The 72,089-nt window shown below is 38.0% G+C and overlaps 1 protein-coding gene and 1 long non-coding RNA gene across 2 annotated transcripts; both read right to left on the bottom strand.

Moving 5' to 3' along the window:
* Positions 1–36,133: 36,133 nt before the first annotated feature.
* Positions 36,134–36,858, bottom strand: LOC149190228 (uncharacterized). The gene is made up of 2 exons (XR_016255965.1): positions 36,712–36,858; positions 36,134–36,539 (listed from the first exon to the last, which is right to left on the bottom strand). It is a non-coding gene; the product is annotated as an uncharacterized LOC149190228 (long non-coding RNA).
* An 8,010-nt stretch (positions 36,859–44,868) lies between these two features.
* On the bottom strand, positions 44,869–48,717 carry LOC149190227 (pentatricopeptide repeat-containing protein At2g13600-like). The gene is made up of 4 exons (XM_089410456.1): positions 46,891–48,717; positions 46,499–46,648; positions 45,330–45,791; positions 44,869–45,087 (listed from the first exon to the last, which is right to left on the bottom strand). Exons 1-4 carry the CDS (start codon positions 48,715–48,717, stop codon positions 44,869–44,871), a joined length of 2,658 nt encoding a protein of 885 aa, XP_089266582.1.
* Between the last annotated feature and the right edge of the window lie 23,372 nt (positions 48,718–72,089).

Genomic DNA, 72,089 nt, shown 5'->3' with positions numbered 1-72,089 from the left:
CAAACAGAATGGGTGGAAGGTACCCTAGTAGACCAAGACAACACCAGAGTAGATGTAGAGAATGCTCTAATTGATTTAGAAAAGTAGCTTGATGACAACTCTTTTCTACAAGCACGAGAAGGACCAAAGACTACTATGAGCACCCCTCCAATCATGCAAACTCCTCAGAATGAGGAGAAGATCCCAAAAAGAAATAGAGAAGGAGCTTTCACTTCAGGAATGGCCACCTCCGATTTGCAGAAGGAATCAAACAAGAGGCATAGGCTAAATCCATCCTCTGAGCAGGAATATACTAAAGACTTAATTGAGGTCACAAATACAGTAGCAGAAAGAAGTAGGCCTACCACTCCATCTGGAGGCATGAAAGGGCCTTCCACTTCACAAACTCGGATGTTGGAAGGGCAACTTAATGTTGAAGTGTCTTCCTTCAGAATGTCTGTTGACAAAGACCAAGATATCAAGGAAAGATATAAAGAAATCAAAGCTAGAAATGAGAGGCTTAAGGCCCAAACATATGCTCAGTACCTGAAGTTCACCCCCACCATTCACACAAGGCTAATGTCAACCTTTGACATTAAAGAGGGAAAGTTGCAGACGACTTTTTTCAAACCCATAGCTCAGCAGCCCAAGATAGCATCAGATTTTAATAAGGTGGATTTTGAAGTATTAGCAAGGGATATGCATCCCATAGACCAAATTTAACTACTCAAATGGGCTGGAGAGATGATATACTCCACCTTGATAGGTAAAGCCATAGCTGCCCATCAACTACAGAACTCTTTGAACAACATCTCAACACAATTCTAGTTAGATAAGGCCTCCTCATAGGCCAAAGATACAAGGATCAAGTCCTTAGAGGACTTAGTGATTGAATTGGGACACGATCCCAAGGATATAAAAGCTACAAAGAAACTTATTAAGAAGAAAAATGATGATATTGCTGCACTTAAGAGGCAATTGAAAATACCCCAACTGCAACATCCTCAAACTCTAGAAGTCATAGAGAATCAAACTAGACATGAGAAGTTGATGGACTTGGTCTTGAAGTTGAATGATCAACTAAAGGAGATAGAAAAGGAATTGGATGCTCTAATCCAATTAAAACAAGCATATGTGGCCACTTCTTCAACAAATGTTATCCCTACAGTCTCCATAGCAATGCCATCCATACTAGCAGCATCTTTGGCACTTACAGCTCTAGTTGCAATTGCCTTGCCAGCAACAATAGAATCTGCAACAACAACAGCTGCACAAGGAGAAAAAGTAGCAGAATTGATCAAATACATGCAAGAGATGTCTATCCAGGCTATTCAAATGAACAGGTTAAGAGAAAACATTGCAAGTTTAGCAACAGACTGCAAACCTACCCAACTGAAGCAGAAAGAAGAAGCACAAAAAGCCCAAAGAATAAGTGAAAGGATCAACGTCTTATAGAAAGACTTAACACTAGAGAAACCACTTGGGAAAACCAAGGAAATGTTGTGGGACAATATCATTGACTCTGTCAAGGATATTTGGCCCTCAAGTCAAGTTATTTTTGAAAAAAAATAGTTAGTAAAAATAACTATAGAAGCTATCCAAAAAGTGAAGGAGGAGTTGGGAGATAAGCCAGAGGATGCCAATAGACTCATCCACTTCCTCAACAACAAGAATAGATATGAACTGCATGAGCTAAATATAGAAGATAGGACTGCGACCATTTTATAAATAAGGAAGGTCCTCTCCAAAAGGAACCTTATGCTTAACTTAGAAGAAAAATGTCGCAATATGCAGGTAGCCATTGATAGGTTCATGGCTAAATTCCATATTTCAAGGGAGAAAGGCATGCCCAGTCCTATGGTTATCAATGACAAACTCATGACACAGTTAGACTATGATATGAGACTCAGACAGTTGGCAAAGGAGCAAGCCAGCTCTTCATCCATAAAAGCATTGCCCATAGGAAAAGTTTTGTACAACACATTTGAAAACTTGCTTTTCCTGGAGCATGAGATCAAACATTTATTTCTCACCAAGCCCAATTTTTCAAAATATTCTGAAGCTGATGAAATCAACAGGAGAATGGTGAATGTGAAATTACTAGATGAAGAGTGGTGGGAGAGTATGATTGATTTACTATGAATAATTTACAGCTAAAAGTTACCACACAGTAAAAATGAAGGTTGCCAGGTAAACAGATAAAAACAGGGCAGTAGGGTCAAAGAGTATTAGTTCAAAGGTGAAAGTAAAGAAGACTCCAGCATGAAACTCCAGAACTGCAAGCCAGCATAAATGGCTACAAATTCAACAATAAAGGCCAACACAACCATAATGAAAGGGACAACATGAAACTGGTCATTAGTTGTCTCTACCTTCTTGCAAGAAGATATTTGTATTTCCTAGATTAAATCTCAAGTTGTTTTGAGATATTTTGTAATAATTTTTTGTATAGATACTTCACAATTCAAAGTATGTAGGGTGGATTCTTAGACATTTCTATACTTTTCTTGATCAAAGGTTGTAAGTTATTGTATCACTGTTGGGACCAGCAAGCTGGATTAATGAATAAAGCAAAGACATTTAAGTGGATTCATGTGCAGTGCGAAATACAAACAAGTATCTTCTTTTGTGTTGTCATTTTTCTTTAAAAGTTTTTCCATAATATTAAATGTATCTGAAATTTAAATGCTCTAATATGGAATGATATCTCAGAACTTGCTTCACTGCACTGTGTTTTAACTATTATGCATTTTTTATGTTTTCTGGTAAATTATCTAAGTTAAGGAATTCTTGATTGCCCCTTAGTTCAGGTATTTTCCCTCTAGTCTATAGTAAAGGATTCTTAACTGCCCTTTGCTCATGATCATCCTCTGTTCCTCATTTTAATCCTGGTTTGAGAATTCTTAAGTTCTCTCTCACCCTGGTTAAGACCATTTCACCCATTCCTATCTAAAGACCTATATTTCCCTCTGCTAGCTAGCCCTTTGAACATTCCCTTTAATGAGCTAATGCCAATTTTGCTGCTCTTCTTTGACTCCATAGCCCAATAGACAAACACATCATTCTATCCATCTGTTCAAGGATTCCACCATCCAACTTCCAATACAAATCCAAAACCCCCTCAAACTTTAAAAACTAGCCTAAAATCCCAGCAAATAAAGCTGAAAGATATAGAGAGAGCCCTCTTTGAGTCAAAGGTTAGCTAGAGCCTATACTTAAAAGATTGGTTTGTGGTTACCTCGGTCTTTCCTTCTTTTGATAACTTCTAGGGAAAAATTTTGAATGATAACATAGTGGTGACCATACTGGGGAGAACCCTCAGTCCTAAGATATTCAAGAAATTTTTTTGAGCCTCTTAAAATAATTTATTAGAAGCTCACACAAAGAAAACAATTAAAAAAATTCTGCAATTTTGGCTTCCAGGAGAACTAATTATACTAGGGCTAACCCAGATCCAAACCCTCCCCCAGTAGTTGATAATCCTAACATGATTTCAAGAAAAACCAAAAAAGAAGAAAGTTCATCTAGTCACACACCCTTAGTTAAAGCTAATTCATGCCTTGATGAATGGTTTTTTTTAGAAGATATTCCCTTTGATGAGCAATTTGATTTGTCAATATTTAAGTCAAAGTCTAAAAGTGAAATTCATGATAATGTCCTAGATCCTGAGTTTATTGCGGACCTTGAAGTCCAAAAAGCCAACAAATCAATTGATGAGTACATTCTATATTCACCGCAATCATCACTTAGTACTGCCAAGATCCCTGAGCTTTCTAAACAATTGTCCACTACTCTTAGTTCACCATTATTCCCTTCAACTTCTAAAGTCCATTCCCCACCTCCATTCATACCCTCACTCCCTTACCAACCTAGCACTGCTCATTTACCACTCACTAGTCCTAGTTCATCCTCCACTACTGTATCATCTTCCAGTGCCTCAACCCCACATCTTAACCCTTCCCAGCTTATAGCCATGGCAAATAGATATGCTCCCCTTGTCTTACCTGCTCCACTTGGTGCCATGCCAGCAGACTACCAGAGTAAAATCATCCAATTTGATGGCATAGGACACTACACTGCACAACACCATGTTAATAAGATGACAAACTACTTTGAACTTCATGAAATTGATATTGTGGATGTCCAAATGAGACTATTTTCTCAGACTTTAGCTAGTGATGTTAGGAAATGGTTCAGAAGTATTTTGACATCAACAATTTTTGAATAGATGGGAGAAGAAAAAGAATCCTCTACAGATCCTTTCAGAATATGAAAATATTAGAAGGGGACCCAATGAAACTGTTCAAGATTACTACACCAGATTTAATAATATATACAATGAAATTCCAGTTAGTCTTAGTCCCCCTCCTGACTTAGCATTAATAAAGTTCCCTGATGGTTTTGACACATACATGGCATTCTAGCTTAGGGAAAGAAACCCCCCAAACCTAGAAGATATGCAAAGTGTAGCTGTAAGTGTAGAGGCTAATTTATTAGCTAAAAGAGCTAGAGTTAGGAATGAAAGAAGAGGAATAGCTAAAGATGAGCCTTCACCCTCTGACATTAAAATAGATAGCTTAACAAAAGGCATGGAAATGTTAACGGATAGAATAGAGAATATAGAGAGGAAACCCCAGTGGGATAATCAACAGGCACCTCCAGTTAGAAACCCAAACTTTAGGAAAACCCAAAACCAAAACACTGGAAAAAAATGGACCTGATCAGAATATTAGGCCTCCTTTCCAAGAAAATTGTGCAGAAACATCCCAAATTGAAGAGTCAGAGCAAGACACACAGATTAACCTGATGGGATTAGATGATGAAGGTGTTGTTTTTCTGATCCAAGATGATCAGGAATTGCATATGCTGTAGCAATTGCAAATCCAGTCTGGAGAGTCATTTGATTATAAATATGGTTATGATTATGCCATCTTTGAAGTGCATAAATAGTATAACCTAAGGAGTAAAAAGAATTCTGATTTCCCTAACCAAACTTAGAAAATAGTACCAAATCAACCCAAGAAAATCAAAGAAACCCTGGTTTCTAAAATCCACCAGATTCTCCCCAGACAAAACCAGAATCCTTCTGGCCCTACCATTGTAGGTATAACCCCTAATCAACCTTCTAATGATCAACCCTCTATGTCAATTCCCCCTAAAAAACCAGTGGACACACCTCAAAACACCAGATCTGAAAATCTACATAAAGGGACCCCCAGTAAAGGAAAAGAATACCATCCCACTGAAATCCATACTGTGAAAATTCAAAACCCTCAAATAGAAAAAGCCCCTTTGCTATTCAATTTGGGAGGAGAGGTAGCTAAGTTAAAGATTTCAGTCCCTTTAACGGAACTAATCAAGAATGAAAATTACAAGACACAGATAAATCGAACTCTAAATGTTGCTGAAAATGAGGATTCTGTTAACATGTTTGATGACCAACCAAAACTTATATTTGGTCCAGATGTTAATGGAAAACCACTAGAAGGAGGAATACCACCTTTCTACATTAGCCTTAGCATCCATGACAAAATTCTTCACAATGCAATGTTGGATTCTGGGGCCTCCCACAACTTAATGCCCAAATCAGTAATGGAGAAACTAAACCTGGACATTACAAGGCCTTACAAGGACTTATTTTCATTTGACTCAAGTCAAGTAAAGTGTTTGGGGTTGATTAAAGACCTGTGTGTTACCTTAGTTCAATATCCTGCCAAGAGCATCCTTATGGATATTGTGGTTGCTGACATCCCACCGAAGTATGGCATGCTATTATCCAGATCATGGGGAGGCAAACTTCAGGGATCTTTACAACTTGATATGTCATATGCAACAATTTCTATTTTTGGACAACCTAAGAAGCTGTACCGAGAAAATTTAATGAAATACATGGTAAGTAGCTAGGATCGGCCTCAAAACTTTCCTATCTACTCCATACATTCAGACATTGATTCTTTTATCATGTATAATGCTGATCAAACACAAGAAACTCTTTTATACAGTGTTGATAAAGAACCAAAAGAAATATTAGTTTCAAAACAAGAGGAAACTGTCCAAACTTTAGAACTTTCCACTAAACAAGGCAGTCAAAATGAGGAAAAGTTTGTTGCCCCAGATGATGAGAATTATGAACATGAGATATTGTGGCATCTTGAGTTTGATGGGATGGTCAATTAGTTTGGAGCAGGAAAGGGAGTTTGGATATATAATCTGGAGAATAATCACTCAAAAGGCCATGCATACAGGCTAAATTTTAAATGTACTAACAATATGGTCGAGTATGAAGCACTAATTTTAGGTCTTAAATTAGTTAGGAGTCTAGGAGCTAAAAGAGTTTCTGTTATGGGAGACTCTAAACTGGTTATAAAACAAATTGATGCTGTATATATGACAAAAGACCCTAGATTAAGTTGTTACGGAGGAACCATTGTAGAAATACTAAACACTTTCTTAGAAACCAAGCTTGTTGTAATTCCTAGAAAACATAATATGTAGGCTCATAGTTTAGCAATGTTTGCTAGCACCTGTAAGTTACCCTTTCAACCTAAAAATCGGTACATTGCTGAAGTTAGGCACAAACCTATAATCCCAGATAATTTGAAGAACTCGCAAATATTTTCTAATGACAGACAGATAAACAATTTTTTAATCTCGGAAGAAGAATTTGTAGATAACAATATAGATACTGACACATCAATAGATCCTAATGTTAAAGACAAAGTAGAAATAAATGAGATAGAAGGGAAGAGATAGATAGATTTCATCCCACTAAATTTACAAAATCAGATGTAGAAAACCTAAAAAAAGTTGACATTGATGAAATAATTAATGAAGACACCGAAGTAATCAACCTCAAAGACAATTTCTTACCCAAGGGATTAACCCCTTTGGAAGACTTGTTTGATTCAAATGATGTTCCTAGAAAGCCTAAAATGGAACCTGTGAAATCTGATATAGAGGAGTGTAATATAGGCACTAATGAAGATCCAAAATTGATTAAACTTTCGAAATCACTACCTCCAACTGAAAAGGTGAAATACATTGAGTTATTAAAAGAATTTTAGGATGTCTTTGCTTAGAATTATGAGGACCTCAAATCCTAAAAAACCAGCATCGTACAACACACAATCCCTATAAAAGAAAATCAAAAACCTTTCAGAAAAAAACTTAGAAGGATTAATCCTATCATATTACCTTCAATTGAAAAGGAAATCCAGAGAATGTATGATGCTAAGATAATTGCACCAATCATATTTTTTGATTGGGTTTCGAACTTGGTGTAAAGTAGGAAGAAAACTGGGGAGATCAGACTCTGTGTGGACCTTAGGAACCTCAAGAAAATATCGCTTAAAGACAATTACCCTCTCCCCAAAATGGATCATGTTTTGCAAACGGTTGTTGGATCAACCAGAATCTCATTATTGGATGGGTTTTCTAGTTACAATCAGACCTTAGTTCATCCTGATGACCAAGCAAAGACTGCCTTCACTACTCCTTGGGGCACATTCATGTATGTGAAAATGCCTTTTGGACTAATGAATGTAGGAGCCACTTTCCAAAGGGCTATGGATATAGCCTTTTCCAAATAAATCCATGATCTCCTTGTGATATATCTAGATGACATTACTGTGTTTTCAAAATCTGATAGCCAACATTTGGATCATCTAAGGCAGGTTTTTGTTAAATGCAGGAAATATGGAATTTATTTAAACCCCAAGAAGCCTTTGTTTGGGTTATAAGAAGGAAATTTACTAGGTCATATAATTTCAAAAGATGGTATCCGAATAGACCCTGCAAGAATAGAAGCCATCTTACAAATAAAACATCCAAGGAACATTAGGGAATTACAAGCTTTCTTAGGGAAAATTAACTTTCTTAAAAGATTTATTTCTAATCTCGCAAAATTAATTAGATCACTGAACAATATGTTGAAAAACGATTCGACCATAAAATGGACTGTCGAGGCTAAGATATGCTTTGAAGATATCAAACTAGCCTTAACTAAAACACCAGTTTTGATCAGTCCAAAATTTGATAGAGATTTCATCTTATTTTCCTTTTCTTCTGCGCACACTATTGCTGCAGAAAAATGGCCAAGGCTATGAACAACCTATCGCTTTCTTTAGCAAAGGCCTGAGAGATGCCCCCCTAAAATATAACATAATGGAAAAACATGCCTTTTCTTTGGTCAAAGCCATCAAGTATTTTAGGGTATACATTTTATATTCTCATATAGTAGCCTATGTTCCTAATTCAGTAGTCAAAGACATCCTAACTCAGGGTGGTCCAGATGGAAAGAGGGGAAAATGGATTTCTACTATTCTAGAATATGACATAGAAATCAAACCAACTAAGTTAATCAAGGGCCAAGGTTTAGCCAAGCTCATGGCTGAATCAAACTGTCAGGCCCTGGATGTAAACTTTATTGCACAAATAGATAATGAAGAGGAGATGGTGACTCCACTAATGAGAAAGGCCTTTATTGAATCACCATGGTATGCTGATATCATTTATGTTTTAATTAATTTACAAGCTCCTCCTGAATTTAAAGATGAAATCCTTAAAATTTTGTATATTAGACAATGCTTTTTTTTGGAGAAGTCATGAAGGTATTCTTCTCAATTGTTTATCAAAAGATGAATCTAACAAAGTATTAGAAGAGTTTCATGCAGGTGATTGTGGAGGACACCTTTACTAGAAAACCACTCCTGATAAGATTCTTACTGCCGGTTTCTACTGGCCTACCTTGTTTTTTGATGTAAAGAAACATGTGACCTCCTGTCACAAATGTCAAATCTTTGAGGGAAAGAAAACGCTTCTACCTTTACCCCTCAAGCCAATCTCTGCTGAAACACCTTTTCAACAATGGGGTCTAGACTTCATTGGTGAAATTCACCCACCTTCCTCTACCCAACACAAGTGGATCTTCACTGCCACAGACTATTTCACAAAATGGATAGAGGTCATACCATGAAGGCAAGCCATTGACACTGTTATCATAACCTTCCTTGAAACCAACAATCTATCAAGATTTGGATGTCCAACTAAGCTCATTACTGATAATGCAACAGCCTTTAAATCCAAAAGAATGATATATTTCTGCAATAAGTATCATATAACCCTTGGTCATTCCACAACCTATTATCCTCAAGGAAATGGACTGGCAGAATCCTCAAACAAAAGTCTGGTGAACAGCATCAAAAAATTGTTAGAGGACAATAAGAAAACATGGAATAAAAAGTTAGTCAATGCCTTATGGGAAGACAGACTAACCACTAAGAAATCAATTGGTACCTCTCCCTACCAACTAGTGTATGGGATGGAAGTTGTTTTTCCATCCTCCTTGGGAACACCAGTGATGAAGCTGCTTCAAGAGTTGTAGGTTGAACCAAATAGTATCCAAAGAAGAATCAACCAAAAAATACATCTTCAAAAAACCAGGGAGGAAGTATATATCAGGTCTCAAGTTGTGCAGGAAAGGATTAAAAAGATTTTTGATAAGAGAACCAAGGCTAAAGATTTTTACCTTGGTGACAAAGTCCTAAAATGGGATTCAAGGAGGGAAGATAAAGGTAAACATGGGAAATTTGATTTCCTATGGAAAGGCCCATATGTCATTTATGCTTTCAGAGGTAATAATGCTTTCTTCCTAAGAGAAATGGATGGTATAGAAGCAGAAGGTGGACTAGTGAATGGTCGATTGCTTAAACACTATTTTGAACCTAACTACTGATTTTTACTTTCCATTGTACATATTTTATTTTTCTTCAAAAAGTTTAGTTTGGATTGGATGGTGATCTTTGAAGTTGAAGCCTAAAGAGAAGGCCTTAAGCTTTAAGGATTCACTGTCATAAGTATGAATAATGCAGTGACATAGAGGATAATTTTGCAAGGTAACAACAACAACAGTTCAGAGGCTACTAATCTACAAAGTTCTTGACATTTCACCAGGAAATGCCATCCCCAAGTGGAGCCACTGTTTGGTTGCTATACCAATAGGAGTCATAATTTTGAATGACTAAGGTTAAGCCCTGTAATATTGTACATACATTTGCTTTCTGCAAATGCTTTCCATATTAAAGAATTAAAAAAATTTAAAGAGTGTATGTCCTAAAAGAACAATCAAAGGACAAAAAGAATGAAAAGGTCAAAAGAAGGAAAATATATGAACCCCAAAAGACAAAAAGAGACCATGAAAGTGTGCAAGTCAAAATGCCAATACTATTTACTTTTTATGCATAATAAATGATTGTGTGCATCTTTTCACTTATACCACAATCCATGATAGTCAAAATGTTTAAACTTGGCTATTTCATACTTTTAATTTTATGTTTGTAGGTAGTGAATAAATTTGACCAAACAGCGTAATCTTGGCAGATCATTAGATAGATAGAGTGAATAAAAGGAACTTATCAGTTTAATTTGAGCCCTTGGAGTATATAATGTTAGAATTAGATAGTTTATTTTGTGAAGAAAATAAAAATATTGATAAGGGTTTGCTAGCTTAAATGCAACCAAATAAAGTGAAGAAAGAAAATGGTAGGATGAGTAAGTGGGTAAGTAGTAGAAAGGTTGTTTAAATGTCATGTAATTGATACAAAAATCACTTATCTCATTGTTCCAAATGCATAATTTAAATGTGCATAAGTGGTAAAGAAAACAAAAGCAATGGTTCACAAATTGGTTTACTTAACATCCCCTCATTCATTTTAACTCCTATGACACTCACTAGCTTCACTTTCATAATAAAAATATTAATACCTATAGTTTTTAAGTCAAAAAGGCTTAGAGCATTTCTCTGACTTCTGGTGGGACCGGACCCTTGGCTTGATGACTTAAGAAGGAAAGGTGTTAAATTCCCTTATAATTCACTCATCCCCCTCACAAACCCCTTTTCCTAGGGTTAAGTTCTCTTGCCTAAGAAAACCCCTTTATAAACATGTTTCATACAAAAACCCACCAAATACATTTATGCTAAAGTACTAAGGGTATGGAACACGCATAAAATTTCATACACCTAAGCACAATGCCCCTTCTGCTCATTTCATTTCATATTAAATTTTTAATTAAATATATAAAAATCCTCAATAAACCCATTGTCTCATATATATATAACTTCGTTATATAAATTAACCCCACCCCTTAGTTTACTTATAAACTATATTACTACCCCATATCCCACAAATATATTAAATCCCGCCCTTTGTCCTTAATCCCTCATTTGTCCCATATATATTTAACTTCGTTATATAAATTAACCCCACCCCTTAGTTTACTTATAAACTATATTAGTACCCCATATCCCACAAATATATTAAATCCCGCCCTTAGTCCTTAATCCCTCATTAAAGCACCTCGACGAGATTAAGTATTAAGTTAATCATATACACCCAGTGATTAGATCCATGGGCCCCCCCGGAAACTTTTTATATAAATCCTCGCGCAGTTTTACCTCCTAATCACCATACGATCTCCCTCCCCCTCATCCAACGGTTCGAATCCATATTAGGTCGACCCAACGTCCACCCTTTACCTTCCTGATAAGGTGGTTTTCATCTTGGCCCCCAATGCTACGTGTCAATCAATGAATGGGATCAGATGACCCCTCCCGAATACTGCCCGCACCACAAAAGCAGTGCGATGGACCTCCCAAACCACTTCCCCCTTTCAACCGAAAACTATAACTGTTCATCAATCAATGAACCCACAAAAAATTAGCCGTTTGCCTATAAAATTCTGTTTATGCCTCTTTTCACTCTTTTTGTGCAATTTTCATTGAGAATTTAGAAAAGCCATTGCAACCCCTGCAAACAACGAAATTGCTCACTGACTTCCACCATTACTCCAGAGCTACTGCAGATAGCCCAGATCATCCATCAGTCCGTACCAGAACCATACAAGCCTCTGCAGCCACCATCAACCACCATTTATAGTCAATTCGGCCCAATTCTAGGTATTTAACCATGGAATTCCAGCTCCATTGTAAAAATTCCAAGTCAATTCACCCTCGTGACACTGTTAGTTAAGTAAAAAAGATCAAATTTACTTAAACTTTAACACAGTGAGCCATAAACAACTGTAAAAACTCCATTTCCCTAAAACTCTGGATCATCCCCCACACTCAAATCCATAAGAACTGAGTATGGCTGCCCCAATTGCTATGGGTGTAAGGCCCATCGCTACACCTCATTTAAACCTGGACCACCTTCCTTTAGCTAATAAAGATTTCCAAATAAAAGATACCTGTATCCAAGAGTCCCCACTTAAAGTACATTGCCAAAGTAGTGATAGGTTCCTAAACCATGTTGATGAAATTGGCCTTTGGGAGTCAAATTTGCCCAAGTAGCAATTCCCCCAAGTCCACATTTTTCTTGAGATTGTTCATATGTGCTATGCTTGTTATGTCCCCAGTGACAGAACTATCATGTCTCATGACTGTAAGGTCCCTTTCACCATCACTGCTGAGTCTATTAGTGAAATGTTGCAGCTCCATCAGGGCCAAACCTAACCCCACTTTCAATTGGAGACTTGTTGGACCTGTATCCTAAACTTAGCTCTACAAAATTGGCCCAACTATTCCAAACCTTCATCAGAGAAGAGAAACACATCCCTAAGGACTAGCCCCCATATGTAGCTGCTATTTTTTCCCCATGGGGCCAGAATATTATAGCCATGATATCCTACATTTTGGGGTACACCACTTGTGAGCTAATCCTTGCCTTCATGTCAATCTACACTCTGTGACAGCCTCCTGCTATCATTTATGAATATGCCCAATTTATAGCTGATAGGATGCATGTGCAATTCCTTAGAATGAATAATGAAAGAGTTTTCAAGTATTCCTTAGTCTTATACCACATGTTCTTATATTACCAACTTGATAAGTTCCCATTCACCCTTCAGAAGCTAGACACCAAAGGTCAGCCTAGGTCAGTCACTTTTTGGACCCCATTGGTCCACCAATCCCAGTCTCCATACTCTTACTTTGATTTTATTGATTTATTTGTACACCCAGTCATGACAATGTTGGATGGAAGGCCTCCCCTAGAATTAGTCCAGAAATAAAGAGAGTCCTTCAATTGTCTAAACAGACCAAAGTGGGTGACCGGTACCTTTACCAGAACCATACAGAAATCAGGATATATGGTTGCATGCTTGCACCATAAAAGTTGTCAAGATACCTCCCCATGAGGTTGTTTGTCCTAGAATATTATAGACAAACCATCAATGCAGATGAAATCAACTTCGTCAATGCTAAGAAGAAGGCTTATTTCAAGATAAAAGACCAACTAGGCCCCTTCATATGCAACTCTATGGAGGTAGGCAAAGAAGCAGACCTAATTCTGTAAAGAATGAACTTCCGAAGAAGTTTTGTTTATAGATATGATCCTTTGGAATTCATCACAAAGAAGAGACAAAAGGTGGAAGCATATGCAAATCAAATAGAATGGGTGGAAGGTACCCTAGTAGACCAAGACAGCACCAGAGTAGACATACAGAATGCTCTAATTGATTTAGAAAAGTAGCTTGATGACACTCTTTTCTACAGGTACCAGAAGGACCAGAGACTACAATGACCACCCCTCCAGTCATGCAAACTCCTCAGAATGAGGAGAAAATCCCAAAAAGAAATAGAGAATGGGCTTCCACTTCAGGAATGGCCACCTCCGATTTGCAGTAGGAATCAAACAAGAGGCAAAGGCTAAATCCAGCCTCTGAGTAGGAATATACTAAAGACTCAGATGAGGTCACAAACACAGAAGTAGAAAGAAGTAGGTCTACCACTCCATTTGGAGGCATCCAAGAGCCTTCCACATCACAAACTCAAATGCTGGAAAGGAAACTTAGTGTTGAAGTGTCTTCCTTCAGAATGCCTGCTGACAAAGACCAAGATATCAAGGAAAGATATAAAGAAATCAAATATAGAAATGAGAGGCTTAAGGCCCAAACATATGCTCAGTGACTGAAGCTAACTACCACCAATCAAACAAGGCTAATGTTAGCCTTTGACATTAAAGAGGGAAAGCTGCAGATGACTTTTGTCAAACCCATAGCTCAGTAGCCCAAGACAACGTCAGATTTTAAGAAGGTGGATTTTGAAGTATTGGCAAAGGATATTCATCACATAGACCAGATTGAACTACACAAACAGGCTGGAGAGATGATATACTCCACCCTGACAGGTAAAGCCATAGCTGCCCATTAGCTACAGAACTCTTTGAACAACATATCAACACAATTCCAGATAGAGAAGGCCTCCTCACAGACCAAGGATACAAGGATAAAGTCCTTAAAGGACTTAGTGATTGAATTGCGACACGATCCCAAGGATATAAAAGCTACAGAGCAGCTTATTAAGAAGAAAAATGATGATATTGCTGCACTTAAGAGGAAATTGAAAATACCCCAACTGCAACATCCTCAAACTCTAGAAGTCATAGAGAATGGAGTTGATGGACTTGGTCTTGAAGCTGAATGATCAACTAAAGGAGACATAAAAGGAATTGGATGCTCTAATCCAATTAAAATAAGCAGATGTGTCCACTTCTTCAACAAATGTTATCCCTATAGTCTCCACAGCAGTGCCATCCACACTAGTAGCATCTTTGGCACCTACAGCTCCACTTGCAACTACATTGCCAGCAACAACAGAATTTGTAACGACAATAGGTGCACAAGGAGAAAAAGCAGTAGAATTGATCAAAGCCATGGAAGAGATGTCTATCCAGGCTATTGAAATGAACATGTTAAGAGAAAAGGTTGCAAGTTTAGAAATAGACTGTAAACTTGCCCAACTAAAGCAGAAAGAAGAAACACAAAAATCCCAAAGAATGAGTGATATGATCAAAGTCTTAGAGAAAGACTTAACACTAGAGAAACCAATTGGGAAAACCAAGGAAATGTTGTTGGCCAATATCATTGACTCTGTCAAGGATATTTGGCCCTCAATTCAAGTTATTTTTGAACAAACAAAGTTAGTAAAAATAGCTACATAAGCTATCTAGAAAGTGAAGGAGGAGTTGGGAGATAAGCCAGAGGATGCCAATAGAATCATCCACTTCCCTAACAACAAGAATAGATATGAGCTCCATGAGCTAAATATAGAAGATAGGACTACGACCATTTTCGAAATAAGGAAGGTCCTCTCCAAAAGGAACCTTATGCTTAACTTAGAAGAAAAATGTCACAATATGCAGGTATCCATTGATATGTTCATGGCTAAATTCCATATTTTAAGGGAGAAAGGTCTACCCAGTCCTATGGTTATCAATGGAAAGCTCATGACACAAATAGACTATGATACCAGACTCAGACAGTTGGCAAAGGAGCAAGCCAACTCTTCATCCATAAAAGCATTGCCCACAGGCAAAGTTTTGTACAACACATTTGAAAACATGTTTTTCCTGGAGCATGAGATCAAACATTTATTCCTCACCAAGCCCAATTTTGCCAAATATTTGAAGTTGATGAAATCTACAAGAGAATGGTGAATGTGAAATTACCAGATGCAGAATGGTGGGAGACTATGACTGATTTACTGTGAATAATTTACAGCTAAAAGTTACCACACAGTAAAAATGAAGGCAGCCAGGTAAATAGACAAAAACAAGGTAGCAAGGTCAAAGAGTATTAGTTGAAAGATGAAAGTAAAGAAGACTCTAGCGTGAAACTCCACAACTGCAAGCCAGCATAAAGGGTTACAAATTCAACAATAAAGGCCAGCATAACCATAATAAAGGGGATAGCATCAAACGGTTCATTAGTTGTCTCTATTTTCTTGCAAGAAGATATTTGTATTTCCTAGATCAAATCTCAAGTTGTTTTGATATATTTTGTAATAATTTTTTGTATAAATACTTCACAATTCGAAGTATGTAGGGTGGATTCTTAGAAATTTCTATAGTTTCCTTGATCAAATACTATAAGCTATTGTATCACTGTTGGGACTAGCAAGTTGGATTAATGAATAAGGCAAATACATTTCAGTGGATTCATGCGTAGTGCGAAATACAGACAAGAATCTTCTTTTCTGTTGTCATTTTTATTCAAAAAAATTTCCATAATCTTAAATATATCTGAAATCTGAATGTTATAATATGGAATGATATCTCAGAACTTGCTTCACTGCACTTTGTTTTAACTATTATGCATTTTTTATGTTTTCTGCTAAATTATCTAAGTTAAGGAATTCTTGATTGCTCCTTAGTTCAGGTAGTTTCACTCTGGTCTATAGTAAAGGATTCTTAACTGCCATTTGCTCATGATCATCCTTTGTTCCTCATTTTAATCCTGGTTTGAGAATTCTTAAGTGCTCTGTCACCCTGGTTAAGACCATTTCACCCATTCCTATCTAAAGACCTGTATTTCCCTCTGCTAGCTTGCCCTTTGAACACTCTGTTTAATGAGCTAATACTAGTTTTGTTGCCCTTCTTTGACTCCATAGCCCAATAGCCAAAGACATCATTCTATCCATATGTTCAAGGATTCCACCATCCAACTTCCAATACAAATCAAAAACACCCTAGAACTTTAAAAACTAGCCTAAAATCTGAGCAAAACAAAGCTAAAACATATAGAGATAGCCTTCTCTAAGTCATAGGTTGGCTAGAGCCTATAACTAAAAGATTGTTTGTGGTTACTTTGGTCCTTTCCTTCTTCTGATAACTTCTAGGGAAAAAATCTGAGTGATAACAGAATGTATACTTCACTGGAATGAAGTGTGCGATCTTTCTCAACCTGTCCAGCAAAATCATGATGGAATCATGTTGTCTCACTTTCCTTGACAAACTTGTGATAAAATCCATGGAAATGACCTCCTATTCCCATTCTGGAATCGTAATCGGTTGTAGCAATCCACCTATATGCTTACACTCTACCTTACAATGTTGAAGTTCGAAACACCTAGCCATAAAATCTGCTACATCCTTCTTCAGATTCGGCAAATAATAGAATTTATTCACTGCGGTCAATGTCTTATGGTAGCCTGGGTGAACTGAATATGGTTTCATGTGAAACTCCCTCAAGATAACGTTCTTGATATCACTATTGTTTGGAACATATATCACATCCTTAAATCTAACCAATCCATCTGTTGTAAGATAATAGTCCACATCCTGTGCACCTGCACCTACACCTCTACCTCTACTACTACCTATACATGTGATTTGCTGCAAACTATGCACAATCTCCATATACCTAAGATCCTATTGACCTACCTGCAAGATCCTATCATGTAAGTCTATCCCATAGGAGATGATAACTGCTAAGTGATTTAGTCGTACCCACCTACTAAGATCATCAGCCACCCTATTCTCCTTTCCTTTGATGTACCTTATCTCGAAGTCAAACTCACTAATTGTGGCCAACCATCTAGCTTTCTAGGTGTTTAGATTTGGTTGCCCAAACAAATACCTTAGCCCAATGTGATTAATCATTAACACAAACCTCTTGCCAAGAAGATAGTGCCTCCACATATTCAATGCATGTATTATCGCTACTAACTCAAGATCATGTGTTGGGCAGTTCTGCTCATGCCCATTTAGTTTTCGTGACTCATAACATACCACCTATCCATCCCGCATAAGGAATCCACCAATTCCTCTTTTGCAAGCATATGTACATACTACAAACTCCTTGTCTAGATCTATAATTTGTAACACTGGTGCATGTGTCAACAACTACTTAAGTTTCTCAAAACTGGCCTCACACCCCTCTGTCCATTCAAACTTCTTATCTTTCCTCTACAATGATGTAATAGAATAAACAATAATGAACCTCCTATAATAGCCTGCCAATCCCATGAAGGATCTCACCTCATCCACATTCCTGGGAGCTACCCACTCAATGATGGTCCTTATCTTTTCTATATCTACTACAATTCCCTCCTTGGAAACAACATGTCCCAAGTAGTGTACCTCAATATAAAAGAAACTGCACTTGTTGAGATTAGCACACAACTGATGCTCTCTCAACAACCTTAACACTGATGCTAAATTCTTAGAATGCTCTTCCTCATTTTTAGAATATACCAATATGTCATCAATGAACATAGTAACAAACTTATCCAAATACAGACGCAACACACTATTCATCAAGCACATAAATGTAGCTAGAGCATTATTCAAACTGAATGGAACTACAACAAACTCATAATGCTCATACCTAGTCTAGAAAGTTGTCTTGTAAATGTCCTCTTCCTTGATGCGTACCTGATGGTATCTTGATCTCAAGTTGATCTTCGAGAACACTGTTGCTCCCTTCAGTTGATCAAACTAGTCATCGATCCTCAGTAACAGATACCTGTTCTTCATAGTCACTTTGTTCAACTTCCCATAGTCAATGCACAATTTAAGAGTACCATCTTTATTCTTTACAAACAACACTGGTGCACCCCAAGGAGATACACTTGGCCTAATCTATCCCTTGTCCAACATTTCCTTCAACTACAACTTCAAATCTACCAATTCAGGTGCGCTCATCTTGTAAGGTGTCTTTGATGGTGGAGCTACCCCTGGCACTGACTCAATAAAAAATTATACTTCCCTGTGAGGTGGAAACTCTGAAATGACTTCAGGAAATACATCATAAAACTGTTGTAGAAATGGGTAACTTCTCAAAACATCTGCATCCTCAACTTCCTTACCCTTGTCACTAGAAATGTGCATTGTTAATAACATGCACCCTTTTCTGTGACTACGTTTTTCCTGCATAGTTGTCACCATCCTAATCGATGTGGATTTCTACTTTCCTTGTAAGACTCTTGGTTCCCCATTGTCATCCACACACTCAATGGATTTTTCGTATCAATCCAGCTTGGTTCTATGAAGGTACAATCAATCCATGCCCAACAACATATGGTATGATCCCAACGGTGATACATTCAAATGTGTTGTGATAAGAATACCATTCAAATCAAACACATAATCTCTTACCCAGTGATAAGATCACTTCTTTGTACAAGTAGCCAACTGCACTAACCAAGATTCTGCATGAAATTCCTTACTCAAACCACACTTATCCACCAAGTAAGGACTGGCATAACTATAATTAGATCTAGTGTCAATCAAAATAGAAATAACTTGATCACAAATCTTACCATCCATTTCAATGATAAATTCCTGATGGCCTGTCCTTTTGTTATCCAATGTTGCATAAACACGAGGAAAGCTCTGACCAACATCCCCAATAGTTTGTGCCTCCTATGCACTATATATCTTAGGCCTACCAGCCTGATTCTCTGGACAATCTCTCTTAAGGTGATCCTCACTGCATGTCCAACACTCCAACCATCTAGTACCCTCACCTCTATGTTATTGTTGACACCCATGTCCATGTCTACTTGCATTGAACCTCTTTTGTGGTGGAACATTTTCTTTCTCGTCTGCATTCTGAAGCCTTTCTCTCTTTGGCTACCATTTAGTTTTATCTTTGAATTTTTCTTTCCATCCTTTCTATGATTTATTCTTATGCTTTGACAGTCCATAGCAATCCTTCAATTTCCCAATGAATTCCTCAAATGACCAAGGATCATCATACTCAATCTGATCTCTAAATTCTAATGGAAATCCACTGAAAAATCACTGAAATTTATCCTTCTCATATTTAAGATAAGGCACATACCTCAATAGCTATAGGAACATAGTCGTGTACTCTTCATTTGTCATTGATCCCATCTTTATCTCATAGAATTCTTTGTCCTTACTCTCGCAATACCTTTCTGACAAGTACTTCTTCCTGAACATCCACTTGAACTCATGCCAAGTCAAGTCATCTATCTTGATGTCTCTAATCCACTTCACATCTTCCCACTAGATTTTTGCTTTACCTATCACACTGAAGATAACTATTATGGCCTTCATATTATCTTTGTACTCATGCAACTCAAAGAACTTGTTCATCCCAGGTATCCAAGCCTCTGAATCTTCTGGATTCTTCAAGTCTCCATCAAAAGTAGGTGTCTTTTCTTTCTTAAACTCATTTGGTAAGTATCCCCTATCACTCCTCCTATAAGAATGATAAAAATGACGATCATGATGTCTATCAGGACCAGAACTAGAGTAGTACCTGTATCCATCACCTCTCCTATCTGGAGTGCCCAACAACCTGTCATCTCTAACTGTGTCATCTCTCTTTGGAATGTGACCACCATGAGACGTACTTCCATATGTCCCATTAGTTTTGTCCTCCTGTCCATGGCCAATTCAAAGTTGCCCTTATCACTACAATTTTGACAGCTTTGAAGGAGTATAACATTAACCTCTCCTTGTTTCTCTTATGCCTGTATGATCCTGTCATTATCTGCCTTACAACTCCTTATTTTTTCCTTCAAGCATCTCAATGTGTCTGTCAAAGTAGAAGAGTACTCAAAACCACGTTGCTCATCTTATGAATAGGGAGAGTCTCTGTATTCTACCATCTTGCTAGTCATTTTGATCTCTTTCCTGCAAGGCATACAAATAACATTTTTTTTTTTGTAAAATAAAATATATGTAAAAATAAAATTATTTATACATATAAATATAAAAGAGAAAATTAAATTAAAATTTAAAATTTTTATTTTCATTTAAAAAAAAAATTAGAAAAACCTATATATAAACACAATATAGTAGAATCCTAAATTTAAATTTAGAAAACTAAAATTCATTCCAAAGAAATTAAAAAAAAAAAAAAAATTAACATACTTTTAAAAAAATGCAAAAAAAAATTGAATTAACATGTGTTTGTTTTATTAAGTTGTGTTGTTGTTTTTTCCAATTAATATTTTTAAACTATTATATGTTTATCTCTTTTTTTTTTTGTAAGGTTTGTAGGACTACATCTTCATCATGTTCATCTTCTCACTCCGATCAGGGGGGTGTAGCACAAGATTTGAACCCAAGACTTCGTTTAGTGAGACTTCATTTCCACGGCCATTGGCAATTGAGCTACCCCAAGCAACCTATATTTTTATCTTTTTAAAATATGTGTTCTAATTATTATTTCTTCCCTTCTATATTTTAAATTATGCTTTAGATTTTTTTGAATGGTTTTATTTTTTATTTTTTAAATTATGTAATTTGTATTATTTAATTCATTAAAAAAAACTGTTCATTTTTTAAATTTTATTTAAAAGATAAATGGCCTGATGTAAATTTAAAAGAGAAAATAAAAGAAAGTGGGTTATTGTTTGGTTATTCTTAAATTATTGATAGATTTTTAATGAAAAGAATAAACTAAAAAAGTTAATTATTTTTTTTGTAAGCTCAGTAGGACATTTTCATTCATTTTTAGCAAAAGCGAGTTAGAACCATATTCAAGGAGTTTAGTGACCTCAACTTGCCCATTGCAAAACCAGCTCTGTTGGCCACTAAACAACATTATACGCCATCTAGAAACAATATAGTTCGAGTTTGTCTAACAGTTCCTTATAAGACTAAAAGTCTTGAAACTATCTACAAGGTAAATAACTGTAACATAAAAGCCCAACCAACTGTTGAAGCCCCGAAAATCGGGTCGACAACAAGGGGGATACCCACCCGGTCCGGACCTTGGTTGGCAGCTCCTTATCCATTTGGTATAGCGGGTCCGACTGGGGATAATGGGACCAGTTTCCCAATCTAAGGGGTGTGTGTGTGTGTAGAGTTGGATGATGCTGATCTAGGAGTATTTTAAGCTAATTTAATTCAAACTTCTAAACGGACTCTATGCTATTGTAATCTAATAAGAAACAACACATCTAATCTACGCTAACCTGGGGTGTATTTCTTCTATTATGCGATCTAAAAATATTTCGAACAATAACTGGTAATAAAGATCATTCAGCTATCATAAGAATAGAAATCAATTAAGATAAACCACTTTGCATAAAAAGTTAAGCAAAACAGTTGTGAACATCATACCACATAATGAGTTATTCATATATCAAGCACAAACAAATGACTCCACCATACAGAAGTGCCAAATGGTAACCCACACATTCATACATTAACATATAAACAACTAAAACTGCATATCACTCTAAGAATATAAGCAGAAATTGGTCAAGAGATAAAAGTACCATTTATGACTGATTTCACTCATAAGCTTCAAGCAATAACGATTTATCTCTACTTTTTCTAACATCTACTAAGAGTACAAAAGTGCAACATCAGTAGCAGACATTAAATGCAAACATTGATAAATCTCGATCCATCCATTCATCAAAAACCCCCTCCGAGGGTGCAAAAGTGCATGTTCTAAGGACAAGTTTTTTGACAAATTTCCGGACCCTTCTCCAAATGCCTGAGAAGGGTTTAAATACTACTAACTAATTAATCTTAATTACATAAATTTAGGACACGGCTTCAAATGACCACCCTTCTACTAAAGCAAATTTATTTCTAAAAATTGAATCTAATTTCTAACCGTTTCTGTATTTGCTCCTTAGTGCTGTAAGCAATGCAACGTTCACCTGGGAAGAGTCGGCTGGTTGTCTTCTCCTTTCGTTCGAGCGATGAAAATAGAAATAACAAGAGCTGGCACCGCTTTCTGACAAACTAGAAGATATTTTCGAAAATCTTCCTCTGGCTTGGTGTATTCGCTGTGTGTATACTTGGTATAACCCAAATTTCTTTCAAACTGATTGTGTTGTTGCTATTTCGGTTTCCGGCCGTGCGAATGACTCAATAAGTTAGGGACTTTGCTCTCTAAACAATTTTCCGTATTGAAAATTGCTTCCGTTCTTTGTTCCAGGCTTTTCTGGAGCGTCTTCCCTCTTTAGCGTTTTTCTTTTTGCTTTACCCAGTCTGAGCTTCAGGATCTTTTGTAAACATGCTGCTTTTGTGCGCCTTTGACTCTGAGTCTTGGATAGTTTATTTCCATCAGTATCTGTTGAGTGATACTCTGGAATCCGTGGTCCTGCTGCATGCGACATCCGTTTGCGAAGGCATCTCTTCTCTGTTCTCCGAGTATTGACGCTTTCCCCTTTTCCTTAGATGTTTCCTGCACATTTATTTATATTAGTTGCTACCTTACAGTTTATGCCAAGGAAAAGAGAAATGACGAAAAGATTGACATGAAAGCTTTAAGTTCTAATGAATGCATAATCATGACACTCATAATTACTTGACTCTTCGAAAAACGCAACACAATCCTTCTTGGATACTTTGGCTTACAATCATTAATTTCTCTTAAGGCGCGCACCCAATTTTGATCTATAGACAGCTTTTCTTGAACACTATGTCGAGGAAATTTTGCGATGAGTGATTTCTGCAATTCGCATCGCAGTATCGAGGATTGCAATGTCAAGATGTGTCATCGCAGCAATTGATGGTCGCATTCATCGCAAATCGCAAGATCGCAAATCGCGTTTAATCATTAAGTCACTGTGTGCTGCTTATGCGATGTTGCGATATGCGACGTCGCATATCGGCCATCGGCGATTCCTTAATTTTTCATTTTAAGAGCGCTTTTCAATATATGCGATGCGATAAATTTCACGTCGCTCCTTCGCAGCTTATTTATGCGCATAGGAAAATGCTTCACTCTCTCTTTGTGATGCGATACAGCTTTAGGGAGTTAAAATACAAAAATTTTGATAAAATGTTTTTTGGATTTTTTTGTTAAGGGTCCCCATTTGCTTGGTGTTATTGCTAATACCAAACAAAGAGGGGGGCTTGTTGGTGACCACAACAATGGCGATTCACTGTGAAGAACCAGTTATCTCTGTTTTTCTATTGAATTTCCACTTCCGAAACAGAAAAATTTTCATATGTCTAAATTTTGTTATGGACAGATAGAGTACATTACTCCTTATCCTATCAATGATACTTTGTCTCAACCTTTTCATATTCCAATTGTTTGCTTCCTCAGGCTTAGTTCGTGTATTCACACCAGACATTACTCGGTCTTTTTTAAAGATAAAATAAGGTCTTCTCTGCGTACTGGCTTTTAAAATATGCTCATTTGTCGTAGGTAGAGCCTCTGCTACCCGCAAGCATCCATAGCCTCGACAGGGTTACCTGTTATCCAATAATGATCCTTTATCCTGCTTGAGGTTATTTACAACATTTCAGAGAAAAACCCTTTTTGACACGTTTTCCTTTTTTATTCTCTAAAGAACAATGTCTTGGTTTGGTGGCCAAATTATGACACAGTCATTCACTCGATTTACACTTTTGCTGAACAAGCTGGCTCGTGATGAGACCCCTTGTCTTTTGATTGCAACAATCTTGAGTCGTTGCCCTATTTTGGTAGACAATATTGGCAAAGTCAGCAAGTTATAATACCTGTGATCATGATAAGCTGGCTCGTGATGAGACCTCTTATTCTTTGAGATATAGTGTTTTCTCGGATTGTTCCTCTGAATGCTGCGATTTCCTTTAGCAGGGAGGAAGTCATTTTTTTTCCTTAAGAAAGCCCTGGACGACAATAATAGAGTTTGAAAATAGCAGCTTTACAAAGAATATTTATTTTATTATTGATACCTTTCATTGTGCTGATATAAAACAATTTCTTACCAAAGATTGCTTTCATCAAAGTTTTTGAGGTTGAAACTAGCATCATGTTTAGGCTAAAGTTAACTCTACCTGTCAATAATAAAAATCAGATTTTTCGAAAAATTTTGCTACTTGTACAAGCAAAAATCTCAAAATCCGATAGAGAATTGGTGTCTTTTTCATGAACCCTTATAGTGACCATCTACAACTGGTTTTATTTATAAGAAAGAGAAAAACAAATAAAAACTAAAACTATCCTACAAAAATAGAAGAGTGATCTTCTATGGAAAATACATTTTAAGAATCTGTCCATTAACAGGCAAAGAATCTCTTCTACCTGCCAAATCCTGCAACACAAACGTCGATGGGCCTATGACTTCTACAATCTGAAAAGGACCAAGCCACAACTTCTGAAATTTCGTATGTTTGCCCTTTTCTTCATGAGCCTTATCCCATTTTAAAACTAAATCTCCCATCTGAAAGTTTTTTCTGGTCATTATGCTTGAGTCAAAAGAGGATTTTATCAGCGCTTGATGATGGGCATGGGTTTTCTTAGCTTGTTCTCGTTGTTCTTCTAATTTTATTATTTCCATTTGTCTTAGTTGTATGGAGGAGGTAGATACCTCGTCGATGTGTTGTACTAAAGACAAAGAGGGAATGACTAAGTGAGTTGGAATAACCACTTCTTTCCCATAAACTAAATTAAAGGGAGAAGTGCCGATTGAAGATTTCTTCGCTATTCTATCTGCCCATAAAGCATTTACCAATGCTTTGTGCCAATTCTTTTGGTTTTGGTCGACTGTTCTTTTAATAATCCTGATCAGGTTTTTGTTTGTTGATTCAGCCAATCCATTACCTTGCGGATAGTAGTTGGCCGAATATTTCAGTTTGAACCCTCTTTTAAGTTCAAACTCAGTCATTGTATTTCCAGAAAAGTATGAAGCATTATCAAACATTAAGGCCGTTGGCAATCCAAACCTAGTGATTATAAATTGATCTATGAATTCAATAATGTTTTCAGAATTAGCTGTCTTGAGAGGAACTGCTTCTACCCATTTAGTAAAATAATCTGTTGCCGTGAGGATGTACCTATGCTGCTTAGAAGAGTGAGGAACGATCTCACCTATTATGTCCAAGCCCCATTGACTGAATGGTTGCTCGATGTTAACCGGCTGTAGTGGCATGGACGGTTTCTTTTGTTTCCCTGCAGCAGTCTGGCAGACTTGGCATTTCCTCATGTAACTGTGTGAGTCCTTGAACAGCGTGGGCCAATAGTATCCTGCACGTAAGATTTTATGTGCAGTAGCGTCTCCAGCATAGTGTCTGCCTGCTGGTCCATCGTGGAGTTCCTGCAAAACCTTTTCAGCTTCAGTTTTCTCAAGACACCTAAGAAGCACAGAATCGTAATTCCTTTTAAACAGAACATCATTTATGAGCTGGTATTGTTTAGCTTTCAATCTCAGAGCTCTTTTCTTGGTGTGATCCAGGTGTGATGGAGCATACCCGTTCTTAAGATAATAAATGGTGTCAGCATATAATGATTCTGCGTCGTTTAGGCTTACCTCATACGTATGTACCTCTTCAAATGAGTTCTCAGGAATTTGCGATGCTCCAGCCAACATCTTGTAGAAGCCTTGACCTCTTACAATGTTTGCTGGTTTGATCTCAAGATCGTATTCTTGTAAAACGGTGATCCAATTTGCTCTTTTTTCGCCCACATCCTTCTGTATCAGAAGGTTTCTTACTGCTGGAAACGGTACTATGACTTTGGTATGGGCTTTAAGTAAGAAAGGTCTGAAATACTTGATCGCTTTGAAAATAGCATATGCCTGTTTCTCCACGTCTGAATAATTGAGTTTAGCACCTTGTAAGTTCGAGCTAAAAAATGCGATTGGAGCTTCCGCCTTCTCTTGATTTGCTTGAGTTAGAATCGCGGCATAAGATTTCTCTGAGGCAAATGTGTATAAGATAAAAGATTCTGAAAAAATTCGGGGTCGCTAAAGATGGAGTGTTAATGATAGCTTGTTTGATCAAGTTGAATGCTTCATGCTCATCTTGACCCCATTTAAAATTTGAATTCTTTTTAATCATATTTTGCAAAGGAGAAAAATACGTGAGAAGTCTCGGACAAATCTCTTCACAAAATTGATTTGACCAAGGAAAGATTGCATGGCTTTTTTGTTATGAGGCATGGATATTTCGGAAATTTCTTTGATTCTGTCGGGTTCAATGTGAATACCAGATTTTGACACTATGAATCCTAGCAGTTTTCCTTCACTTAATGCGAAAAAATATTTCTTTGGGTTAAGTGAAATCCCATACCTTAAACATCGTTGAAAGATTTGTTTCAAGTCTTTGAGATGGTCGCTTCGCTTCTTGGAGTACACTGTTATATCATCCAGGTAAATCACTACAGATTTATTGACTAAACCTTTAAATGCGATGTCCATGGCTCTCTGAAAGGTAGCGCCGACATTGATCAGACCAAATCGCATCTTCCGATATGCGTATGTGCCCCATTTAGTTCGGAATGTGGTTTTTAACTGATCATCGAGATGTACCAGCACTTGATTGTATCCTGAAAATCCATCCAAAAAAGACATTAATTCTGAGCCTGCTACTACCTGTAATATCTGCTCCATAGGTGGGAGGGGAAAATTGTTTTTTTGACAGGCTTTGTTGAGATTTCGGAAATCGATACAGATTCTAATATCTCCGTTTTTCTTTATAACGGGTACCATATTGGATACCCATTTGGAATGTCTAACGGGGAAAATTATTCTGGCTCTCAACAACTTATTTAGCTCAGTTTTTATCTGATTTTCTAAATTGGGGTGGATTTTTCTGAGTTTCTGCAGGACAGGTTTTTCATTGTCAATCATAGGGATAGTGTGTTGAATGATAGAAGTGTGGTATGTCTTCAGCTCATCGTAATTCCAGGCAAAAACATTTTTGTATTGCCTCAAAAGACGGATATACGCTATTTTTTCTTCAGGGGTTAGGTTGTGGCCTAGATTAACGTTTTGTGGTTTCTCATCGGTTCCTAGGTTTACTAATTCGTAGTTTAGAGTCGAACTGTAGAGTTTAGAATTGGTAGACCTTTTAAACCGAATTTTCAAGTCATATAAGTCTTCTAACTTAACCACCGATTTAGGTATAGCATTATCAATGCTATTTTGTTGTATTTGGTGATCATGATGGTCTTCGTCAATTATTTGATTTGAGTAGGATCCTTCAGAAGTGAGGAAATTTACAATGTCAGGATCGTCATTGAATACTCTCCAGTTTGTAATGTTGTCAGGGATGGATGGTCTAAAGATTAATTCTATTGAGAATCTATCTGGACTAAAACCTTCGGAGGGAATAAGTCTAGAGGCTACGTTAGCTAACAGGTCTGTGCTCACATTTTGAAGTCTTGGGATTGACGAAATATTGAATGCTATGAAATGTGCAGTCAGATCTTGTACTAAAGATTGATAGTGTTTCAAATGACCTGATAGGCAATGTATGGTGTTACGCACCTGTTTGACGACGATCTCAGAGTCTCCAAAGACTTGAAGGTACTTAACATTCAACCCGATTGCTTTGTATATGCCTTGCACCAAGGCCTCGTATTCCGCTGTATTGTTTGTGCAATCGAATTCAAGTCTGCACGTAAGTATGGTCTTATTTCCATCTGGGCTAATCAGAATGCATCCTGCTCCTGCTCCCTCGTTAGGTTTAGAGCCATCAAAATATAATTTCCAAAACAAAGATGTATTTACAGGGTTATCTAAAAAATTAACACACTTTGAATTATCAGTTTGGGAAAAAATTTCGACTTGGGACAAAACTGAATTTTCTAAGTAAGGTGAGATATGAGAATTGAAATTGCCGAGGAAAGAATCTATCGAGTAATTGCCTATGATACTGTTGTTGTATGCTATTGCTTCATTTTCTCCCTCCAATTCCGTCACTATGTACTTCTGGTGTAACTCTCGTTCAACCTTTATTTGATTCGGTTTACCATTGTAGGGTAACCACATGCGCGACCAGTCGGTTGAGAAGTATCCATGGAGTTTTTCGGACCAATCCCTGCTAAGAATTAAACCATGGAATTCAGGGATATCAGCTACTAGAATGTCAATAACCTGACATACCTTCAGGTTAGACGACAATCTTATGGTCACTTGATTAAGTTCACCAATCACTTCGACTTGAGATCGATCAAGCTGAACTATGCGCACCGTGGATTTTTGTGGTTGAACATTCAACTTGGCACATATTGATCTGGGTAAAATATTCGTTGAAGCACCAGAATCTACCAAACAATTGTGCACATTTTTATTGAAAATTTCATAAGTGAGAAGAAAAGGGGGAGTGTGAGACCTTGATCTTCCTCCAATCAAGGCAATGTCATTTGGGTCAATCTTATTGATCGTGTTGGTTGGAGGTCTTCCCATGTTGTGGGAAGCTACAGCTGTAGGTAAAGATGTAGTAGGCACGGCATGTAATTCTTTCATCATTATCTTCTGTTGATGTTTCAATTTTCTCAACTCGTAAAGAGTGATATTAGCCCTAGTCTTTTTCATGTCATCGATAATGTTATACTCCATTTCATCCGACACAATGAGTGTTCTTGATGGAGGTGTTTGATCTGATTGGACTGGGCTATATTGAGTCGCTTTAGCGGTTGTTTTCTTTGTTGCGACTTTATCTTTTGCTGCAGGGCTTGCGCCCTTCTGCTTAGGGGTAGTTTGGGGAGGATCAAGTTGGTTTTTGCTTCGTGTGCTAACCGGAAATGCTTCTTGATCTTCTTCTTGTGGGAGGATGAAATCCCACATTCCTTGTAGTTCCACAACTTCTTCGTCATCGGTCTGCCCTTCAGTGGTATTCTCTTCTTCTTCCTCTTCTTCGGATTCGACGTTTGAGATAGCGTTGGGTGGTTTCACATCCATTGAAGGATTTCTTTTAAAAGCTCTGTAGGGCTTTTTTGAAGAAGTTTCTGCTACTTGTTTTTTTATGTCAATCATCTCATTGGACATGGTTTTTAACACTTTTTGTAATCCTTCCAAATCGAAAGGATCTTTCGTTTGTTTCTTCTTGGGGTCTTCCTTGTAGGAGACTTTCTTAGATTTGCGTTCCTCTATCGCAGATCTTTTTTCCAGGGCTACTACGCGTTTCTCTACTGCTATCGCCTCTGTCAAGTTTTCAACTAAGGTTGTCTTATTTGCCCTATCGACGAAGATTGCCAAGTTTGATGGTAAGGCTGTAATATACCATTCACATCTCACTTCTTTGCTGGGCTGGGAAGGAGCGGGAATTTTGTTGAGGATTTTATTGAACCGTAAATTAAAATCTTTGATGGGTTCTCTAGCCTCGGCTTTAAGATTGGATAGGTCATTGATCAACGTCGCCGTTGATCTGTCATCCCCAAACTTGGTAAGGAATTGACTTTGAAAAATGTCCCAACTTGTGATAGACCCGGAAGGTAATGAAAAGTACCATGACCTGGCTGTCCCTTTCATTGTGTAGGGAAAAAGCCGGACGACAGCATCCTCATTGGTAACTCCGTTGAGATTAACAGAAAGCATGAAATTATTGATATGCTCTTCAGCTAGCATGCCTGTTTCTGGATTGAATTTGGGTAGCCATTTCTCAGGATGGGCCGGTATTGGGCTCAGGGGTGGAGGCATTAAAACTGCCCCAGGATTGTTCCATGGAGACTGGGCCATCGTTGAGCTGCTAGTGAATGAAAGTGCAGAGGATGATCCCTGATGCTGGGAAGATGAAGATATTATGATCTTTGATGATTGAAGAGGAGGGGCTGTGGAAGATGGATGAGTGGTTTGGAATGAAGACGTGGGTGGTTGACTTCGTGGTGATGGAGTTGAAATGGACGACGTGGATGAAAGAGTCTCACTGTCAGACTCTGGTGGTGTTTTCCTTGCTCTTTTCCTGGTGGGGAGAGGGAATTCAGTTGGCTGGATGCCAAATTTTTCGCTCTTTAATCTGGTCAGGGGATGAGCAGGATTGTACTGCGAAGTCACACTGCTTTGAGATTTATCAGACCTCTAAGTAAAAATAGAGAATCCCTGGAGTTTACGAATCAGAGTTTGAATTTCAGGGGGTTCAATGATAAATTGGTCTGAAATATTAGGGTATGTAGCAGCGGTTGATACTCGAGCGACTTCTGACTCTGGATTTAAACGTACTGGGGAAGTCGGGGGAGTTGATGAGGGCGATTTTCTCTCAGAATGGTATTTAGATTTTGATTTAGGTGCCATTCATAGTTCGGGCCCTCCTTCTAGCGCCAAATATGTTGAAGCCCCAAAAATCGAGTCGACAACAAGGGGGATACCCACCCGGTCCGGACCTTGGTTGGCAGCTCCTTATCCGTTTGGTATAGCGGGTCCGACTGGGGATAATGGGACCAGTTTCCCAATCTAAGGGGTGTGTGTGTGTGTAGAGTTGGATGATGCTGATCTAGGAGTATTTTAAGTTAATTTAATTCAAACTTCTAAACTGACTCTATGCTATTGTAATCTAATAAGAAACAACACATCTAATCTACGCTAACCCGGGGTGTATTTCTTCTATTATGCGATCTAAAAAGATTTCGAACAATAACTGGTAATAAAGATCATTCAGCTATCATAAGAATAGAAATCAATTAAGATAAACCACTTTGCATAAAAAGTTAAGCAAAACAGTTGTGAACATCATACCGCATAATGAGTTATTCATATATCAAGCACAAATAAATGACTCCACCGTACAGAAGTGCCAAATGGTAACCCACACATTCATACATTAACATATAAACAACTAAAACTGCATATCACTCTAAGAATATAAGCAGAAATTGGTCAAGAGATAAAAGTACCATTTATGACTGATTTCACTCATAAGCTTCAAGCAATAACGATTTATCTCTACTTCTTCTAACATCTACTAAGAGTACAGAAGTGCAACATCAGTAGCAGACATTAAATGCAAACATTGATAAATCTCGATCCATCCATTCATCAAAAACCCCCTCCGAGGGTGCAAAAGTGCATGTTCTGAGGACAAGTTTTTTGATAAATTTCCGGACCCTTCTCCAAATGCCTGAGAACGGTTTAAATACTACTAACTAATTAATCTTAATTACATAAATTTAGGACATGGCTTCAAATGACCACCCTTCTACTAAAGCAAATTTATTTCTAAAAATTGAATCTAATTTCTAACCGTTTCTGTCAGGGAAAATTTTAAGAACCCCCCCTAAATTTATAAATATAATAAATGGGCGAATCTCCATGGTATATAGGAAAACTGGAAGGCGATTTTATCAATAATATAATATGTATATATAATTTTTTGGAGAATCTCTCACCAGGCATGGCGAATATTTTACTCAATTATAAAATCTTGTAAGATCTTGGCGAGTCTTTCACTAAATAATAAAACTTTGTAAAGTCCTAGTGAATCTTAGCATAGACTACATGCTGGTTTAATTCCCCCATTTAAATAGGCTACATTCTAGGTGAATACCATGGGTCAATACCATGTGCCATTTTGGTGAATACCATGGGTCAATACCATGTGCCATTTTTATTTTTATTAATTCTAATATTAGGGTTAATAATGGTTTTTTGCATGGTATTAATAACAATCTAGTCGATGGTATTTGTCCCATAGTATTTTGGCCATAGGTTTCAACTAAATATAACCCATTTTTTGAGTGTTCGTAAATATAAGGTGACTTATGGAGTAAATATAAAAAAATGTTTTATTTGTTTACCATACCTCTCGTTTATTTATATTTTTATTAATTTACCATACCTCTTTTACAAATATGGTATTTGGCCCATAGGATTCACTTAAATAAAATCTCTTTCTTGAGCCTTCATAAATAGAACGAGGGTTATGGACTAAATATAAAAAGAGGTTTTATTTATTTACGATACGTCTAGTTTATTTATATTTTTATTTATTTACCATACCTTTTGAGTAAGTATAAAAAGACGTTTTATTTATTTACCATACCTCCACTTTACTTATATTTTTATTTGTTTACACCCTTACATGTATATAAGGTGACTTATGGAGTAAATATAAAAAATGTTTTATTATTTACCATACCTCTCATTTATTTATATTTTTATTAATTTACCATACCTCTTTTATAAATATGGTATTTGGCCCATAGGATTCACTTAAATAAAACCTATTCTTGAAAATGGGCGAATGGAAGGTTGTAAGTCCTAATTTCAAGGGCTAAATTTACCTTTTTTACCCTCTCCCTTAAAATAAGGTGGGCTATTTGAGGTGATTTGTAAAAATGTACTATGATACAAAATATTCGCCCACTAAAAATTTAAAACCCCTTAATTTCGCCAAAGGGCGAACATTCGCCCCTAAAATTATCCTTGGTTTTTGTATTTGCTCCTTAGTGCTGTAAGCAATGCAACGTTCGCCTGGGAAGAGTCGGCTGGTTGTCTTCTCCTTTCGTTCGAGTGATGAAAATAGAAATAACAAGAGCTGGCACCGCTTTCTGACAAACTAGAAGATATTTTCGAAAATCTTCCTCTGGCTTGGTGTATTCGCTGTGTGTATACTTGGTATAACCCAAATTTCTTTCAAACTGATTGTGTTGTTGCTATTTCGGTTTCCGGCCATGTGAATGACTCAATAAGTTAGGGACTTTGCTCTCTGAACAATTTTCCGTATTGAAAATTGCTTCCGTTCTTTGTTCCAGGCTTTTTTGGAGCGTCTTCCCTCTTTAGCATTTTTCTTTTTACTTTACCCAGTCTGAGCTTCAGGATCTTTTCTAAACATGCTGCTTTTGTGCGCCTTTGACTCTGAGTCTTGGATAGTCTATTTCCATCAGTATCTGTTGAGTGATACTCTGGAATCCGCGGTCCTGCTGCATGCGGCATCCGTTTGCGAAGGCATCTCTTCTCTGTTCTCCGAGTATTGACGCTTTCCCCTTTTCCTTAGATGTTTCCTGCACATTGATTTATATTAGTTGCTGCCTTACAGTTTACGCCAAGGAAAAGAGAAATGACGAAAAGATTGACATGAAAGCTTTAAGTTCTAATGAATGCATAATCATGACACTCATAATTACTTGACTCTTAGAAAAACGCAACACAATCCTTCTTGGATACTTTGGCGTACAATCATTAATTTCTCTTAAGGCGCGCGCCCAATTTTGATCTACAGACAGCTTTCCTTGAACACTATGTCGAGGAAATTTTGCGATGAGTGATTTCTGCGATTCGCATCGCAGTATCGAGGATTGTGATGTCAAGATGTGTCATCGCAGGAATTGATGGTCGCATTCATCGCAGATCGCAAATCGCAGATCGCAAGATCGCAAATCGCGTTTAATCATTCAATCACTGTGTGCTGCTTATGCGATGTTGCGATATGCGACGTCGCATATCGGCCGTCGGCGATTCCTTAATTTTTCATTTTAAGAGCGCTTTTCAATATATGCGATGCGATGAATTTCGCGTCAATCCTTCGCAGCTTATTTATGCGCATAGGAAAACGCTTCACTCTCTCTTTGCGATGTGATACAGCTTTAGGGAGTTAAAATACAAAAATTTTGATAAAATGTTTTTTGGATTTTTTTGTTAAGGGTCCCCATTTGCTTGGTGTTATTGCTAATACCAAACAAATAGGGGGGGTTGTTGGTGACCACAACACCAACATATTTACCATAGAGAATTAAAAAAAATTGAAACCAAATTGAGTCGAGCATATTTTTATTCATCAGAGGAATCCAATCGAGTTAGATCCTTTGCACTTGAACCCAATAATTCAGACTGAGGAAGACACGGAATGTGCTTCTCAATGTGACCGAGATGAACGTTTTGTTGTTGAATTTGGAATTGGATAAGTAGAAAATCCTTTTAGATTTCTTGAAATCCAGGATCGGACCTAAACACTACAACAAAACCAGCGATTTGCGCCAGATTTTAGTGCATTTTTTTTGTAATTGTGATGAGCAACCTGGCGCTAAATCTGGCTCTATTGTACAATTTTTAAAGCGTCCTTTTTTGCACCTGATTTTGCATCCTTTTTCACGCTAAATTTTTCATCATTTTTTACACCAAACTATGCATCATTTTTTGCGTCAAATTTTGAACCAAGATTTGCATCTTATTTTATGACAGGTTTTGCTTCTAGTTTTGTGTCATTTTTTGCATCTATTTTTCATTCTCTTTTGCTTCCTATTTTGTGTCATTCTTTTCTTCCATTTTTGCACCATCATTTGCATCAAGTTTACACTGTATTTTGAATCCAATTTAACGTCTTTTTATGCATCCATTTTGTGTCAGTTTTTGCATCTAGTCTTACGCCAGGTTTTGTATCTAGTCTTACACTAGTTTTTGCTTCTATTTTTGCACCAGCTTTGGTGCCTATCTTTGCACCATGTGTTGAATTTGATTTAGCACCAAATTTTGCATCCATTTTTGTGCCCATTTTTGCATCTTTTTTTGGACCATTTTTTACATCCACATTTACGTTTGATTTGTCTCCATTTTTCCCATCTCATTTTGCACCATATTTTGCGTCATTTGTTTCATCCAATTTTGCATCATTTTTAACACCATCTCTTGCATCTAATGTTACATCATTTTGAGCATCCAAATTTGCATTTATATTTGCATCTTATGTTGAGTCATGTGTTGTGTCCACCTTTGCATCTTATTTTGTGTCTAATGGTACATTCAATTTAGAGCCATTTTTTACGTCTACTTTTGTATTTGTTTTTGCACCAAGTTTTGCATCCAATTTTAAGCTATTTTATGCCCCTTTTTGCACCATTTTTTTGTGTCTACTTGTGTCGAATGTTGCACCATTATTTACACCGACTTTTTCATCCAATTTTGCATTTTTTTGGTGTCTAGTTTTACATCGTTTTCACCATCCAAATTTGCATCTTTTTTTGCCTCATTTTGTGTCCACATTTGGATATAATTTTGTGTCTGAGTTCGAGCCTAAATTTGCATGTGATTAGGAATCATTTTTTACATCCAATATGGCATCCTTGGTTTCACCTTTTTTCAGCCCCATTTTGCATCTTGTTTTATGTCTTTTCTTACATCTTTTTTTTTTCCTTTTTTGCACCCAAGTTTGCATCCCAAATTTACACCATTATTTGCATCATCATTTGTCATATTAATTTGTAACGTTTTTTGCTTCTTTTTAACGCTAAACTTTGCATCTTATTTTACATCTAGTTGTTGTCTTTTTTTGCATCTAATTTGGTGCCCATTTATGTGTCCTTGTTTTTGCCCAATTTGATATCCTTTTGTATGCCATGTTTTGTTCCCTTCTTTGTGTCAACTATTGCACAATTTTTCACTTCTAATTTAAAACACTTTGTATGTCAATTGTTTGCATTTTGTATTAATTCCTAGTTTAACATCCAATTTTACTTTCAATTTTGTATCCATGGTTACATCCACGTTTGACTTCTTATATAGAGTATATTTTTCTTTACATATATGACCCCCTTTATAGATTCATAGTGAAATATATGATAGTTTCTAAATATCATTAAAGCAGATATCACAATTCAAAATCATTTGTAAAGAAATTTAAGAGAAATTGACAACATCCATCCAAAAAAATAACAATGTGTCATTAACAATTTTCAAAACATGTATAAAATAGCAACATAATACTAATAAAATCAGTATTATTTTTAATCAAAACAATTAAAATTCAAATATGATTAACAAATCAAAATATTTCATGAATATCGTTATTCTACGATAAATTAACAACATACATAAATCAAACTCATCGTATGATTACAAAATCAAAATGTCTCATTGATATAGGGTAAATTCACAACACCCATCTAAACATAGCAATGTCATTCTACACAATAATTTCTTCATAAAAAACAATGCATGTGCATGCCTAGCTACCACCACCAAGATCATCCTCATGATCATCTTGACCATCCTCATTACTCTGATCCACATCATCACCAACACCGCAACTATCATCATCATCTCCTCCTTCACCACCATCATCCTCATCCTCATCCTCATCATCTCCTGATATATGTTGAACATAATTTGGATCATCGTCTTGGCAATCATTACCTATAGCATTCTGACAAAAAAAATCAATATTACATGTTAGTATTAATTACATAACACAACGCATGTTTTTGTTATACAATGTTAACCATAAAATGAGGTAAGATATAATATCTAATAGTACTAAAAAATAAAATGAAAATATGGTTTAAAAGTATATTGGAAATCTAACTAAGATTACATACCATAGAGTCCATCCAAACAACAAATTCAACCCATCTCTTTTTCCGCAGCACCTCCTTTTCCAAATGATTTGGAGGTCTTCCATATTTTAGTTCCTATCAATCAGTAAATAGGGAGAAATTAGATAACAATGACTTTCTTCTAGTACAAAATTTATTAAAAAAATATCACATGTTTAATATACTTACAAAGGTTGTTATCAGTGCTTTTAAACCTTTCTGGCCACTACGATGAGTGACTTTTGTCTTGGTTAACCTCGCCTTGGATGCCTTGTCCTTAAACATAAACCAATTCAATTTATTTTCACACAAATACATGTCTAAGATACTTATAAGTATTAATACATTCTAAATAATGTTTAATGAAAAATTCAATACCTGAATGCTCTCATTGCCGGCTTTTCTTTGTGCTACCAACTTCTCATATGATTTTACAAGTTCTTTCCATACTTTAAAAGGTATGTCAATAGGTCTTTGTTTCAGTCTTTGATCTTGAGGCATTTTTTTAATTTTTCTTGTTTGGGTAAAAATTTTGGTTAAAAAAAACCAAACAAGTAATTCACATCAATGGCATGGGGACTCTATGGATATGTGTAAAAAAATGGCTATAAAGAAAACATCCAAAAAACATATGAGCTCTCCCTTTGATGGTCACTTGGGGCATATGGCTGGAAAGGAACAACTCCATTTTCGAAAATCAAGGACAATCCTTTCTCAAAGTCCTTCCTAATATTTGCTCCAAATGTCTTAAAATGAAAAACAAAATTCAAACGTAATCCTTAAACATCTCCCTTAAATATAACGTTGGACCATAAATTCTTCACTTTTATTGTTATCGGCTCTGGAATGATTTTTCTATATGCAATTATATAATGAAATATGTGTGCACTAATGAAAAAACATTGAGTTTCATTTTTCATAATCACAAACAATGAAAAAAGAATCACACGTAACTAGCATCATTTTGGAGATTTTATATTTATTAAAAATCTTTAACATGTTTTCCTCCCATATCTCATAAAAAGGTGTGAAATTTTTTATATACTCTCCAATAAGCACTACAACAAAACCAGCGATTTGGAGGTTTTACACTAAGTTTTTCAACATCGAACTTACTAGGGCTTGCACCACTGGGGTTATTAGTAAGAATCTCATGAGGTTTGCATAGCCATGATTATTAGAATCAAAATAGTAGGATTTGCACTAAAAAATAGTTCATAGAGCTTTCCTGTTGGGGAGAAAATCACAAGTTCAACTTCTGCAGTGCAGAGCACCGAGAGCTCGTAAGCTTTCTTCAGCAATCCACCTACGTTTGGAAAATGTAGCCTGCCTGCTGGCGATGTTCTCAATCCTCTTCCTCTGCATCTTTCCCCTCACTATTCTTGTATGTCCTCTTTCGTTTTTCCCTCCAAACAAACCCTCTCAAATTGAGAAAGCAGAACAACTCACTCGATGAGAATCCGAATCCAATTATCGCTTCTAACAATAACCCAATACGATACCAGAAGTGATTACACAAAACCTCATTAACTCTTCATTTGTTTGGAAAAGAGCCAAGCATATACTTCTGACGAGGGTTTCCGTCTCAAGTCTGGCTCGCATGACGTCGCTTAGTCAATTGCGAGAAAAGTTTTCCACCTGCCTGTCACATTCGGTTTGTCACACTATATATTAAAATAAGGTTGATCATACTAACAATAAGGTTGTATAGTTTAAAAGGAGGGCTCTTCTGACTGCATTTGGTTGGTTTATAGAAAAGATTGCTGGAATGTGTAATGTGAATGCTCTGCTAACTGTTTTTTAAGCATTTGGAAGTATTAAAACCCCCTAGGATAATTAATGTAAGACCTGTTAATTAATGTGTAAAGATGGCTATTGTCCTTGGGCTACCTTAGCTGTTCGTGTTTAGTGATCTGTGGTATTATGACTCCTCAAGTCACTATTAAACCATGAGAACCATGCCCAGGCAAACTAGTGTGACATTGTGGATGAGAACCAAAACTAGACTCCTATAACCTCCTTTTTCATCCTTTAAATTGCAGAATTAACTGACTGTTCTAGTAATCATTCTTGAGCACCTGAAGATGTGCACCCTAAATAATAAGAATAATACCCTGTAACATATGAATAGTCTACAGGTTGATATATATGAATGTTACAGTGTGCAGGAGTATGATTCAATTCCATACGAAAATACAAAACATATGATAGGATTTCCTTATACCTCATAGGCAAACAACCATTGTCCCTTCTATAGATGAGCAGAATAAGTGCTTGGTTCTCTACACTAAATAAAGACAAAGTATAGTACTTATTGCTGACAAAATAGGATTTAAATCGCGGTTCAATTGCTTGACATTCAGCTGGTCACAGAATTGTAGAGTGCATAATCATAAGTGATGTTGTGAGCCTCATTGCTCAAAGTCTAAGGGTCTTGCGAGCCATAATCATAGCCATGTATGGCATATCTTGTGATTATGGCATTTTATGAGGTCAATTCTTGTGAAGACATTTTAGTTTATAATAAATTTTGAACCTCAACAGAGTTTTGGCAAGACCTGGCTGAGCTAGGACATCAACAACACAGCTGATATGAATGACATAATCTAGCCTCAAGAGGGAGCCTCTTTTGTTTCATCACTCTAACAATCTATGAAGTGGTGGAAAGCATAACAACTTCCCCTTGAATATGACACCTAAACTGAGTACAAATCCTAAATGATGCAGCCCTTGGTGCATGTCTCTCAAAGTATCGATCTTTCAAATGTTGAAAGCTCTTGTGCCCATTTGATATGCATTCGATTGCAATTCCCCTGAAGAAAGAATCTTATAAAGGTGAGGCCATGGCCAATATGTTAGCCATATCCATTGCAGTTGCCATTGCTTGACAAATTTAGTGTGATTAGTCCCACCATGATTCACATGGGCTTCTACTCAACACTGGTTGTTGCTATTGTAAGAGTCTTCAAGCTCGTTGAACCCATAGTATTGATAAGTGTATTCTTTGGGTCTCTGGTTTTCAAATTCTGCCTATGTTTTCCTCTCAGTATCATTATTTCAAATGCTGAAAGCTCTAATTCCCATTGATGTGTATTTGATTGTGGTTTCCCTGAAGAAAGAAGCTTATAAAGGTGAGCCCGAGGCCAATATGTTGGCCATATCCATTGGAGTTACTATTTCAGCTTATGGGGAGGCCAAGATGAATGCATGGGAGGTGATTCTCCAGTTAAGTGCAGTTGCACGTGAGACTACCCAATTGGTTCTCATACAAATTCCACGAACATCAAAAGGGATTAAGTTGAATCCCATCACACCTTTGTTGCTCCTTGTTGCCTTGTTTTTCTCAGCACCCCCTGGGCCTTAGTAGAATACCCATTTCTCATAATCAGGGTCTCTTCCTTTGATTTGGATTACATGACATTTCTACTTGTGCCTTGGCTCTTAATCTTGCAGTGTTTCTTCTGATAGGAAAGACTTCAGCCTTGACTATGAATGTTGCTGGTCTTGTCAAGGACTGGCTGCTCATAACATAATCTTTGTCTGTAATAAATGAAAAGGTTACAGTCATAAACTTGAGTGGGTGTGGACTGGCTTTTCTGGCTGTCTGTTACTATAATCATTTGAAACTTCAAGCTCTCAAGTCCAATGACAACCAACCAAAGTACCTCAGCAGTGCAGCTGATGCCAATGATGAAGGAGAAGGTTTGATAATGACGAGTGGGAGATTCTCAATCAGAGATTCAGAACCAGTAGAGAAAAATCAAACTCAAGCTTCAGGATTAGGTATTTAGATCATTAATATTGTCTTGTGCTAGAGATTACTGTTCTTGGATTGGCTCCTCTATGCTCAGATCTATTTGCAGGGAACAGGCCAATCATTCACAGTGAAGAAGATAATGACAAGATTAGTGTATAATGATGGACAGGATGGTGCCATGGTGCCAACCTAAATCTCAAGTAAGGAGACATCTGTTCATCAATTTGTCAAGAAGCATGGCCTACAATTCAATTGCTCTAAGCCTATCACTTCTTCCACCTATCAAATAAATTGTTTCCTGTTTGTTTAGTTGACTATGGTTCTAATAAATATACTATTGTTTGATGTAAAAAGACAAAACAAAACAAAAAATATGGAAAGTTGTGACCCCATTTTCTAACTACAAATTGAAATCGGATTACCATAGTGACCACCTCTGCTTATTGGAATCAAAAAGGGGGTGGGTTAACCCAATACGATACCAAAAGTGATTACACAAAACCTCATTGACTCTTCATTTGTTTGGAAAAGAGCCAAGCATATACTTCTGACGAGGGTTTCCATCTCAAGTCTGGCTCGCAGGACGTCGCTTAGTCAATTGCGAGAAAAGTTTTCCACCTGCCTGTCACATACGGTTTGTCACACTATATATTAAAATAAGGTTGATCATACTAACAATAAGGTTGTATAGTTTAAAAGGAGGGCTCTCCTGACTTCATTTGGTTGGTTTATAGAAAAGATTGCTGGAATGTGTAATGTGAATGCTCTGCTAACTATTTTTTAAGCATTTGGAAGTATTAAAACCCCCTAGGATAATTAATGTAAGACCTGTTAATTAATGTGTAAAGATGGCTATTGTCCTTGGGCTACCTTAGCTGTTCGTGTTTAGTGATATGTGGTATTATGACTCCTCAAGTCACTATTAAACCATGAGAACCATGCCCAGGCAGACTAGTGTGACATTGTGGATGAGAACCAAAACTAGACTCCTATAACCTCCTTTTTCATCCTTTAAATTGCAGAATTAACTGACTGTTCTAGTAATCGTTCTTGAGCACCTGAAGATGTGCACCCTAAATAATAAGAATAATACCCTGTAACATATGAATAGTCCATCCTGTGCATGTAGGATATGCACATGAGGTCCAATAAAATCACTAACCAGAATACCAGGTGTTATTAAAGCCTCTACAGGTTGATATATATGAATGTTACAGTGTGCAGGAGTATGATTCAATTCCATACGAAAATACAAAACATCTGATAGGATTTCCTTATACCTCATAGGCAAACAACCATTGTCCCTTCTATAGATGAGCAGAATAAGTGCTTGGTTCTCTACACTAAATAAAGACAAAGTATAGTACTTATTGCTGACAAAATAGGATTTAAATCGCGGTTCAATTGCTTGACATTCAGCTGGTCATAGAATTGTAGAGTGCATAATCATAAGTGATGTTGCGAGCCTCATTGCTCAAAGTCTAAGGGTCTTGCGAGCCATAATCATAGCCATGTATGGCATATCTTGTGATTATGGCATTTTATGAGGTCAATTCTTGTGAAGACATTTCAGTTTATAATAAATTTTGAACCTCAACAGAGTTTTGGCAAGACCTGGCTGAGCTAGGACATCAACAACACAGCTGATATGAATGACATAATCTAGCCTCAAGAGGGAGCCTCTTTTGTTTCATCACTCTAACAATCTATGAAGTGGTGGAAAGCATAACAACTTCCCCTTGAATATGACACCTAAACTGAGTACAAATCCTAAATGATGCAGCCCTTGGTGCATGTCTCTCAAAGTATCGATATTTCAAATGTTGAAAGCTCTTGTGCCCATTTGATATGCATTCGATTGCAGTTCCCCTGAAGAAAGAATCTTATAAAGGTGAGGCCATGGCCAATATGTTAGCCATATCCATTGGAGTTGCCATTGCTTGACAACTTTAGTGTGATCAGTCCCACCATGATTCACATGGGCTTCTACTCAACACTGGCTGTTTCTATTGTAAGAGTCTTCAAGCTCGTTGAACCCATAGTATTGATAAGTGTATTCTTTGGGTCTCTGGTTTTCAAATTCTGCCTATGTTTTCCTCTCAGTATCATTATTTCAAATGCTGAAAGCTCTAATTCCCATTGCTGTGTATTTGATTGTGGTTTCCCTGAAGAAAGAAGCTTATAAAGGTGAGCCCGAGGCCAATATGTTGGCCATATCCATTGGAGTTACTATTTCAACTTATGGGGAGGACAAGATGAATGCATGGGAGGTGATTCTCCAGTTAAGTGCAGTTGCATGTGAGACTACCCAATTGGTTCTCATACAAATTCCACGAACATCAAAAGGGATTAAGTTGAATCCCATCACATCTTTGTTGCTCCTTGTTGCCTTGTTTTTCTCAGCACCCCCTGGGCCTTAGTAGAATACCCATTTCTGATAATCAGGGTCTCTTCCTTTGATTTGGATTACATGACATTTCTGCTTGTGCCTTGGCTCTTAATCTTGCAGTGTTTCTTCTGATAGGAAAGACTTCAGCCTTGACTATGAATGTTGCTGGTCTTGTCAAGGACTGGCTGCTCATAACATAATCTTTGTCTGTAATAAATGAAAAGGTTACAGTCATAAACTTGAGTGGGTGTGGACTGGCTTTTCTGGCTGTCTGTTACTATAATCATTTGAAACTTCAAGCTCTCAAGTCCAATGACAACCAACCAAAGTACCTCAGCAGTGCAGCTGATGCCAATGATGAAGGAGAAGGTTTGATAATGACGAGTGGGAGATTCTCAATCAGAGATTCAGAACCAGTAGAGAAAAATCAAACTCAAGCTTCAGGATTAGGTATTTAGATCATTAATATTGTCTTGTGCTAGAGATTACTGTTCTTGGATTGGCTCCTCTATGCTCAGATCTATTTGCAGGGAACAGGCCAGTCATTCACAGTGAAGAAGATAATGACAAGATTAGTGTATAATGATGGACAGGATGGTGCCATGGTGCCAACCTAAATCTCAAGTAAGGAGACATCTGTTCATCAATTTGTCAAGAAGCATGGCCTACAATTCAATTGCTCTAAGCCTATCACTTCTTCCACCTGTCAAATAAATTGTTTCCTGTTTGTTTAGTTGACTATGGTTCTAATAAATATACTATTGTTTGATGTAAAAAGACAAAACAAAACAAAAAATATGGAAAGTTGTGACCCCATTTTCTAACTACAAATTGAAATCGGATTACCATAGTGACCACCTCTGCTTATTGGAATCAAAAAGGGGGTGGGTTAACCCAATACGATACCAGAAGTGATTACACAAAACCTCATTGACTCTTCATTTGTTTGGAAAAGAGCCAAGCATATACTTCTGACGAGGGTTTCCATCTCAAGTCTGGCTCGCAGGACGTCGCTTAGTCAATTGCGAGAAAAGTTTTCCACCTGCCTGTCACATACGGTTTGTCACACTATATATTAAAATAAGGTTGATCATACTAACAATAAGGTTGTATAGATTAAGATTCTGAACCAAGACAAAGAAACCAAAAGAATCCAAAATTATCAAATAGAAAACAAGCAAGGGCACTAGAGCCCTACCCACATAACCAAGCTTTCTTGGCCTTTAGGATTCTTGTCATTGATTGGTTTTCTTCCAGTTATTAGCTCTAGAAGAACTACTCCAAAGGAATACACGTCCATCTTCTCATTAACCTTGCCATACATGAAATATTCTGGAGCCAGATACCTGAAATATGATAGCATTTGCATTATTAAATCCATATATTTTTGAAAGAACATATATAACTGATTCATGCTGCCATTTCTGTGAATTCTGTTGGTGCAGGTAATTAAATTGTCTGAGGAGTGCCCTATCTGTGTGCAACACAAGGGCAACCAAGGCTTTAAACTTTCTGCAAGGAGAGATTTACAATTTGATTATTACCCTTGGGAAAGAGAGTCAGTCCCACACCAAATGTGTCGTAGTTATACAAAATATACATCATGATACTCAGCTTGGTCCATTTCTCAGATGGCACCGGGTCTAGCTGGCTCTTCTTGCCTATTCAGGGAGGGGTAATTTGCATACTAAAGCTTTGGTTTGAGATACGATGTAATCTCTTTTGCTAATATTCAAAGAATATTATATTTCATTAATGGAAAAAGAGATTATTGGCAATTGAGGCTTTGAATATTTTGCCATAATCCACCATCAGCATTTAGGGCTAACCTGTTTAAGGGTGATGATTTCACAAATTGAACTACTAAACAAATGTTTAGATTACAACCCTAAACACTAGGTCTAAACACCCTTTACTCTATGTCAGAAGGATATCAACTTGATATTCCATGTGCCATTCTTTGTTATGGGAAAAAACAATTCTAGCACTAACTCCTCACAGGAAAGGAAATGTCTCAAGCAACTAAATTTGACATCAGAAACTGAAACATATATATGCAACTAATGAGAATAAGAGTTATTACTCTGTTCATTCGAGGTCGAAACTGAGCTGCCTGTCTCAGACAACATGCTGCATAAATGACCATTCTCTTCATCTTCCTCATGTCATAAGCATCTTCCAAAAGTGGATCTGCAAGTTCTTTTACAGAGCCAGCTGCCAGTAATGGCCTTGCCTAAATTTTGAAATTTACAAGAGATTAAGATTCTGAACCAAGACAAAGAAACCAAAAGAATCCAAAATTATCAAATACAAAACAAGCAAGGGCACTAGAGCCCTACCCACATAACCAAGCTTTCTTGGCCTTTAGGATTCTTGTCATTGATTGGTTTTCTTCCAGTTATTAGCTCATAAAATCTCACCATGTTTCTTTTTAGTTTTTAGATGTCAACTGTCTCCCACAGCAAAAGCATATACCTGTTTACCAACCACAAGCCAACTACATCCCGGATTCTTTTTTAACCTCCTAGCTTTCATCATTTTTCGCACCTTTCCAATGTCATTCCACATACCAGCGGCAGCATAGATATTGGACAGTTGAACATAAGGTGAGGGGTTTTCGGGATCCAATTCAAAAAGCCGTTCTGCTGCATATTCTCCTAATTCTATATTCTTATGGATTCTGTAGGCACCAAGTAATGAACCCCACACAGTAACACCAGGTTCTACTGGCATTTTCTTGATAAGCTCTTGGGCATCATCAAGCCTCCCAGCACGGCCAAGGAGGTCAATCATGCAGCTGTAGTGTTCCATCACAGGTGTAATGTGATAATGCTTACTCATTAAATCAAAGTACTGGCAGCCCTCATCCACCAGCCCTGCATGACAGCAGGCGGACAAAACACCAAGAAATGTGACATGATTTGGGTTCATACCCAACTGTAGCATTCCTTCAAACAGCTCAAGGGCTTATAACTGATTCAGGCTGCCATTTCTGTGAATTCTGTTGGTGCAGGTAATTAAATTGTCTAAGGAGTGCCCTATCTGTGTGCAACACAAGGGCAACCAAGGCTTTAAACTTTCTGCAAGGAGAGATTTACAATTTGATTATTACCCTTGGGAAAGAGAGCCAGTCCCACACCAAATGTGTCGTAGTTATACAAAATATACATCATGATACTCATCTTGGTCCATTTCTCAGATGGCACCGGGTCTAGCTGGCTCTTCTTGCCTATTCAGGGAGGGGTAATTTGCATACTGAAGCTTTGGTTTGAGATACGATGTAATCTCTTTTGCTAATATTCAAAGAATATTATATTTCATTAATGGAAAAAGAGATTATTGGCAATTGAGGCTTTGAATATTTTGCCATAATCCACCATCAGCATTTAGGGCTAACCTGTTTAAGGGTGATGATTTCACAAATTGAACTACTAAACAAATGTTTAGACCTAAACACTAGGTATAAACACCCTTTACTCTATGTCAGAAGGATATCAACTCAATATTCCATGTGCCATTCTTTGTTATGGGAAAAAACAATTCTAGCACTAACTCCTCACAGGAAAGGAAATGTCTCAAGCAACTAAATTTGACATCAGAAACTGAAACATATATATGCAACTAATGAGAATAAGAGTGATTACTCTGTTCATTCGAGGTCGAAACTGAGCTGCCTGTCTCAGACAACATGCTGCACAAATGACCATTCTCTTCATCTTCCTCATGTCATAAGCATCTTCCAAAAGTGGATCTACAAGTTCTTTTACAGAGCCAGCTGCCAGTAATGGCCTTGCCTAAATTTTGAAATTTACAAGAGATTAAGATTTTGAACCAAGACAAAGAAACCAAAAGAATCCAAAATTATCAAATACAAAACAAGCAAGGGCACTAGAGCCCTACCCACATAACCAAGCTTTCTTGGCCTTTAGGATTCTTGTCATTGATTGGTTTTCTTCCAGTTATTAGCTCATAAAATCTCACCATGTTTCTTTTTAGTTTTTAGATGTCAACTGTCTCCCACAGCAAAAGCATATACCTGTTTACCAACCACAAGCCAACTACATCCCGGATTCTTTTTTAACCTCCTGGCTTTCATCATTTTTCGCACCTTTCCAATGTCATTCCACATACCAGCGGTAGCATAGATATTGGATAGTTGAACATAAGGTGAAGGGTTTTCGGGATCCAATTCAAAAAGCCGTTCTGCTGCATATTCTCCTAATTCTATATTCTTATGGATTCTGCAGGCACCAAGTAATGAACCCCACACAGTAACACCAGGTTCTACTGGCATTTTCTTGATAAGCTCTTGGGCATCATCAAGCCTCCCAGCATGGCCAAGGAGGTCAATCATGCAGCTGTAGTGTTCCATCACAGGTGTAATGTGATAATGCTTACTCATTAAATCAAAGTACTGGCAGCCCTCATCCACCAGCCCTGCATGACAGCAGGCAGACAAAACACCAAGAAATGTGACATGATTTGGGTTCATACCCAACTGTAGCATTCCTTCAAACAGCTCAAGGGCTTCCTTAGCACATCCGTGTATGGCATACCCTACAATCATTGCAGTCCACAAGACAACGTCTCGGTAATGTATGTTGTCAAATACTCTTTGTGCACTCTCTAGACACCCACACTTAGAATACATATCTACAAGAGCCCTTCCCACAAAGGCATCACAGCTGTATCCACTTCTAATGATGACTTCATGGATCTCTTTGCCTTCTTCGAGAGCTGCCAAGTCGGAACACACCGGGAGAGTAACAGCAAACGTCTCTACGTTTGGGTTCACAGCGGCCAGCAGCATTTGTTGAAACAGCTTCAGGGCATCCTCTGTGCGCCCAGCTTGTGCATAACCAGCAATCACAACATTCCATGAGATGACATCTTGTTCGGGTATCTCCCAAAGCAGTTTCAAGGCTTCATCATGATACCCATTGTGTGCATATCCTGTAATCATTACATTCCACGATACCACATCTCTTATGGGCATTTTCCAAAAGACTTTCAGTGCCTCTTCAACATATCCACTCTGAGCATATGCTGCAATCATAACATTCCATGAGACCAGATCTCTTTTTGGCATTTTGTCAAACACAATCAATGCATTGTCAATACCGCCGCATTTTGCATACATATCTATGAGGGCATTCTCAACATTGACATCATATTGAAATCCACTTCTAATTATTTCTTCATGGATCTCTTTCGCTTGTTCAAGCGAACCCATGCTCGCACATGCCCCTAGAAGACTGGCAAATGTGATCTTGTTTGGCCTAACACCAGACTTCTGCATCTTACAATAAAATGTCAAGGCATCCAGCCCATACCCTTGTCTGGCATAAGATGCAAGCATGGCTGTCCAAGACACCACATTCGGCTCGGGCATTTTCCAAAAGAGATCCAAGGCTTCCTGAAAATATCCATTCTGCGCACATCCCGTAATCATTGCATTCCACGAGACGACATTTCTTTCAGGCATTTTCTCAAACATTTTCGGGGCTTCCACAAGCTGGCCATTCTGAGCATATCCAGCCACCATGGTATTCCATGATACCACATCTGGTTCGGGAATTTTGTCAAACACACGGCGTGCAAACTCCAGTTCTCCACATTTTGCAAACATGTCCACCAGGGCATTTTGCACAAAAGCATAAGACTCAAATCCACCCCTAATCACTTCTTCATGGATCTCCTTGCCTTTTTCAAGATCACCCATGTGGGCACAAGAAGACAGAATACTGGCAAAGGTAAACTCATTTGGTTTGGTACCTACCCGTTTCATTTGATAAAACAGATCAAAAGCCTCCTCGTTATGATCATGCCTGCTATAAGCCACAATCATCACTGTCCACGACATAACGTTACGTTCAGACATTTGATCCAGAACCGTGTGGGGTAAAACTACTGATTTTACCAGTATTGGCTATGGCATTCGCTGAGGCCATTCCTAAAACAAAAATCTTAGGAGGCTGAAGCTACATTTGGCGCATTTCTGAACTAGATCTGGAATGAAGAAAGAAAATTTTCGTAAAATGCCTAAATAAATTTTTCACCGAAAACAAGTTCTCAGGTGTAAATTTTCAGGTTAGCCTGGAAATAAATATTTCACCGAGCTTCATACATTTTCTGGCCAAAGGAAGGTTACACAGCTACATTTGGTGCATTTCTGAACTAGATTGGAATGAAGAAAGAAAATTTTCACCTAAAATAAGTTCTCAGGTGTAAATTTTCAGGTTAGCTTTGAAATAAATATTTCACCGAGCTACGTACATTTTCTAGCCAAAGGAAGGTCACACCGCTAAAATTTAAAGGCCAGCAAATTATCTGCAAGTAATGCATGTAACTTTGAAAAGGAACAAGTTTTGCAGGTTAAATGTTCGGAAGAATCTGGAACCTGTGCAGAGATGATGATTGCCGTTGTGAAAGATTCAGATTGAAGGCCAAGGAAATCGAAACTCCAGCGAAGCCATCACCACTGTCTGCCAAGGGTTTCGAGCGGGTAATCTCTCCAACATGAGATAAACAGGGAGTTCAACCAGCGCTGATTAAAATTCCAACTATAATGATCTGATCCAACAGCACAATCTCTTTCAATCGTCTAACATATCAGATCAATGGTCGAAAATAGGACACGGTGGCATATAAGGGAGTTCTTCCCAGAGGGAAACGCCTTACGGCGTAATTATGTTGATATATTAGTTAATTATGTAGTCGTAAGAGTGGATGGTTGACTTTTGTGTGGGAAGGAAAACTGAAAAATGGTTTTATGAATTAAAATATCAATATATTAATAAATATAAAAATGGTTGATTATAGTTATTTTCTTTCATTTGCATTTGTTAATGGGATTGTGTTAGGTGGTGGGTGGTGTTAGGTGATGGGTGATGTATGTTAGAAGAAATAATATAATTGTGATAACTAATAATTAATGTGGTTATATAAATTAAATGGTTGATAAATTCTGGTATGTGTAATAATTTTAGTTCATTGTACTTGGTGTATGTGAATACAACTATGTAAATTTTGAATATATGTAAATTATGTGAAAATAAACTCATGAATACCTTGACTGCACTAACATGCAGTGAAGTTTGGAATGGGTAGATTGGGGAGGGACATCACCCATATTGTCCCCCTTCCTCATGGAATGTGGCTGAGACAGGACATCACCCATATTGTCCCCCTTCCTCAAGGAATGTGGCTGAGACAGGATGATAGCCTTAAGGGAAAACAAAAAGATGACTAGACAACAAGTTGAAGAGTGTGGAAGAGTAGTCGAAGTGTGTGGAAGAGGCACATAATAATGGGTACAGAAGCTTGCTGCACAAAGAACATGCAGAATGCTAGAGACTGTGAAACAAGGGAGTCTTGGGAGAAGACACTAGAGAAGAAATTTGTGTCAAGTTGTTGGTGAGAAGATAACATGTGTAAAGATGGGTGCGATTGAACCCAATGCTTTGTGAATTAGGAATACATTTCTTGTGACCGCATGAAGGCCATTGAACCATGTGTTTAAGCTTGGAGGGCCAGTGGGAACTCATTGGAGGAATTGGGTCACTATGGTGCTTGCCATGAGGTTGATAAACCACCTGGACATTGGATTATGGACCCCTACGATTCTTGCCATGAATATGCAACTGATAAACCACCAAAAGCAGTGGGTTTCGCCTCTTGGAACTGAGATATAACCCATTTAGCCTTAGGTGAAGTCATGTGTTTTAACCCAAAGAGCAAGTGAATCACTATGGTGGTTACTGCTAGAAAGTGATTGATAAACCACCTAGACAGTGGACTCCTCATCATGGTTATGTGATTAAGCCTTGGGTGTGAATTTCCTTGAATACACATCCCCTCGAACTTTAGATCTGGTTCGAAGGGGCGGGTGGTTAGCTACAATAAAGGCTACAGTGTGACTAGCCTATGGTTGGATGGAGAGTTGAAGTCCCTCCTTCAGTTTCCAACCATATTGAAACACATAGATAAGTGTAACATGTTTGTGTATATTGTCTTATGGACTATGATGACTTTTGTTTTGAAGCAATATCTTGTGTGTTTGTAAATGTGATAATTCCCTGGCTGTGAAGTTCGTTGATATGTTCATGAGTGGAATAACATTTGCAAAATTATGGTTTCGATACTTACTTGGGCTATGTTATTTATTATTATGTTCATGATGAAAGTGTAGTTATGTGTTTATGTATACGTAAATGTACCCTAAGAACATGTTGATGAACATATAGTTTAGACCACTCATGCACTGGTTATTTAGTGTGAATCGAGAGTTGGGCTTTAGGCCTTGGGTTATATTACACATTAAGGCCTTGAGTAGTTAGGCTAGGTGAGGTAGCAATCATCCTACTTTATAAGCCCACTACATCCACGTCATTAGGACGGGTAGGTAGTGTGAGAACTGAACTTCATCCCTATGCTAGTGAGCCCGAGACTAAGTGGGCACTGGTGGAACCACATCCCAACAAAACCATGCCGCATGAACTGGCGCCGACCATCACCCATCAGTTGTCGTTTATGTCCTCAATAAACCAATCAAATCAACACAATAACCAACGCAATTTAGTGTAGACAAAAGAGTTGAGTGTGGGGCCTAGGTGGAACTAAGAGCATTGGGAGAGTTGTTTGCCATCCACTGCTCATCACTTGTTGTTGAGTTCTTTGTAACCTACAACATAGTGAGAGCATCAATGGAGGCATGGCTGACACGATCAAAGTTCCAAAGTGGAACCTTGAGTCCACCTTTACCGCTCGCCTCCTGCCACCCTTCTTCTTGGTTGACACCGAGCACCGTGGGTAGAAATAACTTGTAACGATATGACGTGGGCCTGATGGTGGGACTCACCAAGATGTCTTGTCAAAGTTATGCAAAGGCCATAGTTTATATGTTTTCATGGCCTCTTGTGATAGGATGAGCTTTAATCAAGTGTAACTATTGATCTAGGAATATGATTAAGGTAAAATTGGTATTGTCGGAAAGCTCTCAACAAGCTAAATGCAATGGTGATATCGAAAGTTAATTCCATAGACTTACAATAATTAGAGTTTTCTCTAACCCCATCTTCGTAATGGACCCTGGGGATCGGGTTGACGATAAGTAACACCCCCCTCAGCTGGTTGGGAACCTTTAAGGGGGTGGAAGGGAGGTAGTTACATAGTGGTATCAGTGTCCAAGTCCAACACTTGGACTAGATGGGCCTTGAAAGATAAAGTTAGAAGCTTTGTTAAGAGTTATAGAGTGGATCATAAAAGAGCAATCACTAAACCCGAAGAGGCTCACACACACCCACACAATAAAAAAAATTGACTCGATAATTTAATTGTTACATGGTACATGTGTGTTAATGATGACTTTGCATTTGATGTGATTGTTGGTTTGACAGGTTGATTAAATGTTATTTTGATTCCTAATATGCATATTGTTATGGGATTTAAAATTTTAGCTAGTTTCATATCAACATGCCTATTACAGATATGCTGAGGTGATCAGTAAATTGAGTTGATTTATTTTTTATTGGCTAACATTCATGTGTGTGCAAACACACACACACACAGAATAATAGGAAAATTCTAGCAAGGATAAAGAAATGAGCAGCAGAATGGTAGAATACAACATGCCCAAATCCTATCATCATTAGGAAGAGGAATCGGTGGGAAAGAGGTTGAAGAAAAAATCCCCTAACTAGATGGAGACCCTCAGGAGTTTGAGAGATGGATTGAGAAGCTACAAAGCAAATAATGAGAATATTGTTTGAGCATAAGAAAGACATATGATACTCGTTCTCGAGCTCTATACATATTATACTCGTCTAGACATATGATACTCGCATCTCTACGTTTCACTTCTTTACTCTCTTCTCTACCGAGATAAAGATCTAGATCTAGTATAACTTAGCCATTCCAATAGCCAATAGTCTTTAGTCCTATTTAGTACCCTTCTAATAGTCCCCTTGGCATAGTAGGTAGATATTGATTCCTTGTCCATGCATGAAGTTCCATAGCAAGAGATTAGACCCACTTCACCATTGACCTTAGCATATGGAAGGAAGGAGGTGTAGATGCCAGTCATAAGGCCAGGAGGTGCCCTTCTAGATAAGCCCATAGCCGATTATAGAGGAATCCCCTGTTTCATCGCAGATTGATGCTTAATATTGAATTTGCCAGAATGTTCCTTGCTCTCGACACGACACTGGTGAATAAGAAGCGGGGGGGGCTTGACAAAGCACCCAACCCCTACTTTAGCCCATTGATCGGTGAGGCATCCAACCCTTCACCTTCTCTCTTTGACCCTGCAGCGCTTAACTACAGTACTCTCTCACTTCGCCTAGCTAGGTTGTTCCTAAACTTGACCTTGCCTAGCCGGGTTGTGAGCCTAACAATTGGTTGGTCGGGGGAACACCATCAAATACCAGAATTTCTTAGGTAGGGGTTGTGAGCCCTAGATTTCTATCTTCTTCTATGTAATTTGAATAGAACACCATCAAATACCAGAATTATCAATTCCCATTCTCCAAAACTTTTAAATGTGCGGAACTGAGACAGAAATCATTCAATCAAACCACTCGAAATGGATCTGAATGTTGATCCATTAACTTAAAGAACTTCTTACCAAACTTTGCCATTTTTTAAACAAAATTTTGAGCACAACCTTGTCTAGTCCATTTATAGAGAGCGTTAGTTTATGAAATCTTGCCTGTAAGCCAAAATAGAGTCAAAATTTTCCATTGAAAGCTCAGAATAACTGAACCAGAAATAACCCTTGTGAAATTTGCTGCTTAAAACATTGTTTTGAGCACGACCTCTTTCTTTAGATTTATTTTAGATAATACGGTAGCTTATTTAATGAAATATTTCCAGAAAGTTGAAATATGGCAAATTTTTCCAATCAAGAACTCTAAATAATTTCATTAGGACAAGGCGTAGAGGATTCATGACGGCGACAAGAAAATAATGGCGCTTTGCAATTTTAGCACTCTCTTGCAGAAAAATACCTTTTCTGAAATCGTTTTGACCACGAAGAAACACAGATGAACTGTTGGAAGTCGTGTAGAGAGAGATCTGGTGGCTCGTGGATCGATTCTGGGGCAATGTTTATGCGATTGCAAACCATGATTGTTCATATGCGAGCATCCATAAAATCATCTCATTAACGCCACATGCAGTGCATTTAAAACTCAAGCAAATTCTCTCATATGCTAAGGAATTTATAACATAGAGGGTAAGAAACCAACATACAGAACAATCCACGCAAGTGAGTCAAACTAGATCAAAAGAGAGAATGACACTTGGAAAACAGAGCACCGCTACCCAACCTAGAAATGACTCTTCAGTTCACCACCGAGTCGAGGTTCTTGCCATGGATCAACCGCCTCCAATTGATCTATGCAATGGGCATTTAATACCTTATTTCATGATATGGTTTCCATTAGCGGTGTCTCGCTTTTATGGATCTTTTTATCCATTTGCGTAGGCTTATCTCATAAAAGCTCACCTTTCTCTCCCATGAGGATTTTCCTCATAGAAGATTGCCTTTCTCTCCCGCACAACTTTTATGTTTTTCTCAATGGATATTTATCTCCAATCCATCCAACTTATCTAGAATTAAATCGAGAAGCTTTACCATGAAAGAATTATCCTTTCCCATTCACCAATGTGATTTGGCAAGAATCTCATCTCTTGGTGTCTCGCTTTTCCAAGTGATTAATTTATTAATAATGTATTTACTTTTTATATTACACATCATACCTATCTTTTCTCAGCTTAGGTTTGCAAAGTTTGACACACAAGGGAGGGGTGTTACATTTTGGATCCCTCTCTTTCCTTAAGATCCCTCCAACTGCAGCTAGAGTTCTTAGATGACTGTAAGGAGGAAGCCCCTATTGGAAAGGGACAGACAGTTTGAAGGTGTCTATCTTGTTGGTAATTCCTATATCGAAAAGTTGTATTTTCATAGTCCATGGGTTGGGAATACACAATTCCCATCCACTTGAGCTCAATTTTATCTCGCAAAACTTCATTGGGATCTACCTAAACACATATGCAAACATAGGTGAAAATGCCTTTCAAAAGTCTTTCCCTGTCTACTTTGACGAATCTTCCAATAAAATTGCCCACTTTTTCTAAGAGATCTAGATGGGTAAAGTGAATGGGAAAACTGGGAATCTTACCCATACTAGAGTAGTCATCGGCAACATAGTGAGAGGATTGAAGTTGGGAAACCATGGCTTCACTAGAAGACCAACTCATCCCCAAAACCATGGACCTTGGTCAAGGATTTTTTTCTTATCCTCAAGACATTTGAAGATCACCACAAAAAAACATGGGGTCTACATCCACCCAAACCGGCGTTCATCCAATCCTATCATAATCGAACAGAAAAACGCTACTTTTTCAATAGAAAATGGGGAATAAAAGTATCACCCAAGGATAATGACCATCGCATCAAGCGCTCAATCATAAGGGAGGAGCAATAATTTGACAATCACACGTCCTTGATTTCTGTTGATTTAACTTGGAACACTCACGTAATATTCTCTTGCTTGGCGAATTAAACACCACTGCATGGAATGGACGAGGATTGAGCCGAACCCTGGATGAAGCCACTTCATTCTCATCTAAACACAAAACTATATATACGTCAAAGCTATTACAATAGATTCTGACTGTCGAATACTTTTTAGTTGAACAACATTTCCTTAGTCGATAGAGAGAAGACGGCTCCGAGGATGAACCCTAGATTTGCCGCCTCCTTGGCCTCGGCCGCCATCGGGTCTTTGAACGCCCCTGCTGCGGATGGTTTCGAGAGATTCATGCACAGGTTAAGGGTCTTTTTCCTCTCTGCAGATTCGCAAGATGTCCATACCAAGAACGCTGGCGCCGCAGACACGGATGCTTACGCAGATCTCTTTGCCGAGAGCTCTGGGGTAGCATGGCCTCAGCCCCCTGCTTCCACAACGCGCTTATGTGGCCCTCTTCAGAATGCCGGCGCAGCGGCCAAGGACGATCACGCAGAACCCTTCGCTGCTTCTCCTCTGACCGTGGCTTTCGGGAAGGAAGGGTTTGCACCGATTGGCTGTACGCCTCTTTTGCCCATGAGGCAAATCCAGGAAACGAAAATCAATCAACGCGTATGCCTCCTCTCTTCACAGATCTGCAGGGGAAAGAGGCATTCGGACTTTTCTTCCTCATTCCAGATACAAATCAAGCTCATTACAGGCAAAACTATGCTACAATGGGTAAGCCAGACGGATCTAGTGCAGAATCTCAAGCATACTCTGAACATCAAACTGGGGATCCCCTCTGCAGCTCAATGGCTTCTCCACGAAGGTAAACAACTTGAGGATCTCTATCCTATTTATTTTTACGGCATTAAGAAAGATGCATCCATTATTTTAACCCTTCGTTTGAGAGGAGGAGCTGCTGGAGAGTCATCCTCAGCTAAGGCATTTTCATATAAAGATGCAGTCCATGCTAAGAAGCCTGAAAAGACAGTTCCACCAGTTCAGGCTCCACCCAAGCCTTTTTTGGTTGACAAATTGGAGGAGGTTCCCTCTGTTGAGATCTCTTACTCTGACCTGGCAGACGACACCCAAAAATTCGCTGAAAGGGCCATCATCTGCAGATTCAATGGGCTCTGGCCACGCTCAAAGGATCTTTATGACTGGATCAATGACAACTGGACTCACCGTTGCAAGATTTACTTCTGTGCAAAGGGATATTTTATAGTGTTGTTCGATAATCTCGAGTACTACGAAAAGGCCTTAGAAGAAGGCCCTTGGTTCATGGGTTCGGCAGGCCTCTTCTTAACTCCATGGTTCCCAGACTTTGACCCAGCTTCTGCAGTTATCACTAAAGCCCCTGTCTGGATCAGACTTCCAAATCTCCCAATATACCTGTGGAGCACAGAAGTATACAGGCAAATAGGCAACACTTTGGGTTGCTTTTTAATGGGAGATTACCAGAGGGAACGGCAAGGTCTCTACACATATGCTAGAATTTGTGTGGAGCTAGATTTAAGCAAGGGATTGCCAGAGCAAATCAATCTCAAGATCAATGACACTGTTTGGACCCAATTTCTAGATTACGAAAACACTGCCTTCCGATGCCGCCATTGTCACCTAACAGGGCACCTACAGAACTCCTGCCCATCGCTGACAGCAAGATCGAAAAAGGGAATCTTCGCAAAAACCAAACCCAACCGTTGGGCTCCCTGTCCTCCGCCGCCAGCTGGGAGCTCCATCTCCCCAAGTTCGGAGGATGGGGAAAGCGATTCAGAACCGGACCAAGCACCTCAGCCGATGGATCCGCCCATGGATACTATGGGGCACACCCATGACACAACAATCTCCCAGAAACGCGCCCATGAGACCTCCTCTGAATCAGAAAAGGAATTCCCGATGATAGAGAATTCCAGTCTTCAAGTTGTCTTAGCTCATTCTCCCCATGATGGCTGGACAAAAGTCAACAAAAAGAAAGGGAAAAAACAATGTGTTGTAGTTTCTGCCCCTATGGGGTAAAAGTCAGTTAGTCAGTCTGTGATCTCAAGTCATCTGATGTAGCTATGAGTTTGAATCTTTCCTCCGAGACCGAGGTTGATGGATCCATCATTTCCGGTCTGCCGGTCTCTTGCTTCTCCTGATTGTACTATATTTTACTTAATAGAATTAGTCTTTATCGAGAAAAAAAAAAATAGATTCTGACTGTCAACACCTCGAGGTTCTGTTTATATGTGGCTACCTTTTATGGTTACTATTGAATGTGTGATTGGCAATAGTAATGGCAACTTAGGGCTGCAAAATTTCCTTCGATTCCCTCACTACATCCTAACGCAAATAGTTGTTCAATGCCTTGGTTGTCTTTCAAAACTGGTAGGCAGCGTCTTCTTTGATATTTCTCAATGGTTTTAATTCCACTACAATCACAACTTTCATTTACATAAACTTCGTGTTTTCGCACGAGCGACGATTGTTCCAAGGTGAAATGTCACTTGGATGGTTTCAATGTTGTTGACCCATCATAACTAACTAACGGATATGCCCATTACAATTTTATACCACCCCATTATCAATATCAATTATGCATGGGAACCAATTAAAGTAACTTTTCACATTAATTTTATATGAGCATGAGAACATGTGTTAACAAGCAGCCCACAAAGCCTCATTTTGAATGCCATAGTCACTTAGAAGGAATTCCTCTTGTAGTAGCATCCTCCCTACTAAACTTTGCTAGTGCTAACATTAGAACCACCATTACAACAAGATATCTTTCTAGCGTTGACAACACCATTCTAGTAAGATACCTCAAGAGAGACAGAAAATTTAAAAAGTATGATAGTAATACGTATCCAGAAGATGGCATTGAAACTAGTAATTGTTCACGAATCCATAAGATTGTAAGGTCATTCTCATTATCATAATCATTGTCATCATTGTCATCATCATCACCATCATCCTTGTCATTGTTATTGCCATCATTACATTATCATCATAATCACCATTCATGCCATCATCATCATCATTATGGACATTGTTTGCAATTGTTCATAATTGTAGATGTTGTAAGAAATATCATCAACCCAAAAAATGTGATCAGTGCTAGAAAAGGGTTGTTTAGGAAACATTGATATACGTAAGAGAAATAACAACTCTATTTTTGACAGATGATCGATGATGATCATCATCACCACCATTATCATCGTCATTGTCATTTTTATCATCCCCATCATCATCATTAATGTAATTTCTATTGACATTGTTGTAATCATGCATCATCATCATTCATGCCATTATTGTTTTTGATGATGACCTAGATGAAAATGATGATCATGACACCAAAGATAATGCTTATGATTATGACAATGACAACATCTAAAATTGGGAAGATTCGCCAACGTCATTAGCATCGTCATCATCATAATCATTGCCATCATCATCATTGTCATTGTAACCACTATCGTCTTTATCATCATAATCACAATTCATGTCATCGCCATCATCTTCATTTTCATCATTGTCAATATTATTGACATTGTCATCAATTGTTCATAATTGTCAATGCCATAAGGAATATCATCAATGCAGAAAATATGATGAGTGTTGGAAAAGGGATGCAAAAGCGAACATAGAAATGGGGGCAACAATAGAAGTAAAATTGGATGAAAGGTCGATACAACATAAGTAGATAAACAACAACATGAAAAACCTGACACAAAAGTGGATGCAAAAGTAGATGCAGTTGTCAATGCAAACTTGGATGCAAACATGAAGGCAAAAGTGGAAGCAAACATGGGTCCAATGGTAGGTGTAAAACTTGGCACAAATTGTGGTGAAACAAATGTGGATGCAACAACGGAAACAAAAGTATATGCAAAAATGGATGAAACAAAAGTGGATGCAATAGGGGATGCAAACGTGGAAGCAAATGTGGTTGCAATGGTAGGCGCAAGATATGGTGCAACAAAAGTGGATGTAACAATAGACAAAAAATATGCAAAATAAGATGCAAAAATGGATGTAAAAGTGGAAGCAAACATTGATGCAACAGGCAAAACAAAATTGGATGCAAAAAATGGATATAATGTAAGTAGATGAAAAAGTAGATACAAAACGAGATGCAAAACCCAATGCATAAACCTGACATAAAAGTGGATGCAAAAATAGATGCAATATTTGATGCAAAAGAGGATGTGAACATGGATGCAAAATTGGAAGCAAACGTGGATACAACAGTGAGTGCAAAACATGGTGCAAATTGTGGCATAACAAAAGTGGATGTAATGATAGATGCAAAAAAAGAATCAAAGTATGATGCAAATGAAGATGTAAAAAGGGATGCAAAAAGTGAAATTTAAAATGGGTGCAACAGTGGATGCAAAATTGTGTGCAAAAGTGGATGCAATAGAAGTCGATGCAAAAGTAGATGCAAAACGAGACACAAAACCCGATGCAAATCCCGGTCCAAAATTGGATACAAAAAGGGATGCAAAAATAGATATAGTAGTTGATGAAAACCTAGACGCAAATGAGGATGCAAACGTGGATGCAAAATTATAATCAAAAGTGGGTGCAAAAGGAGGTGCCAAACTAGGCGCTAATTGTGGCACAAAAATATTAGATGCAATAGTGGGTACAATAATAGATGCAAAAGAGGATGTAAATATGGATGCCAAACAAGAGGGAAAAGTGGATGCAACAAAAGTAGATGCAAAATTTTATGCAAAACTAGACACAAAACACGATGTAAAACTTGGCGCAAAAGGGATGCACAAATGGATGAAAAAATGGATGCAAAAAATGATTTAAAAAAGGATGCAAAAAAGGATGCGAAAGTCGATGCAAAAGTTGATGCAAGTGTAGGTGCAAAAAGTGGATGCAAATGAGGATGCAAAAGTATGTCAAACAAAATTAGGTGCCAAACTTGATGCAAAACCTGGAACAAAACCTGGTGTAAAGGATGACACAAAACTTGGCATAAAATTTGGTGCAAAACGTGGTGCAAAACCTATTGCAATACCTGGTGCTAAACTTGGTGTAAGATTTGGTGCAAAACTTGATGCAAATTTTGTGTCAAGTTTTGCACCATATTTGATAAATGGATGCAAATAGCACCAAAAATGGGCTCTAGATGCAAAAAAAGAAGTAAAAAGGGACGCTAATCGCTGGTTTTGTTGTAGTGAAAGAAGTCAGTTGGAGGGTTCATTATACACTTGGCCACAATAGTTTTCATCAACCAATAAAGGTGAGTGGTGTGCTTTTATTGAGTGGTGTGACCTCTGGAATAACCAAGGTCAGGGACCAGGTCTCTTCAATCTTCCAATTGAAACTCAACTTCTGCACATCTATGATAGAACAACTACCATCTTAGAGATCAAGAAGGTATTACAGAAAAATAATTTGATCAATCAATTAGAAACTAAGTTTCAAACCCTCAATATTTCTGTCAATAGATTTCATTTAAAATTTAATGTTTTAAATCAGAAAGGGTTGCCAGGATTAGTAGGTTTGAATGATAAATTAATTAGATTAGATGACTATTGTAAAGGATTATATAATGTGGCAGTAGACAGAACCAAATTTGTAGGGGTTAAAGGACAGATCACAAGGAAGGCTTTATTAGAAGCCTTGGAGTATGATTTAACCATCTGACATGAAATTAAACATTTGTTTCTCACCAAGCCTAATTTCGAGAGGTAAACAAAGGTGGATGAAAAATTTAAAAAGATGGTAAATGTACAAATCCCAAGTGAACAATTATGGGATCAATTGTTTGAAACGATTGAGTAATTTTCTCATTTTTTACAACAGAACAACTCATCAGTGTTCCTATTATATTGTTCTATTTTTGTAATTTTGTACTATTTTGGTATTCTATTCCAAACAGATTGTAGATATTTTGTAAAATTTTGTATAAATAAATCCTCCTTTGATTTTTTAAGGGTTGAACCCTTGAACAAGTTATCAAGCAGATTTGTACTAAGCTGGAGCATTTTTGAAATAATAAAAGACTCTGGATCTACCTCATATGGTCTGTCTCTCAGTGAGTTGTATTTCATCTTCTCTATTCATTATGTTTTCTTCATATAAATTAAGTCTTTTACAGTTATCCAATTTAAAATTTAATTGAGTTTCACTTTAATTTTGAATCCTTTATGAAGTTGTAATTTAAATAAGAGAATAATTTATAGAACTATTTGTTATTGTAAATTCCTCTTTGAATATAAATTACATTAGATCTATGTAATAGTTTGATTATATTATGTTGATTAATAAATCGTTGTTTTCTTAATTTCTTGTTGCAAATGTTTAAATGTTCAGTTTGAATATCAAATCAATTATACCTCTACGTACTCTACTTCTCCATCACATTGAAATGAAACTAACCATGTGCAGATAAAGAACAACATTTTATTTTTCTTAAGAATCTATCTAAGTTTAATGCACATATTTATAAAATAGTTCACTCGTCATCCAATCACTCAAAACAAAAAACATTATGGATGCTTTGGCATAACTAATTGACCTTAGGTTATCTCAAAGGACAACATCAGATTGGCGTTGTTGCCGGGGAGTGAATGATTGAAAGTTAAAGTTTCCCTGGGGCAACAATTTTCCCTTTTCCTTTAAGGTGAATAAAGGATGGGTTATAGGTCAAAATCTTTCACCTGGTGATTCCACTGGTGCAAATTGGCTCCTTTTAAGCATACTAGATCATGTTCTGATTCTAAGATTGCTAACCCTCTACCAGAACCAGAAAGACTTAATAGGGGAGCCTCTTCAAGGAGAAGACATAAAACCTCTTCTTCTTCTTCAACTTTACACCCTGAAGACATATCATATGTAGATCCTTTTCCTTTTGGGCCATCAAATCATAACTAGATTGAACTACCTCCTATGGTTTCTAGACTCCATTCAAGAGAAGTAGATCTTCCATCAACCTTTTTAATACAATCACTTGAGTCATATCAAGTCCCATCCATTCCTATAAAATCATCTTCATCTGAGGAAGAATTGGGTTTACATTTACCTGAATTCAAACCTACAGACTTCATTTCTCCAACTCCTTATTTTTTTCCATCAACTTTTACTAATCCTGAAGAGACATTTTCTATCTATTCAAATCCTCTGTTTGATAATAAGGAAGACTTTCCATTGGGAGTTTCGAAGTTGGTTATCAAAACCACTTTGAAATATTCAAGGAGGTCTCCTCCCTATTTTTCTCCTCCACATACTAATACCCCTACCAACTCCTCTTCATCACCTTCATCTTCGTCATCTTCCTCTTCCTCATCATCATCCACTCACTCACCCAAGACTCCTCCTGCCAATATGGCTTTTCGACCCATTGTGAAAGCAAGGTACGCTGCTCTAGTCCTCCCTGGAAACTTGGAAAACTTTCCTAATGGATATTTAGTGGAGTAACAGGTCCCTCAGGAGAGGATCATGTATCAACTTTCGTAGATTTTGCTGACAATATGAACATAGAACAAGAAGATATTTATATGAGATTATTTGTACAATCCTTACAAGGAAATGTTAGGATCTGGTTTAGTCAACTTAGAGGTGACTCTATCACAACATGGAATGAGCTCATAACAATCTTAACAATCAATGGGGGGTAAATAAGGATCTTGTTTAATTTCTCACTGAATTTGAAGAATTGAAGAGAAACCCTAGTGAACGAGTTGCTAAATTCATCAAGAGATTTAATAAACTCTATCATAAAATGCCTGTTGATTGTAAATCACCAGTAGCAGCTGCAAAAGTCATATTTTCCAAAGAATTTGAAGATCAATTTTCAGTGATGCTAAGAGAAAGGGTATCTAACGCATTGGAAGACATGTAGACAAATGCTATAGAGGTAGAAGCTAATAGGTCTACTTCTGGCAAACTTAAAGCTAAAGTAGAGAAAGAAGAAAGAAAATTAAAAGATAGGATTATGAATCATCTTCTTCCAAATCTAAACTTGAAGATCAGAAAATTGATGAAATTAAATATTTACTTAGAAACCTTTCTGATAGGATTTCTAAAATTGAAACATGACATAGAACAACTCAACAAACTACTGTCAAACCTCAAGCTCAAACTCAATTCCAAAGAACTCCTCAAATGCAGATTCTTCAGAGACTAGTATCTAATCAAAACATTCAACCACCCTTGTTGATTGATGATCAACAACCACAGGATACATGCCCTTTAATCACTGAATATGTCAATAATATTGATTCTTCAACAGTACAAATGGCAATAGTTCCTTCATGTTCCCCTCAGTCTTTTGAACAAGAACAAGGATATGCTCAACTTTCAAAATACCAAGCATTCTCTAAAATTCTGATTGTAGAATTAAATAAGAGGTATGATCTAAGGCCTAGATTGGGTCCAGGTAGACCTTCAAAATCTACCACTATAATTGAACCTGCAATGATATCTATTCAAACACAAACTCCAACACCTCAAACTACAGAGTCATCCATTGAAACGGTTTCATCTGACAAGACCATTTTGACAACTTTCAACATTGAAAAGGAATTGGAAAGGGTCAAGATTCCTATCCCTTTAGTTGAACTTTCAAAAAACCCTAGTTATAAAAATCAAGTGTCTAAATGGATACAATCGTCTAGTGTTGATGCTAAGGGAGATGTTATTTTGTGGGATGAAAAGCCCTCATTAGTGTTTGGCCCTAGTTCTGATATGATTAATGACATTGTTCCACCATTTTATGCAACTCTAAAAGTTCATGACTTTATTTTTTATAACCGCGTGCTAGACTTTGGAGCTTCTCATAACCTTATGTCAAAGGTAATTATGGACCATGTTAAGTTTGTTATGAAACCAGCTCTCAAAAAGATAGAAAAGATGGAAATGCCTTAGAAATAAGCCTCTTCTAGGGGGCAACCTCCTTTACATTACAAAAATGAACAATTCTTGGATGATACAAATGACAAGACCTCCTTTCTATATATAGGAGTCTAAGGGGTCATAATATAATAAGAGCCGACATAACAATAATAATGTAAGGGCACAATAATAACAATAGTGGGCTTCTATGGGGCACAATAATAACAATATGGGGACTGTTATCACTCAGGTTGTCCTTAAGCTCTGGAAAAGGATACGGCCGAGGTAACCACAGACCAACTTTGGATTGCAGGTTTTAGCCAACCTGTAATCAGAGAGGGCTCTCTCTTTAGGATTTAGCTTTGTTTAAAAGGATTTTAGGCTAGGTCTCGGGTTCAGAGGGTTTTTGTTTTGTTTTTGGTGGGAAAATTGATGTTTTCAGATAGAGAGGCAAGGCATAGTCTGGAAGTTTCAAACCATTGGGCGTGGAGTCAAGGAGGAGAACTGCTGGTGCGTTTCTTCGGTCACAAGAGAGGGAAAGTGGAGCAAGATAGCTGTGCATGAAATAATATCTCAGGTTAAGATGATGGGAAAAATGCTAAGTGATGAGAGGCAGTTAAGAATCTCTCAATCAACTTAACAGAGGAGGTAACAGAGCGCTACCTAGGGGCAGTAAAGAATCCCTAGATAATTGGCAAACACAGGTGAATTGGGTAAACATGAGCCAGGAGGAATTCATATTCATAACCAATTCAATCAGAGGAAAACATAAAGAAATAACAAAAATTGAGCATAGAGAGTATTTAAACTAATTATAGGCTATTCTTTCTTTCTGCTATTTAGATAATGGTAAACAATAAACAGAGGTAAGATGCACTTATTACTTAACCTAATAGTATCCAGAAATAAATGCAAAAATATCTCGGGCTGCGCTCAGGGCCGCCGTATCAAAACTGAGTAAATGATGTTGTCCTTGGTGGCTCTCTGCAGTGTTTTCTGAAATAAATGTGTATGGGTTTCTACATCTCTGCTGTCTGTCTACATTTAAAGCTTTAACTGTGATTTGAGGGCAAGGATGGGCTTACGCCTCTTGATTTGACTTTCTGGGGGGGCTCATCAATGTTCAGGTGCTTCGAGCCCCTAAAAAATTTTGACTGATATTCTTTGGCTCTTCTTCTTCCTCTGATACTCTTTGGCAATAAATTGATGCTGTTTTGACGCGCTGTATGTTAAATCATCATTTATTGGCCGCTGTTCAGCCTCTGTTTTCTTCAAAACTGTTTTCTGGTCCTTCCGGCAAGCTTCGCAAAGAAAAATGGTTGATTCGGCGCCTTTCGGGCTTGCTGGGGGCTGCAGAATAAAAATATTCCCTAAAGATTCCCCATTCAGGCCCAAAAAATCTAGCGATGAGCGATTTGGCACAAATCGCTCATCAAAAACTGCCTCAGAATCTAATTCTGGGGCTCCGAAGTGCGATATTTTGCCCTTCGCGCCAAAAAGTGCTGATGACGTCAGCATGATGTGACGTTGTACGACGGGTGACGTCAGCGATGACGTCAGCATGACGACGTGGCAGGATGACATCAACATGACGTCATCATGTACGGACGGTGACGTGGCATGACACGTGGCAAGGGGCCACGCAGGCAGGTGACTCGACATCTGACTGGGCAGAGGGGGGTGACGTAAGCGGTCACTGTGCAGGGGGGTGACATAAGCGGTGACGTCACCGGGCAGGAGGCGGTAAGTGGTTTTGTGGCGCACCACCTTTGGGGGGGAAGCGGTTTTGTCAGAGGGGGCTCCGCCACAGCCCAGGAGCTGACGCGTGGCGGGAGGTACAGCGGGAATACCGCCCATCTCCCGGACGCTAACCTTCGGGCTGTTCGGAGATGGGACGGCCCGCAAACCCTCGATCTGGGTGCAGGACGATCGGACGGCTGGCGGCGAATGTGAAGCGGAGGGGAGTTAGGGCGGGGAATATTCAAGGAATATTCCGAATTTAATATGCGCGAGGTGGGTTTGCAACTTACGTTTATGTGGGTTATGGGTGTTATATGGGTTTAATACGCAGGGTTAATGTATTTATGCAAAAACTTTGGGTTAGGGGCGGAAAAGGGGGTTTTTGAGGGTTTAGGGCTAGGGGAGAGGTTATTAATCTGGCCAGGTGTCAGATTAATCCCTACTTTGACACGGATGGGCTAAAAATAGCCCCGGATGGACCGTTTTTTCCCGGACTTATAAAAATATGGCTATATTGCCAGGGAGGGGATATTCACATAGGGGAATTTTATATACAAAGTTTTAATAGGGGAAAGGGGAAAACTGATAGGGAGTTATATAATACTGTTAGTGGTTAATATGAAGGTGACCAGCAAGTGCTAAGGTCAGGGATCTTAGGCTAAATTTGGGGACAAGAACTTGTAGAGAACTGAGATCCTTGAGTGAAGCAGATCTTCACCAAGGCAACTGATATGGATGATGATGAATCTAAGAGGAATCAAGCAGATCTTGACCTCTTTGGGAAGTTAGTAAGGGACTTGGGGAATTAGAAGAAGGGGAAGTTAGTTATGTTCACCTTTGAGCTCCTTTGCCTGAAATTGCCTGCATTGTGATCTGTAAAGATAAAGCACTTCGAAACACAAAATTGACCATCAATCATCATTCTGCAACCACAGCTACCTACCCAGCCTATTTACCTAACATTTTTTTCTTCTTCTTTGGGTGGGTGCACTTAGACTTGCAGACCCCGATTTACAATTTTCTTTTGAATTCTTCCTATCTAGATCTACACTTATTTCTGCCATGGCCCAAATTAAACAGTTGGGTCCCTTTGATTCTCTACCTATCTACAAATCTGCCAAGATTAAACTGTTTGGACAGATATCATTCTCTATATTCTAAAACAAGAAATTGAAACCTAGGGAGACCAAGATTAAACTGTTTGGACCTCCCTTACATGAAAACTCTTCAAAACTGGAACAACTTATCAATAAATCAGCAGTAGCATTTGGACTAGCACACTTCATGGCTTTCTTCTTTCGTCTCATCTGGAAATATGGAACACTGCAGCCTGCAAAGTATGACATATTTGGTATGTAAAAATGTCGATCATGAAAAATGATACCCTGTTGCAAGAGGAGGCTAACAGTGGCTCCACTTGGGGCTGGCTTTTCCTTGTGAAAAGCCAAGAACAGCAGGTCAGATTGCCTTGATCTTCTGTGGTTGTTGTAGACTGGAAACACTTCTTTGTTCTGACTTTTAAAAATATAAACTTTGAACTAGGAACAACCTCCTCCTCAACTGAATTACTTGTGAACTGTGCAGCATCGCCTGCTTTCTTCTGCGTGCTTGATAATTATGTACAACTTTGTTTGAGCATTATGCTTCTGAAAGTCATGGGCCAAAACTGATGTGCCTTCTCTGACTCTGGTCCTGAACAGTTATTGACCGATTTCTTCTTCCTTGTCAACACTCTTTTGGCTGAAGATTACACTCTGCAACAGCTTGCCTTTACCATGATATATTCTGATGTGTCTGTGCTATTCTTCGCTGTTGTGCTGAAATTAGTGCAGAGACAGGGCCTTTAAAATTGGAATACTTGCGTCGGCTGAATCTTCACAGATTTACTGCTGCTTCTTAAACAATCGGCTTGCTTATAAAAATGAAAACAAAATATTGATATATACAAATAAGATTGTACAAAGATATATAGAAAGCTGCATTGTGTCCCTTTAAAAAGGGTCATGGTAATGCTTCAGCATACGGCCATTGACAGGGCCTTCTTCAGCAGAACAATCCTCTACAGATCTGAGAAAATAAGTGTTATTTCCCTGAACAGGAGAAATAACCAATGGACCTCTCCATAGAAAATCAAACTTGGCATGTTTGCCCTTGTCTTCCCTTCTTGAGTCCCATCTTAGGACTTTGTCACCAACATTGAAGTCTTCAGCCTTAGCTCTCTTATCAAACATCTTTTTGAGCTTTTCTTGCACAATTTGAGCTCTGTCATAAACTTGCTCTCTGGGTTGCTGCAGATGGATGGTTTGGTTGATTCTTCTTTGAATGTCATTCGGTTCAGCCTGAATCTCTTGTAACAGCTTGATAGTAGGAATGCCCAGGGATGAAGGAAATCTAGCCTCCATGCCATATACTAGCTCATAGGGGCTCATCCCAATTGATCTTTTGCTTGATAGTCTGTCTGCCCATAGGGAATTTACCAGCTTTTTGTGCTAGTTCTTCTTGTTTTCTTCCAGCACTTTCTTTATGATGTTGATGAGGCTTTTGTTAGATGACTCGGCCAAGACATTGCCTTGAGGGTAATAGGCTGTGGAGTGGCCCAAGGTAATATGAAATCTGTGGCAAAAATTGATCAGCTTTTTGGACTTAAAGGCAGCGGCATTGTCAGTGATGATTTTCTCAGGGCAGCCAAATCTGGAAAGGATATTGCACTCGAGGAATTGGATAATGATGGTGTCATTGGCTTATCTACAGGGAATGGCTTCAACCCACTTAGTGAAATAGTCGGTGGCTGTTAGGATCAATTTGTGCTGGCCTGAGGAAGAGGGATGGATTTCTCCAATGAAGTCAAGACCCCATTGTTGAAAAGGTTTTTCTGTGGAGATGGGTTTAAGGGGCAGGGGCAACAGCTTTCTCTTGCCCTCAAAAATTTGGCATTTGTGACATGACATGGCAAACTTATTTATGTCTGCAAAAAGAGAGGACCAATAAAAACCAGCCCTTAGAATTTTATCAGTAGTGGACTTCCAATATAGATGTCCTCCACAGTCACCTGCATGGAATTCTTTCATGACATTGTTAGTTTCATTCATGGTTAAACAATTAAGCAATATACCTTCATGATTTCTCCAAAATAATGCACCATCTATAACACAAAACTTTAAAGCGTTCATTTTCAAAAATCTTTTCTTGGTTCTGGACAATCCTGGGGGAGCACACAGGTTTAACAATACAAAGCATATATCAGCGTACCATGGGGATTGTAAAAAGATTTCACTGATCTGTGGAGTCGCCAGCTCCGGTTCATTGTCCAGCTGGTTAATTTCTATGGCTTGAAAATTCGTCTCGGACATCAGTTTAGCTAAACCTTGTCCCTTTATCAGCTTGGTTGGTTTTATCTCTATGTCATATTCAAGGATGTTTGCAATCCACTTGCCTCTTTTGCCTTCTAATCCCTCTTGGGTCAATATGTCTTTTACAGCAGCATGTGGGACATAGGCAATCATGTGTGAATATAGTATGTACACTGAAATCCTTAATGGCCTTAACAAGTGCGTAGGCCTGATTTTCCATTATTAGGTACTTCAAAGGGGCATCTCTTAAGGCTCGGCTGAAAAAAGCAATTGGTTTTTCAGCTCCCTGTTCATCCTTTTGCAAAAGGACAACGGCTATGGTGTGATTAGATGCAAACGAAAATATGATAAAATCTTTATCAAACTGTGGGCTAGTTAGGACAGGGGTTTGTGTTAAGGCTGATTTGATACTCTCAAATGCTTGCTTGGTTTCAAGAGACCATTTTACCTTGGCATCCTTATTTAACATGTTGCTTAACAATCTTATTAGCTCAGCTAGATTTGGAATAAATCTTCTCAAGAAGTTGATTTTCCCAAGGAATTCTTGTAGCTCCTTAATGTTTCTTGGAAATGGGATTTGGAGGATGGCTTGTATTCTTTCAGGATCCATTATGATCCCATCCTTTGATATGATGTGGCCAAGTAATTTGCCTTCTTCAAGGCCAAACAGAGACTTCTTGGGGTTCAAGGAAATGCCATATTTCCTACATGTCATGAAAATTTGCCTAAGATGCTTGAGGTGTTCTTCATCAGATTTGAAAAATGGGGTTAAGTCATCAAGGTAGACAACTAGGAAGTCATGTATTTCTTTGGCGAAAGCGATATCCATTGCTCGTTGAAAGGTAGCACCAGCGTTTTTAAGACCAAATGGCATCTTTACATACTTGAATGTTCCCCAGGGTGTAGTAAAGGCAGTTTTGTCTTGGTCGTCCGGGTGAACAAGTATCTGGTTGAAACCTGAAAAACCATCTAGCAAAGAGATTCTAGATGATCCCACTACTCTTTGCAAGATGTGGTCCATTTTAGGCAAAGGGTAATGGTCTTTTAGGGAGACTTGGTTTAAATTTCTGAGATCTACACAAAGTCTGATTTCACCTGTCTTTTTTCTCGTAGGAACAAGATTGGACACCCATTCGGAAAATCTGATGGGTGCTATGATGCCTGCTTCAAACATCCTCTTTACTTCCTTCTCAATCGGGGGAAGAAGCATAGGGTTAATTCTTCTAAGTTTCTGCTTGAAGGGTTTCTGGTTTGGTTTTAAAGGAATGGTGTGTTGGATCACCGAGGTGTCATAGGATTTCAGATCCTCATAGCTCCAAGCAAATACATCTTGGAACTCTTTGAATAAGTCAATATACTTGGGCTTTTGATCAGGTGGTAAATTTTTGGACAGTTTGATCATTTTTGGCTTTTCTACTGTCCCAATGTTGTGTTCTTCTATCTCAGTGTTTATGGGCTGCAATTTTGGCTTTCTTGGCACGTCATTAGCATCAAACATATCTTCTAATGGGGTTAGGCCAACAGGCAGGAAGTTATCTTTTAAGTCAATGATGTCTGCCTCTGTTTTGGCTATATCTTCCAAGTGTATTTGTTTCAGTTGTTCTATGTTTTCTTTGTCAAAAATAGTTGGTTTCAGGATTTGCTTGACTGTTGCAGCTGTTACATCTTGCTGAGTTTCATTTGTTTGGTGTTCCGTATCTGTCATAGCATCCATGTCGATGTTAATATTCGAAAACTCATGCTCAAGGGTGAGGAAATTATTAATCTGGGCATCATTTTCGAATACTTGCCAATCTTTAACGTTATTTGGGACTGCGGGCCTATGTTTTATTTCAGCTGTAAAGTGATGGTTTGGGTCAAAAGGAAGCTTGCATGTACTAGCAAAGGTGGCTAGGCTGTGTGCATGAATGTTGTGATTTCTTGAAATCTTGTCAAGCTTGAATTCAGTGAATGCCTAAAGTATATTAGTAGCAGCGGTCCTATAGGCTCTCATTCTGTTGTCGTTGGTTACAAAATTGCCTTTCATCTGTTGTATGATTAAATCAGAGTCTCCTAAAATAGAGACTTTTGCAGCTCCTAGAGTTTTGAGGAGTTTAAGGCCTAAAAGCAGAGCCTCATATTCTGCCATGTTATTTGTGCATTTAAAATTCAGTCTGTAGGCATGTCCTTCTGCATGGTGGTTATGTGTGTTGTGAATCCAGACACCTGCCCCTACTCCTAACTTGTTGACAGAGCCATCAAACTCTAAATACCATGTGATTTCTTGCTTATGGTCAGTATCAAGAGATTGAGCTGTTTTAGGATTGGGCAGATTTAAAATTTCTGTTTGGGGGACTTCTTTTGGTAGGTTGGCTACATCAATTGCTGTGACAGTTTCGTGGGTATTTGCAACCGACTCTTCGTTGATGTGTGCTTGTTGCTCTAGAGTGAAGGGCTCATTATCAATTGAAACATTTGTATCATCATTAAACAAAATAAAAGAATCCATATGAGAGTGGATTGAGTAAATGGGAAAATTTTGAGGCTTGATCTCACTACTTACCACATATTTCATGAGCGTTTCTCTATACAGTCTCTTTGGTCGCCCAAAGACTGAAATGGTGGCATAGGAAAGGTATAATTGAAGGGATCCTTGGAGCTTTGCTCCCCATGATCTTGACAGGAGCATACCGTACTTTGGTGGAATGTCAGCAACCACTACATCCATGAGGATGGTCTTGTTTGGGTATTGAACTAAGGAGACACACAAGTCTTTGATGAGGCCTAGACATTTCACTTGACTTGAGTCAAATGAG

This window comes from Pinus tabuliformis, chromosome 3_1, assembly GCF_031772625.1.
Source record: "Pinus tabuliformis cultivar Carrire ecotype Pingquan chromosome 3_1, CPIR1, whole genome shotgun sequence".
NCBI lineage: Eukaryota > Viridiplantae > Streptophyta > Pinopsida > Pinales > Pinaceae > Pinus > Pinus tabuliformis.
This window is presented reverse-complemented; position numbering and strand designations above follow the sequence as displayed.

Excerpts from the sequence above, each read along its gene's own strand:
- LOC149190227 (XM_089410456.1), bottom strand. The coding sequence starts at position 48,717 with ATGTCGTGGACAGTGATGATTGTGGCTTATAGCAGGCATGATCATAAC. Across the intron at positions 46,649-46,890 it reads GGCTTGTGGTTGGTAAACAG|GCAAGGCCATTACTGGCAGC; the intron begins GTATATGCTTTT and ends TTCAAAATTTAG. Across the intron at positions 45,792-46,498 it reads TTCGACCTCGAATGAACAGA|TTGGGTATGAACCCAAATCA; the intron begins GTAATCACTCTT and ends GGAATGCTACAG.